We start from the raw sequence: 72,089 nt of genomic DNA on the forward strand, positions 1-72,089 counted from the left end.
CAGTCCAGATAGTGTCAGACTTCTCATTAATTGTCGCTCCTAAAAACCTGTTAGGTTCTTAGTGCGTCCGTGCTTGCCTTTAAAAACCGCACGTGTGTGCCTGTCGGTGGCAGCGTACAGGTGCACTTGTGTGCGTTTTTACCAAACTATTATATGACTCGCCCACCCCAGGGCTGTGGGACACCCGGTGCCGGGCCGGACTAGTCCGGTGGTAGTCAGTGGTGGCTGGGCCCGGCTACGTGGCCCTGGTGGGTGTCAGTTGAATATGTGGCTGATGACTTTAAGTTTGTTAATGGTTGTGTTCGTGACGCCACCTGTGGTATGCGGCTATTAAGCCGCCGCTGCTGTGTGAGGCCTCCGGGATGGTGTTATGGCAGCAAGGGTGGTACTGCTCCCCACAGGTGGAGCAATGCCCGGGGCACAGTTGGTGCTTGTGAGTGTCTATGCAGCAGAAATAACAGAGACCACTTCAAGGGTGCAGTTCAAGCTCTTTACTCACAGTTCTTGTCACAGCTGTAGGGACCCTTGGACTGCTGGGACCACTGTCAGGGACCTCCGCCGTTTCTGGGTGAATCTGAGAGTGAAAGCCGGTGCCCTTCTCTTGGTGTCTCTTTCTTCTGCTGTCTACCTTAGCCTTGCCTTTGTTAGGGTGGACCGGGCTTGGCCTCCACTACAGCCTCCAGGCTGGGGGGTCACCTGTCGGCTGATTACCCCTTTTCTAAAGGTCTGCTATGGGTTCTGGCCCTGGGAGTCTACAACGTTCCCTGGGCCTCGGTTTTTACTGTTTGGAGATTGTCTTTGCACTCCTCCAGTCTCTAGGGACCGTCCCCTGTCGCAGCTTAATCACTCCACCGATGTTAATGTGGAACAGGCCACCGCAGCCTGCAACTACCCATGGCGCCTCTAGGCCCTCTCTTCGGTACCTAACAAGGACTGCTCGTGGTACCTCCAGGACTACCCGTGGCCCTGCGACTCCTTCTGTCTCTGCGTGGTGTCACCTGGACCTCTGGGTCCCAGGTTCTTCACCAGGAAGCGTCTCCTTCTGGTTCTCTGCTCCTGCCTGACTTGGAGCTTTCTTTCCTTCTTTCTTGTCTTTCTTTTCTCCTCCTTGCCTGCCTCCAGCAGGCCTCCTCCTCCCTCCTTGCTCTCGTTCTTCTTCTCCAACTACATGCTCACTCTCTCACTCCCTGAGGTAGACTGAAACTAACTTGACCTTCCTTTCTCTATCTGCTCTCTGGTGGCTCCTCCCACCTCCCCAGTTGCTAAGCTACCACTCTATGGGAGCAGGGATGGGTCTTACAGCCCCTCTCAGCATGCAGCATGGGAGGGTTGCCTGCCACTTTCCCTGGTCCCAGTATGTACCTAACAATGGGTGTAGTGTGGATTTACCAGGGGACCGGAGTTCACTCTCTTCCTCTCCCAGAATGGGGCATCATACCGCTGGATGGGGTGCAATGACCTGTGGCGACGGAAGCCTCAGGGGCGCCACATATATAACGCACAAGTGTAGTGTATAATACACGTCAGTCAGCAGTGGCTGATAGTGTCAGACTTCTCAGTAATTTTTGCTCCTAAAAACCTGTTAGGTTCTTATTGCGTCCGTGCTTGCATTTAAAAACCGCACGTGTGTGCCTGTCGGTGGCAGCGTACAGGTGCACTTGTGTGCGTTTTTACCAAACTATTATATAACGCACAAGTGTAGTGTATAATACACGTCAGTCAGCAGTGGCTGATAGTGTCAGAGTTCTCATTAATTTTTACTCCTAAAACCTGTTAGCTTCTTAGTGCGTCCGTGCTTGCATTTAAAAACCGCACGTGTGTGCCTGTCGGTGGCAGCGTACAGGTGCACGATTTGCACAAACTTGGATATAACGCCCAAGTCTAGTGAATACACGTCAGCACAGCATTGCAAAATGCACAAGGGCGTTGGCAAGGAACAAGGAAGTGGACGTGATGGTGGTGCAGGCAGAGGCTGAGGTCGAGGGCAAGCTCTAATTTCGCCACAACAAAGGGCCACATCTAGTCGCTCGCACGTCCTGTCCCAAATTCTTGGGGACCGCAGCAGTACACCGCTCTTGAACCAAGACCAGTATCAACAGGTTGTTAGTTGGATAGCGGATAATGCTTCCAGTCAGATTGGCACCACCACAAACACTCTGTCTTCCACACGGTCAAGTGTCAGTAGCCGTGATACTGCACCGCACATTTCAGAACCTGATCCTCCTTCCTACCACAAGGCTGAGTACACGTCCTCGGACATTAATGATCCCACACTTGGACACTCGGAAGAGCTGTTCACGTTTCCTTTCGCACATTCTGCCCTCTCGCCAGCTAATGTTGAAGTGGGTCATGAAGAGATCGTATGTACAGATGGCCAAATATTTGAGCAGCCACGTTCTCACGAAGTTGGCAACGTGTCTCAACAAGGGGTGGACGATGATGAGACACAATTGTCAGGAAGTCAGGAGGAGGAGCAGGGTGCGGAAGAGGAAGACGACGTGGTGGATGATCCAGTAACTGACCCAACCTGGCAGGAGGATATGCAGAGCGAGGACAGCAGTGCACAGGGGGAGGGAGGCGTATCATCCCAACAGGCAGTAAGAAGCAGGGTGGTGGCTCCAGGCAGAAGTCAGGCAACCGTTCCCCGGAACAACAACACGACACAAGGTGCCTGTACAAATGTTAGGTTTTCCCGAGTCTGGCAGTTTTTTAAGTTGGCTCCAGATGATTCTAAAAAGGCCATTTGCAACACCTGCCGTGCCAGCATCAGCAGGGGTACCAAAACTAGCAGCCTGACTACCACCAGCATGATCAGGCACATGTCAGCCAAGCATCCGACTTTGTGGGAAGTACAACAGAGTCGAGGAGCAGTGCTTGCTGATGTCACTGCTACGTCTTCGCTGGTTGTGCATGCGAGCCAATCCCCTGTCCATGCTGCCTGCGAACAAGCCTCCTCCGGTCCTGCACCTGCAGTTGCCTACGCAGAAATAACACCATCATCAAGCACGTCCTTGTCCCAGCGCAGCGTTCAGTTATCCATTCAGCAAACCTTTGAACGCAGGCGCAAATACACTGCCAACACCCCACATGCCACAGTTCTAAATGCTAACATTTCGCGACTGCTTGCGCTGGAAATGTTGCCTTTTAGGCTGGTGGAGACAGAAGCATTCCGCGACCTGATGGCGGCAGCTGTCCCACGTTACTCGGTCCCCAGCCGCCTCTATTTCTCCCGGTGTGCCGTCCCTGCGTTGCATAACCACGTGTCACAAAACATCACACGTGCCCTGAACAACGCTGTTTCACCCAAAGTCCACCTAACCACAGACACGTGGACAAGTGCTTGTGGGCAAGGCCGCTACATCTCGTTGACGGCACACTGGGTTAATATTGTGGAAGCTGGGACCCAGTCTGAGCGAGGGATGGAACACGTCCTTCCCACACCAAGGTTTGCAGGCCCTACCTCAGTCAGTGTTTCACCCACACTCTACAGCTCCGGAATGTCATGCTCTTCAGCCTCCTCCTCCTCCTGCGCATCCTCATCCACTCTACCCTCCACACCAGTCCCAAGCTGGAAGCACTGCAGCACTGCCTCGGCGAAGTGGCAACAGGCTGTGCTGAAGCTAATCTGCATAGGTGACAAACCCCACAATGCAGAAGAGGTGTGGACAGCTCTGAAACAGCAGGCAGATCACTGGCTCACACCTCTGAACCTAAAGCCAGGAAAGGTCGTGTGTGACAATGGCCGGAACCTGGTGGCGGCTTTGAGGCGAGGCCAGCTGACACATGTTCCATGCGTGGCCCATGTGCTCAACCTCGTGGTTCAGCGGTTTCTAAAGTCATACCCAGAGCTGTCTGATCTGCTGGTAAAAGTTCGCCGCCTGTCTGCACATTTTCGAAAGTCACCTACTGCTTCAGCCGGCCTTGCCGGCTTTCAGCGCCGTTTGCATCTTCCGGCTCACAGACTGGTGTGTGATGTCCCCATGCGTTGGAATTCAACTCTGCACATGTTGGTCAGGATATGTGAGCAGAAGAGGGCAGTTGTTGAGTACCTGCATCACCTAAGCCGTCGGGAAATGGGTCAAACTCCACACATAACACCTGAGGAGTGGAGATGGATGTCCGACCTATGTACCATCCTCCAAAACTTTGAGGACTCCACCAAGATGGTGAGTGGTGATGACGCCATTATTAGCGTCACCATACCGCTCCTCCTAGGAGGAGGAGGACAGCATGTTCACTCATCGTGTTGGTCAGGCTACTGAAGTCCTGGCTGTTAAGAGTCTGGCGCACATGGCTGACTTTATGGTAAGCTGCCTGTCTCGTGACCCTCGCGTTAAGAACATCTTGGCCGACAATCATTACTGGTTGGTAACACCGTTAGACCCACGCTACAAGGAGAACTTTATGTCTCTTATTCCCGAGGCGGAGAGGTCAACCAAAATGCAGCAGTTCCGGAAGGCCATAGTCACGGAAGTAGGCAAAGCATTCCCCTCACAAAACGCTAGCGGCATAGGTCAGGAATCAGTGGACAACCAAGGCGTACAGCCGAGAGAGGCACAAGTCCAATCCGCCAGAGGTAGGGGAACAGTCTTTAAGATGTGGGACAGTTTTCTCAGCCCCTCACGTACCACAGCCCCTGAGGTGCGGGGTAGTGCCACAAGAAATCCTAAGTTTGCCCAGATGCTCAAGGAGTACCTTGCAGATCGAACAACTGTACTCCGACATTCCTCTGTGCCTTACAATTATTGGGTATCCAAGGTGGACACGTGGCATGAATTGGCTCTCTACGCCTTGGAAGTCCTGGCCTGCCCTGCCGCTAGCGTTTTGTCAGAGCGTGTTTTTAGTGCCGCAGGTGGAATCATTACAGATAAACGCACCCGCCTGTCAACTGAAAATGCTGATAGGCTGACTCTGATCAAGATGAACAAGGGTTGGATTGGGCCAGACTTCACCACACCACCAGCAAATGAGAGCGGAATTTAAAGTTTGTAACGGGAATTTGCCATGTACCTCCAGTCACCCATGGGTACACACTTCTGGACTTTGGATAATCGCTGGACTGCTCCTCCTTCTCCTCATGCGCCACCATGATGACCGTTACAAGAGTTAGGCCTTTGTTTCAGGTATACCCCCAGTGGTAAATTTTTTCGCCCATTCTTTCCAGAATGGACATTACAACGACAGAAGACCCGCTCCTTTGCAATGGGAACAATGTTTTGAGGCCCTCATGCACGTCTCTATCCAGGGACAACGTGGGGCCTCCCAATTTTTGGCTGCCCTGCCAAAGGGCTATACTATAATACACCCACTTCCTGACAATGGACACTTAATGTTTTGAGGCCCTCATGCACGTCTCTATCCAGGAACAACGTGGAGCCTCCCAATTTTTGGCTGCCGTGCCAAAGGGCTATACTATAATACACCCACTTCCTGACAATGTACACTTAATGTTTTGAGGCCCTCATGCACGTCTCTATCCAGGGACAATGTGGAGCCTCCCAATTTTTGTCTGCCCTGCCTAAAGGCTATACTACAATAGACCCACTTCCTTCCAATGGGCACTTCAGGTTTACAGGCCCTCATGCACGTCTCTATCCAGAGACAACGTGGAGCCTCCCAATTTTTGGCTGCCCTGCCTAAGGGCTATACTACAATAGACCCACTTCCTTCCAATGGGCACTTCAGGTTTACAGGCCCTCATGCACGTCTCTATCCAGGGACAATGTGGAGCCTCCCAATTTTTGGCTGCCCTGCCTAAGGGCTATACTACAATAGACCCACTTCCTTCCAATGGGCACTTCAGGTTTACAGGCCCTCATGCACATCTCTATCCAGAGACAACGTGGAGCCTCCCAATTTTTGGCTGCCCTGCCTAAGGACTATACTGCAATAGACCCACTTCCTTCCAATGGGCACTTCAGGTTTACAGGCCCTCATGCACGTCTCTATCCAGGGACAACGTGGAGCCTCCCAATTTTTGGCTGCCCTGCCTAAGGGCTATACTACAATAGACCCACTTCCTTCCAATGGGCACTTCAGGTTTACAGGCCCTCATGCACGTCTCTATCCAGGGACAACGTGGAGCCTCCCAATTTTTGGCTGCCCTGCCTAAGGGCTATACTACAATAGACCCACTTCCTTCCAATGGGCACTTCAGGTTTACAGGCCCTCATGCACGTCTCTATCCAGGGACAACTTGGAGCCTCCCAATTTTTGGCTGCCCTGCCTAAGGACTATACTACAATAGACCCACTTCCTTCCAATGGGCACTTCAGGTTTACAGGCCCTCATGCACGTCTCTATCCAGGGGCAACGTGGAGCCTCCCAATTTTTGGCTGCCCTGCCTAAGGGCTATACTACAATAGATCCACTTCCTTCCAATGGGCACTTCAGGTTTACAGGCCCTCATGCACGTCTCTATCCAGGGACAACGTGGAGCCTCCCAATTTTTGTCTGGCCTGCCTAAGGGCTATACTACAATAGACCCAATTCCTTCCAATGGGCACTTCAGGTTTACAGGCCCTCATGCACGTCTCTATCCAGGGACAACGTGGAGCCTCCCAATTTTTGGCTGCCCTGCCTAAGGGCTATACTACAATAGACCCACTTCCTTCCAATGGGCACTTCAGGTTTACAGGCCCTCATGCACGTCTCTATCCAGGGACAACGTGGAGCCTCCCAATTTTTGGCTGCCCTGCCTAAGGGCTATACTACAATAGACCCACTTCCGTCCAATGGGCACTTCAGGTTTACAGGCCCTCATGCACATCTCTATCCAGGGACAACGTGGAGCCTCCCAATTTTTGGCTGCCCTGCCTAAGGGCTATACTACAATAGACCCACTTCCTTCCAATAGGCATTTCAGGTTTACAGGCCCTCATGCACGTCTGTATGCAGGGTCATTGGTGAACCTCACAATTTTGGACTGCCCTGGCAAAGGAAAATACTACAAAGACTCAGTTCCTCAAAATGGGCACATTAGACTCAGAGGCCTTTATGTACGTCTCTTCTCAGGGACATCGGAGTGCCACACAATGTTTTACGTAAAATTTTTCATGTATTGATCTCAAAAAGTAACATACATTAGCTCTATCTCACTATTGGGTATGTGCCCTTAACATTTCCGCCATGAAAATTCATTTTGGTGTCATTTTGGAAGGTTCTCTGGTGAGTCCGTAAAAATGGCGTAAAACGCGGACAAAATTGTTCACAGCTGTGACTTTTGAGTGATAAATGCTTCAAGGGGTCTTCCCTATGCTGTTGCCATGTCATTTGAGCACTCTTCTGAGACTTTTGTGCCATTTTTAGGGTTTCTACATGCTGCCGGTGGTCATTTCACAAAAATACTCGGGTCTCCCATAGGATAACATTGGGCTCGGTGCTCGGGCCGAGTACACGAGTATCTTGGGATGCTCGGCCCGAGCCTCGAGCACCCGAGCTTTTTAGTACTCGCTCATCACTAATACAGAGCTGTGTGGCTATGAAACTAATAGTAGCCTGAACCGAGTTAGACGCCATTCGGATCTGGAGACTGGGAGCCCTGTTAGCGTCACAGGGTCCACATGCCCACCCAGCCCAGGAACTCCCTGTTAACAACACAGGGGCCATTCAGTACGCTGACCGTGTGCGTAGGGGCCACACCTGTGGACTGCAGCGCATCAGCAGCAGCAGGCCTGTTAATGCCACTGGGCTGCACAAGCAGGACTGGTAGGATAGGAGCTGGTCTTAACCGTTCTGCGTTACCAACTGTGGTGGTGGCCTGCATCGACACCCTATCCCTGCCTACCTCTGGCCTAAAGCCGCAATGGGTTCAACACATGGAGGTGTGCTCTTTCGCAGCATAATAGAAGAATGCGCACCTCCTTGTTGGCTCCAGCCCCTTTTATAACCTGGGTCCGCCCCAAACCAGGGTGAACCACAATGAACCTCCTGGAGACAAAAGTAGAGTGACACGTCATGAGTGGCATAACTAGCGTCCTATTTGGAACCGCAACTTCAATGATGACCTCATGGCTGCCATGACCCAAACACCTCACCAGTCATCGTCTGACCATCAATAATGCGGTGACAAGTCATAGGGGTGGGCCTCTGCAAGCCATTTGGGAGGACACCTGATGCCCTGTGGTCTATATGGGACCCCCACATCAGGGGCAGGGCCAAAGAGTTCATTACCGGACCTAGTCTCTGATGCAGTAAGTGCCTGAGCATGCTCAGTAGCATGAAATACAGTCTCTGAAAAAAGACTATCAGCTTCAGCATGGTGTCTAGGCACAAAACAGGACTTAGACCCGGCACGGAATGCAAGTACCTGTGCAAAGAGGCTTTTCGCACTAAGTGTGGGAGCATGCGCTGTATCCCGAAATGAAGACTTAGCCTCAGCAATGGCACAGTCAGGCTGAGCATACTCACTAGGGGAAACACTGTAGTTAGGCTGCAGCTGGGGTAAATCGGCACACGCATGCGCACTACCTGCCTCTCCACACTTAGACATGGAGGAGAAATTGCTCTTCAGGTGAGAACTTGGAGATGCTGTCTATGAACAGAAGGAAAAGCTAAAGGAAGCCTCACTTTCTATCCCTCCGAATTATCAAATGCAGCAATGAATTCCCTGAGTTTGCTATAACATTAGCTTAGCAAAATGTGCATGAGGGTGTCATGTAAAGGTGCTAGAAATAGCTTGGCACCAGTGGGGCACTAATGGAATACAACAGCCAGTTCTATGATGCCACTAAATGGCAGTATTTTTTGCTATCATTATAGCTTATTAAAAACAGAGCAGGAGGGTGTCATGCACAGGTGCTGCACATAGATTTGCACTAGTGTGACTAGACAAAAGTCCAATAGCCACGTTTAGGATGCCACTAGGTTCACTGACTGTTTGCTAGTATAATGGCTTAGTAACAATGAGTTTGAGTGTGCAATGCAGGCAGAGGTGCTGCAAATATCTTTGCACTAGTGTGACTATACAGAAGTCCAATACTCACGTTTAGGATGCCACTAAGTTCACTCAGTGTTTGCTAGTATAATGGCTTAGTTAAAAAGAGTTGGAGTGTGCAATGCAGGCAGACGTGCTGCAAATATCTTTCCACTAGTGTGACTACACAAAAGTACAATAGCCACGTTTAGGATGCCACTAGGTACACTGACTGTTTGCTAGTATAATGGCTTAGTTAAAAAGAGTTGGAGTGTGCAATGCAGGCAGACGTGCTGCAAATATCTTTCCACTAGTTTGACTACACAAAAGTACAATAGCCACGTTTAGGATGCCACTAGGTACACTGACTGTTTGCTAGTATAATGGCTTAGTTAAAAAGAGTTGGAGTGTGCAATGCAGGCAGACGTGCTGCAAATATCTTTCCACTAGTTTGACTACACAAAAGTACAATAGTCACGTTTAGGATGCCACTAGGTACACTGAGTGTTTGCTAGTATAATGGCTTAGTTATAATGAGTTGGAGTGTGCAATGCAGGCAGACGTGCTGCAAATATCTTTCCACTAGTGTGACTACACAGAAGTACAATAGCCACGTTTAGGATGCCACTAGGTACACTGACTGTTTGCTAGTATAATGGCTTAGTTAAAAAGAGTTGGAGTGTGCAATGCAGGCAGACATGCTGCAAATATCTTTCCACTAGTTTGACTACACAAAAGTACAATAGTCACGTTTAGGATGCCACTAGGTACACAGACTGTTTGCTAGTATAATGGCTTAGTTATAATGAGTTGGAGTGTGCAATGCAGGCAGACGTGCTGCAAATATCTTTCCACTAGTGTGACTACACAAAAGTACAATAGCCGCGTTTAGGATGCCACTAGGTACACTGACTGTTTGCTACTATAATGGCTTAGTTAAAAAGAGTTGGAGTGTGCAATGCAAGCAGACGTGCTGCAAATATCTGTGCACTAGTGTGACTACACAAACGTACAATAGCCACGTTTAGGATGCCACTAGGTACACTGACTGTTTGCTAGTATAATGGCTTACTTAAAAAGAGTTGGAGTGTGCAATGCAGGCAGACGTGCTGCAAATATCTTTCCACTAGTTTGACTACACAAAAGTACAATAGTCACGTTTAGGATGCCACTAGGTACACTGACTGTTTGCTAGTATAATGGCTTAGTTAAAAAGAGTTAGAGTGTGCAATGCAAGCAGACGTGCTGCAAATATCTGTGCACTAGTGTGACTACACAAAAGTACAATAGTCACGTTTAGGATGCCACTAGGTACACTGACTGTTTGCTAGTATAATGGCTTACTTAAAAAGAGTTGGAGTGTGCAATGCAGGCAGACGTGCTGCAAATATCTGTCCACTAGTTTGACTACACAAAAGTACAATAGTCACGTTTAGGATGCCACTAGGTACACTGACTGTTTGCTAGTATAATGGCTTAGTTAAAAAGGGTTTGAGTGTGCAATGCAGGCAAACGTGCTGCAAATATCTTTCCACTAGTGTGACTACACAAAAGTACAATAGTCACGTTTAGGATGCCACTAGGTACACTGACTGTTTGCTAGTATAATGGCTTAGTTAAAAAGAGTTGGAGTGTGCAATGCAGGCAGACATGCTGCAAATATCTTTCCACTAGTGTGACTACACAAAAGTACAATAGCCACGTTTAGGATGCCACTAGGTACACTGACTGTTTGCTAGTATAATGGCTTAGTTAAAAAGAGTTGGAGTGTGCAATGCAGGCAGACGTGCTGTAAATATCTTTCCACTAGTTTGACTACACAAAAGTACAATAGTCACGTTTAGGATGCCACTAGGTACACTGACTGTTTGCTAGTATAATGGCTTAGTTATAATGAGTTGGAGTGTGCAATGCAGGCAGACGTGCTGCAAATATCTTTCCACTAGTGTGACTACACAAAAGTACAATAGCCACGTTTAGGATGCCACTAGGTACACTGACTGTTTGCTAGTATAATGGCTTAGTTAAAAAGAGTTGGAGTGTGCAATGCAAGCAGACGTGCTGCAAATATCTGTGCACTAGTGTGACTAGACAAAAGTACAATAGCCACGTTTAGGATGCCACTAGGTACACTGAGTGTTTGCTAGTATAATGGCTTAGTTATAATGAGTTGGAGTGTGCAATGCAGGCAGACGTGCTGCAAATATCTTTCCACTAGTTTGACTACACAAAAGTACAATAGTCACGTTTAGGATGCCACTAGGTACACTGACTGTTTGCTAGTATAATGGCTTAGTTAAAAAGAGTTTGAGTGTGCAATGAAGGCAGACGTGCTGCAAATATCTTTCCACTAGTGTGACTACACAAAAGTACAATAGCCACGTTTAGGATGTCACTAGGTACACTGACTGTTTGCTATTATAATGGCTTAGTTAAAAAGGGTTTGAGTGTGCAATGCAGGCAGACGTGCTGCAAATATCTTTCCACTAGTGTGACTACACAAAAGTACAATAGCCACGTTTAGGATGCCACTAGGTACACTGACTGTTTGCTAGTATAATGGCTTAGTTAAAAAGAGTTGGAGTGTGCAATGCAGGCAGACATGCTGCAAATATCTTTCCACTAGTTTGACTACACAAAAGTAAATAGCCACGTTTAGGATGCCACTAGGTACACTGACTGTTTGCTAGTATAATGGCTTAGTTAAAAAGAGTTGGAGTGTGCAATGCAGGCAGACGTGCTGCAAATATCTTTCCACTAGTGTGACTACACAAAAGTACAATAGCCACGTTTAGGATGCCACTAGGTACACTGACTGTTTGCTAGTATAATGGCTTAGTTAAAAAGAGTTGGAGTGTGCAATGCAGGCAGACGTGCTGCAAATATCTTTCCACTAGTTTGACTACACAAAAGTACAATAGTCACGTTTAGGATGCCACTAGGTACACTGACTGTTTGCTAGTATAATGGCTTAGTTAAAAAGAGTTTGAGTGTGCAATGCAGGCAGACGTGCTGCAAATATCTTTCCACTAGTGTGACTACACAAAAGTACAATAGCCACGTTTAGGATGCCACTAGGTACACTGACTGTTTGCTAGTATAATGGCTTAGTTAAAAAGAGTTGGAGTGTGCAATGCAGGCAGACGTGCTGCAAATATCTTTCTACTAGTTTGACTACACAAAAGTACAATAGTCACGTTTAGGATGCCACTAGGTACACTGACTATTTGCTAGTATAATGGCTTAGTTAAAAAGAGTTTGAGTGTGCAATGCAGGCAGACGTGCTGCAAATATCTTTCCACTAGTGTGACTACACAAAAGTACAATAGCCACGTTTAGGATGCCACTAGGTACACTGACTGTTTGCTAGTATAATGGCTTAGTTAAAAAGAGTTGGAGTGTGCAATGCAGGCAGACGTGCTGCAAATATCTTTCCACTAGTGTGACTACACAAAAGTACAATAGCCACGTTTAGGATGCCACTAGGTACACTGACTGTTTGCTAGTATAATGGCTTAGTTAAAAAGAGTTGGAGTGTGCAATGCAGGCAGACGTGCTGCAAATATCTTTCCACTAGTGTGACTACACAAAAGTACAATAGCCACGTTTAGGATGCCACTAGGTACACTGACTGTTTGCTAGTATAATGGCTTAGTTAAAAAGAGTTTGAGTGTGCAATGCAGGCAGACGTGCTACAAATATCTTTCCACTAGTGTGACTACACAAAAGTACAATAGCCACGTTTAGGATGCCACTAGGTACACTGACTGTTTGCTAGTATAATGGCTTAGTTAAAAAGAGTTGGAGTGTGCAATGCAGGCAGACATGCTGCAAATATCTTTCCACTAGTTTGACTACACAAAAGTACAATAGCCACGTTTAGGATGCCACTAGGTACACTGACTGTTTGCTAGTATAATGGCTTAGTTAAAAAGAGTTTGAGTGTGCAATGCAGGCAGACGTGCTGCAAATATCTGTGCACTAGTGTGACTAGACAAAAGTACAATAGCCACGTTTAGGATGCCACTAGGTACACTGAGTGTTTGCTAGTATAATTGCTTAGTTATAATGAGTTGGAGTGTGCAATGCAGGCAGACGTGCTGCAAATATCTTTACAATAGTGTGAATAGACAAAAGTACAATAGCCACGTTTAGGATGCCACTAGGTACACTGACTGTTTGCTAGTATAATGGCTTAGTTAAAAAGAGTTTGAGTGTGCAATGCAGGCAGACGTGCTGCAAATATCTTTCCACTAGTGTGACTACAGAAAAGTACAATAGCCACGTTTAGGATGCCACTAGGTACACTGACTGTTTGCTAGTATAATGGCTTAGTTAAAAAGAGTTTGAGTGTGCAATGAAGGCAGACGTGCTGCAAATATCTTTCCACTAGTGTGACTACACAAAAGTACAATAGCCACGTTTAGGATGCCACTATGTACACTGACTGTTTGCTAGTAAAATTGGTTAGTTAAAAAGAGTTGGAGTGTGCAATGCAGGCAGACGTGCTGCAAATATCTTTCCACTAGTTTGACTACACAAAAGTACAATAGTCACGTTTAGGATGCCACTAGGTACACTGACTGTTTGCTAGTATAATGGCTTAGTTATAATGAGTTGGAGTGTGCAATGCAGGCAGACGTGCTGCAAATATCTTTCCACTAGTGTGACTACACAAAAGTACAATAGCCACGTTTAGGATGCCACTAGGTACACTGACTGTTTGCTAGTATAATGGCTTAGTTAAAAAGAGTTGGAGTGTGCAATGCAAGCAGACGTGCTGCAAATATCTGTGCACTAGTGTGACTAGACAAAAGTACAATAGCCACATTTAAGATGCCACTAGGTACACTGAGTGTTTGCTAGTATAATGGCTTAGTTATAATGAGTTGGAGTGTGCAATGCAGGCAGACGTGCTGCAAATATCTTTCCACTAGTGTGACTACACAAAAGTACAATAGCCACGTTTAGGATGCCACTAGGTACACTGACTGTTTGCTAGTATAATGGCTTAGTTAAAAAGAGTTGGAGTGTGCAATGCAGGCAGACGTGCTGCAAATATCTTTCTACTAGTTTGACTACACAAAAGTACAATAGTCACGTTTAGGATGCCACTAGGTACACTGACTGTTTGCTAGTATAATGGCTTAGTTATAATGAGTTGGAGTGTGCAATGCAGGCAGACGTGCTGCAAATATCTTTCCACTAGTGTGACTACACAAAAGTACAATAGCCGCGTTTAGGATGCCACTAGGTACACTGACTGTTTGCTAGTATAATGGCTTAGTTAAAAAGAGTTGGAGTGTGCAATGCAAGCAGACGTGCTGCAAATATCTGTGCACTAGTGTGACTAGACAAAAGTAAAATAGCCACAATTAGGATGCCACTAGGTACACTAAGTGTTTGCTAGTATAATGGCTTAGTTATAATGAGTTGGAGTGTGCAATGCAGGCAGACGTGCTGCAAATATCTTTCCACTAGTGTGACTACACAAACGTACAATAGCCACGTTTAGGATGCCACTAGGTACACTGACTGTTTGCTAGTATAATGGCTTACTTAAAAAGAGTTGGAGTGTGCAATGCAGGCAGACGTGCTGCAAATATCTTTCCACTAGTTTGACTACACAAAAGTACAATAGCCACGTTTAGGATGCCACTAGGTACACTGACTGTTTGCTAGTATAATGGCTTAGTTAAAAAGAGTTTGAGTGTGCAATGAAGGCAGACGTGCTGCAAATATCTTTCCACTAGTGTGACTACACAAAAGTACAATAGCCACGTTTAGGATGCCACTATGTACACTGACTGTTTGCTAGTAAAATTGGTTAGTTAAAAAGAGTTGGAGTGTGCAATGCAGGCAGACGTGCTGCAAATATCTTTCCACTAGTTTGACTACACAAAAGTACAATAGTCACGTTTAGGATGCCACTAGGTACACTGACTGTTTGCTAGTATAATGGCTTAGTTATAATGAGTTGGAGTGTGCAATGCAGGCAGACGTGCTGCAAATATCTTTCCACTAGTGTGACTACACAAAAGTACAATAGCCACGTTTAGGATGCCACTAGGTACACTGACTGTTTGCTAGTATAATGGCTTAGTTAAAAAGAGTTGGAGTGTGCAATGCAAGCAGACGTGCTGCAAATATCTGTGCACTAGTGTGACTAGACAAAAGTACAATAGCCACATTTAGGATGCCACTAGGTACACTGAGTGTTTGCTAGTATAATGGCTTAGTTATAATGAGTTGGAGTGTGCAATGCAGGCAGACGTGCTGCAAATATCTTTCCACTAGTGTGACTACACAAAAGTACAATAGCCACGTTTAGGATGCCACTAGGTACACTGACTGTTTGCTAGTATAATGGCTTAGTTAAAAAGAGTTGGAGTGTGCAATGCAGGCAGACGTGCTGCAAATATCTTTCTACTAGTTTGACTACACAAAAGTACAATAGTCACGTTTAGGATGCCACTAGGTACACTGACTGTTTGCTAGTATAATGGCTTAGTTATAATGAGTTGGAGTGTGCAATGCAGGCAGACGTGCTGCAAATATCTTTCCACTAGTGTGACTACACAAAAGTACAATAGCCGCGTTTAGGATGCCACTAGGTACACTGACTGTTTGCTAGTATAATGGCTTAGTTAAAAAGAGTTGGAGTGTGCAATGCAAGCAGACGTGCTGCAAATATCTGTGCACTAGTGTGACTAGACAAAAGTAAAATAGCCACAATTAGGATGCCACTAGGTACACTAAGTGTTTGCTAGTATAATGGCTTAGTTATAATGAGTTGGAGTGTGCAATGCAGGCAGACGTGCTGCAAATATCTTTCCACTAGTGTGACTACACAAACGTACAATAGCCACGTTTAGGATGCCACTAGGTACACTGACTGTTTGCTAGTATAATGGCTTACTTAAAAAGAGTTGGAGTGTGCAATGCAGGCAGACGTGCTGCAAATATCTTTCCACTAGTGGGACTATACAAACGTACAATAGCCACGTTTAGGATGCCACTAGGTACACTGACTGTTTGCTAGTATAATGGCTTACTTAAAAAGAGTTGGAGTGTGCAATGCAGGCAGACGTGCTGCAAATATCTTTCCACTAGTTTGACTACACAAAAGTACAATAGTCACGTTTAGGATGCCACTAGGTACACTGACTGTTTGCTAGTATAATGGCTTAGTTAAAAAGGGTTTGAGTGTGTAATGCAGGCAGACGTGCTGCAAATATCTTTCCACTAGTTTGACTACACAAAAGTACAATAGTCACGTTTAGGATGCCACTAGGTACACTGACTGTTTGCTAGTATAATGGCTTAGTTAAAAAGAGTTGGAGTGTGCAATGCAAGCAGACGTGCTGCAAATATCTGTGCACTAATGTGACTAGACAAAAGTACAATAGTCACGTTTAGGATGCCACTAGGTACACTGAGTGTTTGCTAGTATAATGGCTTAGTTATAATGAGTTGGAGTGTGCAATGCAGGCAGACGTGCTGCAAATATCTTTCCACTAGTTTGACTACACAAAAGTACAATAGCCACGTTTAGGATGCCACTAGGTACACTGACTGTTTGCTAGTATAATGGCTTAGTTAAAAAGAGTTGGAGTGTGCAATGCAAGCAGACGTGCTGCAAATATCTGTGCACTAATGTGACTAGACAAAAGTACAATAGCCACGTTTAGGATGCCACTAGGTACACTGTGTGTCTGCTAGTATAATGGCTTAGTTATAATGAGTTGGAGTGTGCAAAGCAGGCAGAGGTGCTGCAAATATCTTTCCACTAGTTTGACTACACAAAAGTACAATAGCCACGTTTAGGATGCCACTAGTTACACTGACTGTTTGCTAGTATAATGGCTTAGTTAAAAAGAGTTTGAGTGTGCAATGCAGGCAGACATGCTGCAAATATCTTTCCACTAGTGTGACTACACAAAAGTACAATAGCCACGTTTAGGATGCCACTAGGTACACTGACTGTTTGCTAGTGTAATGGCTTACTTAAAAAGAGTTGGAGTGTGCAATGCAGGCAGACGTGCTGCAAATATCTTTCCACTAGTTTGACTACACAAAAGTACAATAGTCACGTTTAGGATGCCACTAGGTACACTGACTGTTTGCTAGTATAATCGCTTAGTTATAATGAGTTTGAGTGTGCAATGCAGGCAGACGTGCTGCAAATATCTTTCCACTAGTGTGACTACACAAAAGTACAATAGCCACGTTTAGGATGCCACTAGGTACACTGACTGTTTGCTAGTATAATGGCTTAGTTAAAAAGAGTTGGAGTGTGCAATGCAGGCAGACATGCTGCAAATATCTTTCCACTAGTTTGACTACACAAAAGTACAATAGCCACGTTTAGGATGCCACTAGGTACACTGACTGTTTGCTAGTATAATGGTTTAGTTAAAAAGAGTTTGAGTGTGCAATGCAGGCAGACGTGCTGCAAATATCTTTGCACTACTGGGACTACACAAAAGTCCAATAGCCACGTTTAGGATGCCACTAGGTACACTGACTGTTTTCTAGTATAATGGCTTAGTTAAGAAGAGTTGGAGTGTGCAGAGGACAGGAGGGTACAGTGCCAGGATTGTGGGGCTCTGGGTAGAGGAATGGAAGCCTGCCTTTCTATTCCCTCCTAATGGGGAAATGCAGCGAGGAAATCCCTGACCTTGGCTACACAGACGCTGTCTCTGTTTTCAGGACCTGTCACCTATGGCTCTGACCCTGCCGGTATGAGCCCTTAAAAGGACTGATAGAAAGTGCTCTCCCTAAGCTGTCCAGCGCTGTGGATGGAGCGCATACAGCTGTATCGGCGATAGGATTTAGGACGGAGCTGCGCCAGTGATGTCTGACACCAAGATAATGGCGTGCTGGAGGAAAATGTCCGGTTTTAGAATGCAGGGACATGTGACATGGACATCCTATCACACATGCCGTTGCTTCTCTGGCTAAAAGTCCACTTAGCTGTGTGTGTGTCTGGGATTGGCTGACATGCTGGCCCGCCCCACAAGACGCGCGCGCACTTAGGGAAGGAAGACAAGGAAAAAAAAAAAAATGGCGATCGCCATTATACAAACAGCAGTGATCTGAAGGCGCTGTTCACGCACACTATACACTGAAATGTCATAATAGTGTGAGTCACAGAGTGACTTACACTATTACAGCGGAAAGCCAGCTAGGAATTAGCTGTTTTTTTGCTGCTAGAACCGTTCTCGAACGTTTCTAGAACTATCGAGCTTTTGCAAAAAGCTCGAGTTCTAGTTCGATCTAGAACAGGCCCCAAAATCACTCGAGCCTAGAACTGGAGAACCTCGAACCGCGAACCGCGATCAACTCTAGTTGTTACTCAGCGTGGGGGCATGTATTACTGCAACCAATCACAGATGCCGATGGGCAGGGAAAGCAGTGCATATGCAATTAAGGTAAATTATCGGCCCCGGAATTGAATGCACCACCACGGGAACAGTGTACAGCGAACCCCGGGCCTCAGTAAGTACAGCGTGGTTGCTCCCATCCCTCTATCCCTTATACCAACATTTTTAATTGCTTGATTCTGGTCCCCATAGACTTATATGGGAACCGGAATCCGTCCTGGAACTGGATTTTTTAAAACCAGATAACACGGACCCACCGGTCCCGGATATCTGCGAGTCCGCTCAACAGTAATTGCAATACATTACACCTGGCAGTGTGACACTGACACATTGCCTTTATGATCATGCTCTTGGTTCTGGTTAAGACCTGCACTCCACATATTGAGAGTGTGGATTAGTAGCTATGTTGTGCCACTGTCCTGAAGTGTGCACTACCCATGCTACAATGACAATGAAGCCATAATGCCATAATAACTGTTACTTTTGGAGAAAAAGGGAGAAGCTTTGAAGCCTAAGAACAGCATCCCACTGTAAAACACGGGGGTGGAAGCATCATGGTGTGGGGTTGTTTTGCTGCAGGAGGGAGCGGTGAACTCCACAAAATAGATGGCATCATGAGGAAAGAAGAATATGTGGCAATACTGAAGCAACATGCCAAGACATCAGCCAGGAACTTAAAGCTTGGGCGGAATTGGATCTTCCAAATAGATATTGACACGAAGCATACTGCCAATCTGGTTACAAAGTGGTTTAAGAAGAACAAAGTCAATGTTTTGGAGTGGCCATCACAAAGCTCTGATCTCAATCCTATTGAAAATTTATCAGCAAAGCTGAAATCACAAGTGTGAGCTTTCCTGTCAACGGTGGATACCGCTAAAATTTCTTCACATCACCAATCTACGCAGTGTCAGATGCAGCAGCACGTTGAACTGACGAAGGTCTGAATTAAGACCGAAATGTTTTCAACCACAACTGGATTCACCGCATTGTTTAATGAAAAGCAAATATTTTCACACTTTGAGAGAGCTCGTATTACTTTATCTCTATATTACGAGAACCTACCAAAGCACCCTTATCTACACCAGAAGTGCCATGTTACATCTTATCAGGTGTGAGCAAGGTGACCTACAAACATGGCTCGTTATTCCAGTTCTATCAGGAGAAATGGGTCCAAATTTCTACCAACTATTGTGAGAAGCTTCTGGAAGGGTATCCAAAACATTTGACCCAAGTCATACAGTTTAAAGGCAATGGTGCCAAATACTAGTGAAATGTTTAGGTCGCTTTACACGCTGCGACATCGCTCAAGCGATCTCGTTGGGGTCACAGAATTTGTGACGTGCATCCGGTCGCTTTAGCAATGCCATTGCGTGTGACACCTATGAGCGATTTTGCATTGTCGCAAAAACGTGCAAAATCGGTCATCGGTGACATGGCGGTTAATTCTCGAATATCGTTGCTGCTGCAGTAACGATGTAGTTCGTCGTTCCTGCGGCAGCACACATCGCTCCGTGTGACACCGCAGGAACGAGGAACCTCTCCTTACTTGCCTCCCGCCCGCAATGCGGAAGGAAGTAGGTGGGCGGGATGTTCATCCCACTCATCTCCGCCCCTCCGCTTCAATTGGGCGGCAGTTCAGTGACGCTGCTGTGACGTCGCTGTGACACGATATCACAGCGTGTAAAGTGGCCTTATGTAAACTTTTCACTTTGCACAAAGTAATAAAAATGTCTTAAAACATACTCTCTCTCTCAGTAGTCTGGCTTTGGCAAATATAAATAATTATGATTCCTAATTACCTGAAACGGGAAAGGCTTATTCTCATATCATGTTAGATAGTGAGAAAAACATGCATGTGTGTCTTTTTATATAATGTACAGTATGTAAACTTATGGTTTCAGCTGTTTATACATTGACTCACACAGGGCCGGCGTCAGCCTTTGGCATACCCAGGCAAATGCTGGGGCCCTGGAGCGCTGGAGGGGGCCCACTCGGCCTCGTCACTTCAGCTGCCCCTGGGCCCTGCTCACTCTCCTTCAGTAATGCTGCCCCCGGGCCGAGTTCCGGGGACCGCAGTCCTTGGCAGGAAACTGTGGCTGCCGTCCCTTAGCTAGTTTCACACTTGCGTTGCAAAAAGTGTGATAATAAAAGCCACGTTGCGTTGTTTTCTTTAGCCGAGAGAGAGAGCACTCATCATTACCGCACGCATCCCGACATCACCGCACACAACCCGACATTACCACACACATCCCGACATCACCGCACACATCGCGACATTACCGCACAAATCCCGACATTACCACACACATCCCGACATTACCACACACATCCCGACATCACCGCACACATCCCGACATTACCGCACACATCCTGACATCACCGCACACATCCCGACATTACCGCACACATCCCGACATCACTGCACACATCCCGACATTACCGCACACATCCTGACATCACCACACACATCCCGACATCACCGCACACATCCCGACATCACCGCACACATCCTGACATTACCGCACACATCCTGACTAGTGATGAGCGAGTATGCTTGTTACTACTCGGTACTCGCACGAGTATCACTGTACTCGGGCTACTCGGCGGGTACCGAGTAATTTTGCAATACTCGTGCTTTACTCGTGGTCTTCATCCCTGCATGTTGGCGCTCTTTTGAGAGCCAGCCCTCATGCAGGGATTGGCTGGCAGACCACTGCAATGCCACAGCCCTGTTAGTTGTGGAATTGCAGTGATTGGCCGGCCTGCACAGCGTGACCGAGCCTTTATACCGGCCGGCGCGCTGTGCTCTGTACACAGCCATCTCATATTCCCTGCTTTCCACGCCCACAGGCGCCTATGATTGGTTGCAGTGAGACACGCCCCCACGCTGAGTGACAGGTGTCACACTGCACCCAATCACAGCAGCCGGTGGGCGGGTCTATACTGTGCAGTAAAATAAATAAATAAATAATTAAAAAAAACGGCGTGCGGTCCCCCCAATTTTAATACCAGCCAGATAAAGCCATACAGCTGAAGGCTGGTATTCTCAGGATGGGGAGCTCCACGTTATGGGGAGCCCCCCACCCTAACAATATCAGTCAGCAGCTGCCCAGAATTGCCGCATACATTATATGCGACAGTTCTGGGGCTGTACCCGGCTCTTCCCGATTTACCCTAGTGCGTTGGCAAATCGGGGTAATAAGGAGTTAATGGCAGCCCATAGCTGCCACTAAATCCTAGATTAATCATGTCAGGCGTCTCCCCGAGATTCCTTCCATGATTAATCTGTAAATTACAGTTAAAAAACACACACACCCGAAAAATCCTTTATTAGAAATAAAAAACACTAACAAAGTCCCTCATTACCAATTTATTAACCCCGACAAACCCTCCATGTCCGGCGTACTCCACGGACTCCGGCGTCGCGTCCAGCTCTGCTGCATGGAAGTGACAGGAGCTGCAGAAGACACCGCCGCTCCGGTCACCTCCACGCAGCTAATGAAGACAGCCGTGCGATCAGCTAAGCTGTCACTGAGGTTACCCGCTGTCACTGGATCCAGTGACGGCGGGTAACCTCAGTGACAGCTCAGCTGATCGCGCTACTCACCTCATTTGCTGCGTGGAAGTGACCGGAGCGGCGGTGTCTTCTGCAGCTCCTGTCACCTCCATGCAGCAGCGCTGGATGCGACGCTGGAGCATCCTGGATTCCGGCGGACATGGAGGGCTTTTTGGGGCTGATTAAAGTGGTGAACCAGGGTATATGTGTGTGTTTTTTATTTCTAATAAAGGATTTTTCGGGTGTGTGTGTTTATTTACTGTAATTTACAGTTTAATCATGGAGGGTGTCTCATAGACGCCTGACATGATTAATCTAGGACTTATTGGCAGCTATGGGCTGCCATTAACTCCTTATTACCCCGATTTGCCAAAGCACCAAGGCAAATCGGGAAGAGCCGGGTACAGCCCCAGAACTGTCGCATATAATGTATGCGGCAATTCTGGGCGGCTGCTGACTGATATTGTTAGGCTGGGGGGCTCCCCATAACGTGGAGCTCCCCATCCTGAGAATACCAGCCTTCAGCCGTATGGCTTTATCTGGCTGGCATTAAAATGGGGGGGGACCGCACGCCGTTTTTTTTAAATTATTTATTAATTTATTTTACTGCACAGTATAGACACGCCCACCGGCTGCTGTGATTGGGTGCAGTGTGACACCTGTCACTCAGCGTGGGGGCGTGTCTCACTGCAACCAATCATAGGCACCGGTGGGCGGGGAAAGCAGGGAATAGGAGATTGTTTAATGAGCGGCCGGCTTTTTCAAAATAGTAAAAGCCGCCGGTCACCTCCACGCAGCTAATGAAGGGAATAGCGCGATCAGCTGCTGTCAGTCAGGTAACTCCCGGCCACCGCTGGATCCAGCGGTGGCCGCGATTAACCTCAGTGACAGCAGCTGATCGCTATACTCACCTCAGTTGGTGCATGGAGCTGACTGGAGCAGCGGTGAGTAGCGCGATCAGCTGAGCTGTCACTGAGGTTACCCGCGGCCACCGCTGCATCCACCGCTGGATCCAGGTAACCTCAGTGACAGCTCAGCTGATCGCTATACTCATCTCATTAGCTGCGTGGAGGTGACCGGAGCGGCGGTGTATTCTGCAGCTCCTGTCACTTCCATGCAGCAGAGCTGGACGCGACGCTGGAGGACTGTGGAGTACGCCGGACATGGAGGGTTTGTCGGGGTTAATAAATTGGTAATGAGGGACTTTGTTAGTGTTTTTTATTTCTAATAAAGGATTTTTCGGGTGTGTGTGTTTTTTAACTGTAATTTACAGATTAATCATGGAAGGAATCTCGGGGAGACACCTGACATGATTAATCTAGGATTTAGTGGCAGCTATGGGCTGCCATTAACTCCTTATTACCCCGATTTGCCAACGCACCAGGGTAAATCGGGAAGAGCCGGGTACAGCCCCAGAACTGTCGCATCTAATGTATGCGGCAATTCTGGGCGGCTGCTGACTGATATTGTTAGGGTGGGGGGCTCCCCATAACGTGGAGCTCCCCATCCTGAGAATACCAGCCTTCAGCCGTATGGCTTTATCTGGCTGGTATTAAAATTGGGGGGACCGCACGCCGTTTTTTTTAATTATTTAATTATTTATTTCACTGCACAGTATACACACACCGGCTGCTGTGATTGGGTGCAGTGAGACAGCTGTCACTCAGCGTGGGAGCGTGTCTCACTGCAACCAATCATAGGCGCCGAAAAGCAGGAAAGCAGGGAATAGGAGATTGTTTAATGAGCGGCCGGCTTTTTCAAAAGAGGAAAAGCCACCGGAGTTTGAACAGCTGTGCAGCGCCGCGGCAATGATCGGGGAACGGTAAGTAAGAGAAAGGGGGGGGGAACTGACCGACAGACTGTGAGAGGGGGACAGACAAGACAGAGAGAGACAGACCGACGGACTGAGGGAGATAGAATAAAAAAAAAAAATGACCGACATCGCTAGTAAAAAGCACAAAACGTGCGTTTTGGACATCGGAGTGCCACACAAGGTTTTCATGTAAAATCTTTCATGTATTAATCTCAAAAAGTAACATACACCAGCTCTATCTCACTATTGGGTATGTGCCCTTAACATTTCCGCCATGAAAATTCATTTTGGTGTCATTTTGGAAGGTTTTCTGGTGAGTCCGTAAAAATGGCGTAAAACTCGGACAAAATTGTTCACATCTGTGACTTTTGAGTGATAAATGCTTCAAGGGGTCTTCCCCATGCTGTTGCCATGTCATTTGAGCACTCTTCTGAGACTTTTGTGACATTTTTAGGGTTTCTACATGCTGCCGGGGGGTCATTTCACAAAAATACTCGGGTCTCCCATAGGATAACATTGGGCTCGTTGCTCGGGCCGAGTACACGAGTATCTTGGGAGGCTCGGCCCGAGCTTCGAGCACCCGAGCTTTTTAGTACTCGCTCATCACTAATCCTGACATCACCGCACACATCACGACATCACCGCACACATCCCGACATCACCGCACACATCTCGACATCACCGCACACATCCTGACATTACCGCCCACATCTTCACCGCACACATCCAGACATTACCGCACACAACTTCACCGCACACACCCCGACATCATCGCACACATCCCGACACTACAGCCTTCATCATCACCGCACACACACCGGCACTACCACACCCATCATCACCGCACACACGCAGGCATTACCTCAGTGACATCCCCGCTGACAGCGCGAATCACTTCAGTTGCTGCGTGGAGCTCACCGGAGCGGCGGTGTTCTACTGCAGCTCCTGTCAGCTTCAGGTAGCAGAACAGGATGCGGGACCTCGTGTAGATTACGTCGGACCTGGAGGGGGATTGGGGATTTTAATAAAGTGGTGAAAGAGGGTGGGTTTTTTTGTCTTTTATTCCAAATAAAAGATTTTTTCGGGTGTATGTGTTTATTTACTTTTACTTACATGTTAATCATGGAAGGTATCTCGGGGAGACGCCTGCCATGATTAACCTAGGACTTAGTGGCAGCTATGGGCAGCTGCCATTAACTCCTTATTACCTGGATTGCCACCGCACCAGGGCAATTCGGGATGAGCTTGGTTGAGTCCCGGGACTGTCGCATCTAATGGATGCGGCAATTATGGCGGCTGCTGGCTGATATTGTTAGGCTGGGGGGCTCCCTATAATGTGGGGATCCCCATCCTGAGAATACCAGCCTTCAGCCGTGTGGCTTTACCTTGGCTGGTATCAAAATTGGGGGGACCACACGCCGTTTTCTTTTAATTATTTATTTATTTATTGTACTGCACGATAAAGACCCGCCCACCGGCGGCTGTGATTGGTTGCAGTGAGACAGCTGTGACTCAGCGTGGGGATGGGTCTGACTTCAACCAATCATAGGCACCGGTGGGCGGAGGAAGCAGTGAATACGAGATTGAATAATCGGCAGCCGACTTTTTCAAAAGAGGAAAAGCCGCCGGAGCAGTGTGAGTGTGTCTGTATGTATGCAGCAGAGCAGTATGTGTCTGTATGTATGCAGCAGAGCTGTGTGTGTGTGCCTATGTATGCAGCAGAGCTGTGTCTGTATGTATGAATGCAGCAGAGCAGTATGTGTGTGTTTGTATGTACGTATGCAGCAGCAGTGTGTGTGTGTGTCTGTCCATATGTATGCAGCAGAGCTGTGTGTGTCTGTCTGTAGGCATGTATGATGTGTATCTATGTATGTCAGTGTATATGATTGCATAGATTTGTCTTTTTATATGTGTTTTGTGAGTTTTTCTTTAAATATGTATATGTACGTATCTGTGTATGTGTGTGTGTCTGCGTGTTTATGGGGCCCACTGGGACTCTTCCACCCGGGGCCCACAAAAAACTGGAGCCGGCCCTGGACTCACAGATGAAATCCTTAAGGTTGTTAATTTTTTCTTCTTTTCCAAATGATAATATGGCTCACATTGTCATCACTTTTTCCAGTCTTGACTCATCAATTTAGAACAAAAACACATTTTATTTCTCACATTTTCAGAACACCTAATCTATTTTGCATCTACACAGGTTCCCATCCACCTGTTACCTCAGTGTTAATCCCTTTGCGGCCATATTGGCTTTTATTACAGCACCTGCTGGATGGAACTGTAATAAAGCTCCTCTTTGGGCCCAAAATAGTACCAATACCTACCGATGTTCCCATTACATAGGTACAATGCCACCCCTCTGCCCTTTAGAAGGTCAAATTGCCCCCTTGAAAACATGAATCCCCTCTTTTAATGCCTTAGGACATAATAGTACCCTTATTTTGCTCCCTAGAAAGAAATAATGTCCTTTGTGCATCCTCTTTGAAGGTTATAATATCATGACTGTCCCTATAAAGTAATATTAACTATTGAGTGCCCACTGAACAAATTGTTCCCAAATGCCCCAACAGTAGTAATATTACCCAAGTTCCCTCACATAACATAATAATGCCCTTGAGTTCTACCTCGTATAATAATAATTTCCTATGAATCCTCTACATACAGTAATAATGCTCCCGAGACCCCCACATATTCAATAGTAATAGATTCTTCAAAGAAGAGAATAAGTGATTAAGCATTTAGTGTGCTTTTCTCTTTGGGCTCTTTATAGTGGCATCATATAAAGAGGGGTTTTTTTTTGCCACAGATAGAGTTGCTAACCTATGCCATCACTTTCAAATTGTTTAGGGTCCATTATACTATGAATGAATTAAAAAAAAAGAAAGAAATCGCAGCACTTTCTTTTATTCACTCATGTTCAGAGACATTTTAATTGCTGTTATTCTGGTATTTTCAAACATTTAAGCAATAAGTGTACAAACTGTGATTACTTTCCACAATAAAATGGAATTACAGGGTCTTTCTCAATTTGGCTCTTGAGCAGCACAAAGCTTTACAGTCTCTTTCATATCCTGGTTTCTGGTAGGACAGGCTCTCTTCCTTGAGTGACAGTTCTGGTGAGAAGCAGAGCTGTACAATTAGTAGAACTATAAAGCTCAGGACAATATCTGCTATAACACATTTAACTATCAGTGATTTATTCTGAGTCTACACTGCTATCATTACATTTTCACATAAATAATAGAAGCGGCACTCCAGGATTATTGCACAAAATTTGGAGTTTATTTAGCCCAGTGGCAATGTTTCGGTTCTTCAAATCTTTCTGAAAAACTGAAATGCTGCCACTGAGCTAAATAAATGTCATGTTTTTTGCAACTATTCTGGAGTGATGCCTCTATTTTAGTTTTTTTGTCTATTGTTATAATTAGATAGTTGCCTGAGGGGCCTGGCATCCATCTTAAGCAATTATGTTGATGTTCTACTATTTTTTCTATGTACACTTACACATAGAAATAACAAGGCATGTGAAGAAGCAAATAGCTTAGAAAGTAAGGGGCACTTTGCACACTACGACATCGCAGGTGCGATGTCGGTGGGGTCAAATTGAAAGTGACGCATATCCGGCGTCGCTCTCGATATCGTAGTGTGTAAATCCTTTTTGATACGATTAACGAGTGCAAAAGCGTCGAAATCGTATCATCTGTGTAGCGTCGGTCTTTTCCATAATTTCGGAAGGACCTATGTTACGATGTTGTTCTTCGTTCCTGCGGCAGCACACATCGCTGTGTGTGAAGCCGCAGGAGCGAGGAACATCTCCTACCTGCGTCCTGCGGCTCACGGCGGCTATGCGGAAGGACAGAGGTGGGCGGGATGTTTACGTCCCGCTCATCTCCGCCCCTCCGCTTCTATTGGCTGCCTGCCGTGTGACGTCGCTGTGACGCCGCACGACCCGCCCCCTTAATAAGGAGGCGGGTCGCCGGCCAGAGCGACGTCGCAGAGCAGGTGAGTGCATGTGAAGCTGCCGTAGCGATAATGTTTGCTACGGCAGCTATCACAAGATATCGCAGCTGCGACGGGGGCGGGGACTATCGTGCTCGGTATCGCAAGCATCGGCTTGCAATGTCGTAGTGTGCAAAGTATCCCTTAGAGTCGTGATTATGAGAATTGCTCTGAAAGAAACCTGTGCTGGAGGCTGTTGATTTTTGCTAGATTTCTAACATCATCTTTTCTAGAGCTGAGACAATGGGGGAGGAAAATAAGCAATAACGTCTGTATAGAAATCAATAGGGTGGAAGAGAGAGGATATACTTTCAGTTAACCTCTCTCCTGGAAAAATTCAAAAATGTAAAATGCTAAGAATATACAGTGCATTATGCTATTAAAGCCACTCATCAATTGCATAATGCATCCAGCAATATCAGACATATAGTTTATGAAAACACATTATCATGTCCTGACATCCTTTATAACCAACCATCAAGCCAAATGTATCATCAGTGTATAATCATTTTGTGATAGGATGCCACGTAAACTGCAACTGGACCCAGGCATGTTATGAAATATAAAATGCTATGAAATATAGTTTTGCTTCATATATATATTCAGTGTTGTGAATTAGTGTATGCATCTTCCTTATTTCTTATTCTTTTGCATGATTGTCACACTTAAATGTTTCAAATCACCAAACATTTAAATATTAGACAAAAATAACTCAAGTAAACACAAAATGAAGTTTATAGATGAAGATCTCTATTAATATGGGAAAAATACATCCAAACCTACAGGGCCCTGTGTGAAAAAGTGATTGACTAATGTACTGGTTGGGCTACTCTTACCAGCATCAAACAACTGCAATCAAGCATTTGCGATAAATGGCAATGTGTTTTTTGCAACACTCTTGATGCATTTTGGCCCACTCATCATTGCTGAATTGTTGAAATTCAGCCACATTGGAGGGTTTGTAAGCATGAATCATTAGGACTAGCCCACAGTGGGAGATGCTAGAGTATAGGGAAAGAGCCTGATTTCCTGCTATTATTAAGTAGTTGTTGGTGAGCAAGGAATCAGTAAGGACACCCTCAGATGAAGGACAACAACTTTTTGTGTGTGTGTGTGACAAGGGTAAGGGAGCAAGCATCAGCAAGGAACCTACAGTGGTGGCAGTTCTCTGAAGCAGGCAAGTAGGGGCACTTTAGTACTGGACCATCTGTAATGCAGCATTACTGTACTGTGTTCTGGAGGACAGCTTAGAATAAAAGGTGGATTCAGTCAGACTGGTGGTATGTCTAGTAAGGTAGTAGCTAACAAGATCGCCTTTATGTTTGTTTCTAGAGTATGGAGTCACCTCTGTTACTTTGCTGTTCATTTGAAATGTACACAAGTATTGTCCTATCATCCAGAACCACTATGAATGTGTCCCTGTATTGTGTTGAAGAAAACTACAAGTGTATATATGTATATTCTTCAGTTAAAAGGACTCTGATTTCACAAAAGTGTCAGGCTTCCTTAACTTTAGGATAAAGGGGTCTGACACTACTCAGAGCATCACAGGGCTGAACCTGAAGGTGGCCACAGCAGCAACTATACCACAATACAAACACATCCTGGACTCTTATCTTTCTGTAGCATGTTGGGGCAGGGAAAATTAGTTACTCGCCCATGGCTGCCGGTAGTTATCAAAGTAGTTCCAGGTCTCAACATCTAAACTCTACATTTGAGCTTAACACAGGAAAGAGTACTGTATCTAAAGCATTCTTCTGTACCAGTGCATATGACTCGCCTACCCCAGAGCTATGGGACACCCGGTGCTGGGCCGGATTAGTCCGGGGGTCGTCAGTGGTGGCGGGGCCCGACTCCGTGGCCCTGGTGGGTGTCAATTAAATAGGGCTGGGGTCTTGGGTTGAATAAAGTTTGTGTTCGTGACGCCACCTGTGGTATGCGGCTATTAAGCCGCCGCTGCTGTATGAGGCCTCCGGGGTGATGGAATGGCAGCAATGGTGGTACTGCTCCCCACAGGTGGAGCGGTGCCCCGGGGACACTGTTGGTGCTCGTGAGAGTCTATGGTGTGGTGGAAGTCTATGCAGGCGACAATAACTGAGACAACACCAGAGGGTGCAATTCCAAGATCTTTACTCACACTTCCTGGGCTTAAGCACACTGGTGCCTCCGGACTGCTGAGACTCACTGTCAGGGACCTCCGCCGATCCTGGGTAATTTCTGGAAGGAAAGCCGGTACCCTTCTCTCTAAAGTGTCTCTGTCTTCAGCTGTCTCCTTAAGCCTAGCTCTTTTAGGATGAACCTGCTCGGCCTCCACTACAGCCTCCAGGCTGGGAGCTCGCCTGTCTGTTGATTGCCCCCTTTCTAGAGGTTCTGCTGTGGGCTGTGGCCCGGGGAATTTGCAACTTTCCCTGGGCCTCGGTTTTTACTGTTAGAGATGATTTTTCACTCCTTCTGTTTCTAGGGACCGTCCCCTGTTGCAGCTTGATCCCTCCACCGATATTCTTGTGGAACAGGCCACCACAGCTCAAAAGCTATCCGTGGCCCTGGAATCCCTTCGTTCCCTGCTTGGTGTCACCTGGACCCTCTGAGTCCCAGGGTCTTCACCAGGAAGCGTCACTTTCTTCTCTTAGCTCCTGTCTGACTAGAGCTTTCTTTCTGCTTCTCCTTCTCGTCTGCCTCCCGCAGACCTCCTCCTCCTTCTCCCCTCTCTCTCCAACTTCAACTTCAACTCTTCCCACACTCACTAAACTTGACCTTCCTTTCCCTGTCTGCTCTCTGGTGGCTCCTCCCACCTCCCCAGTTGCTATGATCTACCCTATAGGAGCAGGGATGGGTCTTACGGCCCCTCCCAGCATGCAGCATGGGGGGGTTGCTGCCACTGTCCCTGGTCCCAGTGTGTACCTAACAATGGGTGTAGTGTAGATTTGCCTGGGGACCGGCGTTCACTCCTTCCCTTACCCAGAATGGTACATCACACCGCTGGATGAGGTGCAATGTTCCTGTTAGCGACGGAAGCCTCAGGGGCGCCACACTCCCCCACAGTGAATCCCAGCACGTCCTCGGGCTGAAAAACAACAGAAAAATGTGGAAGGAATTGCAAAATTTTTGTTATGCATAACTTAAAACAATAAAACTTTTCTTCCCTTTATCGGAGCCACAAATACTTTTAACGTTTCAAACTTTCTTATAAAGAAACTCTACATGTGCACTTCCAGTCCATTGCACGGTTTGGCAATTCCACCATAATTCTGGTAGGGGGCACAAAGGGTGCAACTATTTACATAGGGATCTTCTGACCACACAGTCCAGTGGCCCAAAACGTCTTTTTCAACATTCTTAATTTAAGGGGGGTTGCAAAGAAAACAAACCAGCCACTAAGTCCAGTGGCCTGGTATCACAGGACACATATACATTCACATTCACATTCACCGGGGACCACATTCCAGTCCAGTGGCCCGGTAACATATAAACAAAGGGGGTGACATCTTCAAAAAGTACACGGGGCAGTAATGCAGGGAAGGGTGTCGTCTTCAAAAAGAACATGAGGGCAACACAAAAGGGACGTCTTCACAAAGGGGTGAGGGGCTGACAGGGGCTATATACAGTTCAGCATCTTCTTTCTCTTCTTTTCACTCTTCAGTGCTGGGGTCCTTGGGGTCCCGCTTTGGCAGGGCCCTAGGCAGCATGTAGGCCATGGAGATCCTGGTCTGCGTCTCCTGAGTAGCTGTAGCAGGCCTGCTGCAAAGTTCTGCTGCCTGGGCCTGCTCTGAGGTAGTGCTGCTGGCGGGGGCGGTACTGCACGCTGGCATAGTGCGGCGCCACTCCGGTTCTTCTGGGGCTGCCTCCTCCCGCAAGATGTGGACACTCAGGGCGTACCAGCCACGGCTCCCCATCAGCCTGGTGTATTCCACCATGTCGCCAGGCATAGCATCGCGCCCTGGGTGGCCTCTGGACAGATGCTCCTCAATGTCATGGCGGGCAACAAACACATCTTTGCCTAGTCCGGGCTCTCGGATAAAGGCCCAGCCGCCTTCCTGCCTGAAGTCAATCACTTGGCCCCTTCTCACTGGGCCCTGAGATCCTTTTCGGGCCTTCCGGTTCTGTGCTTTGGAGGCTAGGTTGGACGCCTCCACGGCCCTCCGCTTCTCCTCCCGGAGCTCCTGCTCTTGCTGGAACAGCTCTACTTGGCAGGCGCAGGCTATCCCTTTTGCCAGCGGGGTTTCAGCAGGGCGCAGGGGCCGGGCCAGTCCCAGGTCACGGACCGGAGTGGCATCCCAATTCACCCCGGGTGAGCACGCATCCATCAGGGCAGTAGGAGGGCTCGGCAAGGGACCCACCAACTCATCGGGGCCCGTTGGGGCCTGGGAGCCTTCAGCGCTGCTGGGGGCTGCTGGGCGTGCTGTGGCCGGGGTGCGGGCGGCGGACGCCTCCTGCAAGCCTGCAGGAGGGCTGGGCAGGGACACTTCGCCGTACCAGGGGCTCGGGCAGGCAGGGGCAACATGCAGCTTACCCAGGTCCAGTACCGCGGCCTGTTCTCGGTGGCCCACGACTTCTGCTGCCGCCTGGTTCTGCTCGGCACTCGCTCTCTGCTCTGCGCTCTCCACCCGCCGTCCCACTTCACCCTGCAGGGCACTCAGCCTCCGGGTGAGGAGCTCGACTTCCTCTCTCAGGAACTCCAATCCAGGCTCCAGCCTCTGGGTCGCCGGGGCATCTGGCTGCAGCTTCTCTGCCATGCTGCTTGCCTGGTGACCGTCTCCTACCACTCTGCTCGGGTGCTCGACCACGCCACTCGGCTGCACCCTTTCCCTTCTTGGAGGCGGGGGCGGAGGCTGCACCAGCATCTGGCGCCAGACTGGCGCCCAGCCCATCACGGCCAGCACCGCTCCGCTTGCGATCAGGTACATTTTCTTTATCTGCTGGTCTGGCATTTAGACTCGTTCTGCCAGCCAGCCAGCTTTTCTAGGCGCCATATCTTCTTCCTGCGCTCTCCATAGCGGGCACTGCTTTGCGCTCTTTTCTTAGACAAAGGGGCGGGGCTTCTCTTCGCACCCTCTCCTCAGGCATGCCCCCCTTCTTCCCGCTCTTTGCAAGCTGTAATGGCGGCGGTTCTCACAGTAAAACAGTCTTTCAACACAGTTTTGTCACACGGTTCTTCAGGCGCACAGTACCCGTTGGGTCCGGGCATGAAATCCTGTTTGTGACGCCAAAGTTGACTCGCCCACCCCAGGGCTATGGGACACCCGGTGCCAGGACGGACTAGTCCGGGGGTCGTCAGTGGTGGCGGGGTCCGACTCCGTGGCCCTGGTGGGTGTCAATTAAATAGGGCTGGGGTCTTGGGGTGAATAAAGTTTGTGTTCGTGACACCACCTGTGGTATGCGGCTATTAGGCCGCCGCTGCTGTATGAGGCCTCCGGGGTGATGGAATGGCAGCAATGGTGGTACTGCTCCCCACAGGTGGAGCGGTGCCCTGGGGACACTGTTGGTGCTCGTGAGAGTCTATGGTGTGGTGGAAGTCTATGCAGGCGACAATAACTGAGACAACACCAGAGGGTGCAATTCCAAGATCTTTACTCACACTTCCTGGGCTTAAGCACACTGGTGCCTCCGGACTGCTGAGACTCACTGTCAGGGACCTCCGCCGATCCTGGGTAATTTCTGGAAGGAAAGCCGGTACCCTTCTCTCTAAAATGTCTCTGTCTTCAGCTGTCTCCTTAAGCCTAGCTCTTTTAGGATGAACCTGCTCGGCCTCCACTACAGCCTCCAGGCTGGGAGCTTGCCTGTCTGTTGATTGCCCCCTTTCTAGAGGTTCTGCTGTGGGCTGTGGCCCGGGGAATTTGCAACTTTCCCTGGGCCTCGGTTTTTACTGTTAGAGATAATTTTTCACTCCTTCTGTTTCTAGGGACCGTCCCCTGTTGCAGCTTGATCCCTCCACCGATGTTCTTGTGGAACAGGCCACCACAGCTCAAAAGCTATTCATGGCCCTGGAATCCCTTCGTTCCCTGCTTGGTGTCACCTGGACCCTCTGAGTCCCAGGGTCTTCACCAGGAAGCGTCACTTTCTTCTCTTAGCTCCTGTCTGACTAGAGCTTTCTTTCTGCTTCTCCTTCTCGTCTGCCTCCCGCAGACCTCCTCCTCCTTCTCCCCTCTCTCTCCAACTTCAACTTCAACTCTCCCCACACTCACTAAACTTGACCTTCCTTTCCCTGTCTGCTCTCTGGTGGCTCCTCCCACCTCCCCAGTTGCTATGATCTACCCTATAGGAGCAGGGATGGGTCTTACGGCCCCTCCCAGCATGCAGCATGGGCGGGTTGCTGCCACTGTCCCTGGTCCCAGTGTGTACCTAACAATGGGTGTAGTGTAGATTTGCCTTGGGACAGGCGTTCACTCCTTCCCTTACCCTGAATGGTACATCACACCGCTGGATGGGGTGCAATGTTCCTGTGACGACGGAAGCCTCAGGGGCGCCACACATATACAGGCAAGGCTATATTCGCATGTGTAACGCCCCTGTAAACGGGTTGTTACAGGGTATTAAATGTTACCCCATTTTTCCCGGGCAGAAGGAAGAAGAGTCCCCACAACACACACTCACATCACACTGGCAGGAAGGAGTTAATAGCTTTTGCAGCATGAAGTTTTGAGTCCATGACTCATCTTGTCTCGTTAATGAGCAGGTGGCTGGACTTAGGCAGGTCCCCATGACAACCAAGGGGAGGGGGGCCTGAATAGGAGTGAGTTTAGTGCAGAACACACAGAAAGTTTGTCAGAACGTCAGAGGCTGCAGGGGAGTGCAGACTTACACAGGACAGCTCCTGCTGAGGAGATGCCACGAGACCAGGGCTGATAACACCTAGAAGAAGGGAATGGAGCTGAGGACTGGGGATCCCTGGAGAAAGTTGTACCCGGTGGCGGTTGGTGTGTGTCCGCTACTGGAAGAGAGACAGACAGAATGGCGGCGGGTCCCAAAGATGCTCCATGCCACGGGGATAGCATTATCGCACTGAAAGAGAGAGCGACTCCCAGATCACTCCACCGGCCCCTTTCTCCTACCTGCCCGGGACCGACCAAAGGCTATAGGCGGCTAGGACCAGCACCCGGGTGTGATGTGGAATAGACTTTAAATAAAGAACAACTGTAACCACACTCCGTGACTGCTGTGAGTAATGCCGCTGCCCTGTGCCCCCGGAGTCCCTGAGGACTGTTGCCCTGGGTCTCATAAACCTCCCGGGGCCACCCCGCTCCACCCGTGGGGAGCGATTCCATCCGGCTGCCTGTAACACTTGCCCCGGAGAGAGACTGCACAGCAGCGGCTGAACACCTGGCCACAAACCACGGGTGGCGCTGCAAGCATCCCCTGTCCCCGTCCCGTACCGTTTCCTGGGGGGAGAGTGATGGCAAGCTCTCCAGGAACCCCGTTACCCTCCTTCCATCCCCCTTGTAACACCGGACTGGCGGTCGGACTTTCCTTTTATTGAAACCCGCCGGGGGTCACGGATGCTGGGTCGGGCCAGTCACAGCCTGACCCCGAACACCACCGGCCCGGTGACCGTGCGAGCCCTGCAAGCCCCGGTGCGGGCATTTCACATGCTGCAGTTTTTTCTGCACACAAACTGCAACCAAAACTGCAACGAACACTGAGTGACAGAAGTGACCTGCGCGATCAGCGGTGCCATCACTCAGGTGATTTTAGTTCACAGCTGTAGTCCTCCACCTGTGACTGCAAATCAGGCAGTGACTGAAGTAAGCCACAGGTGGAGAACTCACCTGACGGACGTCACCGCTGATCTCTTGGCTCACTTCAGTAGCGGCCTGAACCTCACAGCGGTGAACGCATGAGGTGACTGCCACGACACATGCCGTACTGCGGAGCCCACAGCTGTGATGTCAGGGGTTCACCATTCTGATGGCGCAGCTCTGTCTATACTCACAGCTGGCAGTCATGTCCTATGACCCTAGCTGTGATAGGACAGGGATGTAGCAGTGTTGGAAGTGTCGTGGAACCTCATGTGGATTACGTGGAACCCAGAGGCATGTTTGGGGTGTTAATATAGTGGGGAAAGAGGGTTGCTTTTTTGTCTTTTATTTCAAATAAAGGGTTTTTTGGGTGTTTGTGTTTATTTACTTTCACTTTTTCACTTACAGATTTGTAATAAGGGTGTCTCATAGATGCCTGCCATGACTAATCTAGGACTTATTGGCAGCTATGGGCTGCCATTAACTCCTTATTACCCCGATTACCACTGCACCAGGGTAATCGGGATGAGTCGGGTAAAGTCCCGGGATTGTCGCATGTAATGGATGCGGCAGATCCGGAAGGCTGCTGGCTGATATTTTTAGATGGGGGCTCCCCATAATATGGGTCTCCCTAGCCTGAGAATACCAGCCCTCAGCTGTGAAGCTTTATCTTGGAGCATGGAGGCGCTTCTGACTGCAACCAATCCCAGACAGGGGATGCAGTGAATATGCATGAGCCTAATGAGCAGTTGCAGTAAATATGTAATAAAGCTAATAAGCGGGTCAGGAAGAAGAATGAGAGGCCGCAGAAGAAGTGTAACAGTTTCATAGCGCCATGATCGGTGAGTATAAAGTGCTTGGAGAGAGAGACACCAACACCCCAAAATCACTCCAGCATTGATTTTGTCATTCTGCAACTAAGTTCCTAAGCGGTGTTTTTGTTGACAAAACCGCGGGTAAAATGTATGGAAAGCGCAAACAATTTGTAACCATATGTTTTTCATCCCCTCATTGATTTCAATGGGTGACAAATGTTGACAAAAATGAAAGAAGAACATGCTGCTTTTTTTTTTGTCACAAAATTTTGTAAAAAAAAAACGCTGACAAACTGCAACGTGCGCACAGCAAATCTGAATTCTCATAGACTTTGCTGGGAAGTCAAAAGTGAGAAAGTTCTGACAAAACTGCACCAAAAACGAGATAAAAAAAACGCAGTGAGCGCATGTAGCCTAAAGGGTGCTTTGCACGCTGCGACATCGCTAGCGATTGCTAGCAATATCGTGTGCGACAGTACCCACCACCCGTCGCTGTTTAAACATGGGAGTGATCGCTGCCATAGTGAACAATATCGCTACGGCAGCATTACATGCACATACCTGCTTAGTAGAGTTGAGCGATGTTTGAGTCGAACGGTTCGCCAATTTCATATTCGAGTGATTTTGCGGGGGTGTTCGAGTCGTTCAATGAACTCAAACGATTTGCTTAAAGTTCGGCAGTTCGAGTTACGTTCGAGAATGGTTCGATCACCAAAAGCGTGGCTTTTTGACAGTAAGTATGTGCGCACGTTGCATATCTGCATGTGTCCTGCGTCCCCAGCACAATCCCTCTCTCTTTCCTACTCACCGATCACGGGCGCCTCGCTGCACAGCGTCACAAATCTCCGACGGCTTTTCCTCTTTTGATAATGGCTACCGCTTCATTATTCAATCAGGTATTCCGTGGCTTCCCCGCCCACCGGCGCCCATGATTGGTTGCAGTAAGACACACCCCCAAGATGAGTGACAACTGCCTCATTGCAACCAATCACAGCCACCGGCGGGTGGGTCTATATCGTGCAGTAAAATAAATAAATAAATAATTAAAAAAATAAAAAAATGCGGTCCCCCCAATTTTGATACCAGCCAGGATAAAGCCACACGGCTGGAGGTTAGTATTGTCAGGGTCGGGAACGCCACGTTATGGGGAGCCCACCACCCTAACAATATCAGCCAGCAGCCACCCGGAATTGCCGCATTCATTAGATGCGGCAGTCCCGGGACTCTACCCAGCTCATCCCGAATTGCCCTGGGGCGGTGGCAATCGGGGTAATAACGGGGTTAATCATGGCAGGCGTCTCCCTGAGACACCTTCCATGATTAACTTGTAAGTGAAAGTAAAGAATAACAGAGAAAAATCCTTTATTTGGAATAAAAGACAAAAAAAACCCCTCTTTCACCATTTTATTAAAATCCTCAAATACCCCTCCAGGTCCTACGTAATCCACAGAGGGGTCCCGCGACGCATCATGCTCTGCTACATGAAGCTAACAGGGAGCTCCGTAGAACAGTAGCGCTCTGTGTTATATCCACGGAGCAATGAAGTGAGCCGCGCTGTCAGCGGAGACTTCACCCAGCTAGTGCCTGCATGTGCAGTGATGATGGGGGTTGCAGTGCCTGCGTGTGCAGTGATGATCGGGGTTGTAGTGCCTGCGTGTGCAGTGATGATGGGGCTTGTAGTGCCTGCGTGTGCAGTGATGATGGGGGTTGTAGTGCCTGCGTGTGCAGTGATGATGGGGGTTGTAGTGCCTGCGTGTGCAGTGATGATGGGGGTTGTAGTGGCCGCGTGTGCAGTGATGATTGGGGTTGTAATGCCTGCATGTGCGGTGATAATGGGGGTTGTAGTGCCTGCGTGTGCGGTGATGATGGGGGTTGTAGTGCCTGCGTGTGCGGTGATGAGTGCATCCATCCATCCTTGCAGCTGAGCAATCTGCTTCTAGATTCTCTACTGCAGTATAGAGGTCAAAATTATCAATCTTCCTGTGCTTTTCATGAGAGGCAGTGGCTCAATGGATAGAGCTCCCGCCTAAGGAGAGTTAGTTCACGAGTTCGAGACCCGGCCGTCCCGATAAAGAATTTTATTTATTTTTAATTATAATTATTATTTATTTATAATTATAATTTAATTTAATTATGCACTGAGGGGAGGAGCCGAACATCAGCTGTGAGTCGCGGGACACACCTCTAAAATTAGAGCAGTTCACGGAATGAGGCTGCAATGCTCTCTCCTCTCTCTTTTCTCTCTCTCCTCTCTCTCTTTTCTCTCTCTCCCTCTCTCTCTTTCTCTCTTTCATTCTCTCTCTCTTTCGCTATTTCTCTCTTTCTCTCTCTCTCTCTTTTTCTCTCTTTTTCTCTCTCTCTCTTTCTCTCTCTCTCTCTCTCCCCTCTCTCTCTCCTCTCTCTGTCTCCTCTCTCTCTCTCTCTCCTCTCTCTCTTTCTCTCTCCTTCTTCTCTCCACTTCTCTCCTCTTCTCTTTCCTCTTCTCTTTCCTTTTCTCTTTGCTCTTCTCTTTTCTCTTCTTTTTCCTCTTCTCTTTTCTTTTCTTTTCTCTTTCCTCTTCTCTTTTCTCTTTTCTCTTCTTTTTTCTCTCTCTCTTTTCTCTCTCTCAGACCTGGCGATGATCAGCTGATGCAATCACCTTACGGAATCAGCTGACATTATAAGTCAAGCGCTGAGGCCGGCTTTTTACCGCCCGGCCGGCTAAACTATCAGCTGATGCTGTAGGACAGGAGTCTGCACAGAAGTCTGTAGTTTTTTTTTTTATTTTTGCACTGATGCATCAACTGATTGAAAAAAAAAGCCATTTATACAATCAGTTGCTGTGTCATGTGATTCAGGCCCTTGAACCTGACACATCATCTGATCGCTTTACCTTCCAGCAAACCGATCAGATGATATTGGATCCGGATTGGACGGTGAAGGACCCTTGACCCAGGATTACTGCGGAGGGGGGTTCTTTATTTCAATAAAGATGGAGTCACTAATTGTGTTGTGTTTTATTTCTAATAAAAATATTTTTCTGTGTAGTGTTTTTTTTTATCTGTACTAGAAATTCATGGTGGCCATGTCTAATATTGGCGTGACACCATGAATTTCGGGCTTAGGGCCAGTTGATAATATACAGCTAGCCCTAACCCCATTACTACCCAGCGAGCCACCCGTCACCAGGGCAGCTGGAAGAGTTGGATACAGCGCCAGAAAATGGCACTTCTATGAAAGCTCCATTTTCTGGGACGGCTACGGACTGTAATTCGCAGCATCCAGCCAGGTACAACTAGGCAGCTGGGGATTGGAATCCGCAGCACAGGTTGGCCCAAGCTTTCTGGGCCCCTCTGCTGCGAATTGCAGTCCGCAGCCGCCCCAGAAAATGGCGCTTTTATAGAAGCGCCATCATCTGGCGCTGTATCCAACTCTTCCAGCAGCCCTGAAGCCGCGTAGATTGCTGGGTAATAATGAGTTAATACTAGATTTGTTTTACTAACTAGTATTAAGCCAGCGATTCTTAATGTCAGGCAAGTTTGACCCGGCCATTAAGAATCTCCAATAAAGGGTTAAAAAAAGACACCACATACACAGGCACACTTAGAGACTCCATGTTTATTACTCCCTCTTATCCCTCCACGATCCTGGTCTTCTGTCTTCTTTCTCCTTCAACTTATGCAGCTCTGCTACATCAGACAGCACTGCATGGGAGGAAGACGCTGCTGCTCCCCGTGCAGTCTAATCACTCAGAGTGAGCAGAGGCTGCGGGCTTAAAGGAGAGATTGTTCGGTGTCTCCAGCGACGTCGCTAAGCTGTAGAGATGAGCCACCCCCCTAGTGTTCGAGTTTGGTTCAGTTTGTCGAACGGAGGACAAGTTCGACGAATGTGCGACGAACCAATTCGAACCCCATTGAAAACAATAGCAGGCAAACACATAAAAACACATTATACATGTACACATACAGTTAATAAACATTGCCATAACACTTATAGGTCCGCGCGACGCGTACTGCACTCTGTCTCCCACCGTTTTTCTTTCCGATAACCGCTGCGTCCTCCCGGTAACCAGCACTGATGATAGGACCTTCCGTGACGTCAAAATAGCATGTTACCAGTCACGTGTGTATTATCTCATTGGCTACAGACTGGTCACATGGCTAGACATCATGCTAGGTCCTGTCAGTGCATCTCTCCGGTACGCGTTGCTCATTTGTGCATCTCTGTGTACCAGCGAGATGCTCTGGCACATGGTCGGCTTCCCTGTTCCTGCATGTGGGCACTCTTTACAGAGTCAGTCCACATGCAAGGACTGGCTGCCACAGCTGGTGAATTGCGGCACCGGGAATCCCGTGATCGGAGCACCGTTGCTATAGTAACCGCCTTTCAGATTACTTTAGCAATGGTGGCAGCGGTGACGTCACCGCTTACAGCCCGCAGCCTCTGCTCATTCTCACTGAGTGATTAGACTGCATGGGGAGCAGCAGCAGAGAAGAGTGAGAGGAGAGAGAGAGAAGAGAGAGAGGAGAGAGAGAAAAGAGAGAGAAGAGAGAGAGAGAAGAGAGAACAGAGAGAGGAGAGAGAGAGAGAGAGAAGATAGAGAGATGAGAGAGGAGAGAGAGAGAAAAAAAGAGAAAAAGAGAGACTGAGAAAAAGAGAGAAAAAGAGGGATAGTGAGAAAAAGAGAGAGAGAAAAAGAGAGAGAGTGAAAAAGAGATAGAGAAAGAGAGAGAGAAAAAGAGAGAGAGGGAGAGAGAAGAGAGAGAGGAGAGAGAGAAGAGAGAGAGGAGAAAGCAATGCAGCCTCATTCCGTGAACTGCTCCGATTTTAGAGGTGTCCCGCGGCTCACAGCTGATGTCCGGCTCCTCCCCTCAGTGCATAATTAAATTATAATTATAAATAAATAATAATTATAATTAAAAATAAATTAAATTCTTTATCGGGATGGCCAGGACTTGAAATCATGAGGTAACTATCCTTAGGCGGGAGCTCTATCTATTGAGCCACTGCCTCTCATGAAAAGCACAGGAAGATTTGGCAATTTTGACCTCTATACTGCAGTAGAGAATCCAGAAGCAGATTGCTCAGCTGCAAGGATGGATGGATGGATGGGCGGATGGATGGGTGGATGGATGGATGCGCGGGCAAACACCGGCAGTACCGCACTCATCACCGCACACGCAGGCACTGCAACCTCCATCATCACCGCATACGCAGGCACTACAATCCCCATCATCACTGCACATGCAGGCACTACAACCCCAATCATCACTGCACACGCAGGCACTACAACCCCCATCATCACTGCCCATGCAAGCACTACAACCCCCATCATCACTGCACACGCAGGCACTACAACCGCCATCATCACTGCACACGCAGGCACTACAACCCCCATCATCACTACACACGCAGGCACTACAACCCCCATCATCACTGCACATGCAGGCACTACAACCACCATTGTCACTGCACACGCAGGCACTACAACCCCCATCATCACTGCACACGCAGGCACTAGCTGGGTGAAGTCTCCGCTGACAGCGCGGCTCACTTCATTGCTCCGTGGATATGACACAGAGCGCTCCTGTTCTAAGGAGCTCCCTGTTCGTTTCATGTAGCAGAGCATGATGCGTCGCAGGACCTCTGAGGATTACGTGAGACCTGGAGGGGTATTTGGAGTTTTTAATAAAATGGTGAAAGAGGGGTTTTTTTGTCTTTTATTCCAAATAAAGAATTTTTCTCTGTGTTATTCTTTACTTTCACTTACAGGTTAATCATGGAAGGTGTCTCGAGAAGATGCCTGCCATGATTAATTATGTTATTACCCCGATTGCCACCACACCAGGGCAATTCGGGATGAGCTGGGTAGAGTCCCGGGACTGCCGCATCTAATGGATGCGGCAATTCCGGGCGACTGCTGGCTGATATCGTTAGGGTGGTGGGCTCCCCATAACGTGGCGCTCCCCATCCTGACAATACTAGCCTCCAGCCGTGTGGCTTTATCCTGGCTGATATCAAAAATGGGGGGACCGCATTTTTTTTTTTTTTAATTATTTATTTATTTATTTTACTGCACGATATAGACCCACCCGCCGGCGGCTGTGATTGGTTGCAGTGAGACAGCTGTCACTCATCGTGGGAGCGTGTCTGACTGCAACCAATCATGGGTGCCGGTGGGCGGGGAAGGCACGGAATACCTGACTGAATAATGAAGCGCCAGCCATTTTTAAAAGAGGAAAAGCCGTTGGAGATTTGTGACAGCCATTCAGCGAGGCGCCCGTGATCGGTGAGTAGGAAAGAGAGAGGGATTGTCCTCAGTATGCATGCAGATACGTAACGTGCGCACATACTTACTGTGAAAAGCCACACTTTTGGTGATCGAACCGTTCTCGAACGTAACTCGAACTGCCGAACTTTAAGCAAATCGTTCGAGTTCGTCAAATGACTTGAACACCCCCCAAAATCACTCGAACATGAAATTGGCAAACCGTTCGACTCGAACATCGCTCATCTCTAGTAAGGAGATGTTCACCATTCCTGCGGTGTCACACATAGCGATTTGTGATGCCGCAGGAACGACGAACAACCAGCGGCATGCACCACCAGTGATATTATGAGAAGGAGCGATGTGTCAACAATCAACAATTTTTGACGTTTTTGCAATCGTTGATCGTTGCTCCTTAGTGTCACATGCTGCGATGTCTCTAACGACGCCGGATGTGCGTCACTAACGATGTGACCCAGGCGATATATCGTTAGCGATGTTGCAGTATGTAAAGCACCCTTAAAGGCCGCTTTACACACTGCGATATTGTGACCGATATTGCTTACGTGCGTACCCGCCCCTATCGGTTGTGCGTTATGGGAAAATCGCTGCCCGTGGCGCACAACATCGCGCGGACCCGTCACACTACTTACCTGCCTAGCGACGTCGCTGTGACCGGCGAATTACCTCCTTTCTAAGGGGGCGGTTCTTTCAGCGTCTCAGCGACGTCACAGCTGCGTCACTGAACCACCGCCCAATGGAAGCGGAGGGGCGGAGATAAGCGGGACGAACATCCTGCCCACCTCCTTCCTTCTGCATTGCGGCCGGGAGGCAGGTAATGAGAGGTTCCTCATTCCTGCGGCGTCACACGTACCGATGTGTGCTGCCGCAGGAAAGAGGAACAACTTCGTTACTGCTGCAGCAACGATATTTGAGAATGGACCCCCATGTCACCGATGAGCGATTTTGCATGTTTTTGCACCGATGCAAAATCGCTCATAGGTGTCACACACAACGAGATCTCTACAGCAACCGGATGTGCGTCACAAAATCTGTGACCCCAACGAGATCACTGTAGCGATCTCGTAGCGTGTAAAGCCCGCTTTAGAGTTATCGCATTACCATTGAAATGAGCCAGTTAATTAGCTTCCTTCCCACACAGCTGATGACTAGGGATGAGCGAATATATTCGCCACTATTCGATATCCGACGGCTAATATGGTATTCGCTCCGATACTTTCATTATCGTATCTGGACTTTCTGGCTCTTTTTTCCAGCCAATGAACACATCTGACGTTGCTTGCCCTCACAGTAATGCCGCAGCCATCTTTGTTGTGGTGTTACTGTGATTAGCTTGGCCGCACAGCGTCAAAGGGGCTATATAAGGCAGCGCCATTTTGTGTGCACGCATTCATTCCTGAGCTGCCGGTGTAGCGGTACAGCATTTTACCATCCAACTAATACTAGCCCTACTAAGGGCTGAAGCTATTTAGCATTACCTGTTAGCGACTGTGTAAATCATAGAAACAGGTATAGGGACAGTGCAGTTTGTTCTATGAAATAGTGTTCCTGCTGCAGAATCCAAAATAGTCTTTTTAAGGGCTGAAGACAGTGTCCACTGTGCTACCAGCTGTGTAAATCATATAACTGCGGCAAAAAATCCTCTTATTAGTGCTGCATACAGTCTGTTACTGCAGTGTGTGATATAGGGACAGCTAGGGACAGCTTACTCACAGGCAGGGAGAGATTTAAAGCTGTCCTGAAATCTGCAACTAATAATCAACAATCTCAGCACTGCTACAACCCTTGTGTCTGTTATACTAGCAATAGGTATTAAAACTTGCAAAAAAAAGGTCCCAAAATTGTAAAAACAATGGGTTCAAATGTAGTGTAGTGCCTGTCAGCCACCATCTCAATTCACAGTCTCAGTGTTACCAAATTTTTATTAATACTAGGTGTCAGTGGCACAGCTTCTGCCTCAAGGCTAGTACCTTCCCACAAGCAACCTTGCATACTTTTGGGGGACTTCAAATCTTACAGAACCAACCTAGTGGATTGCTGCAACTAACACATAGTCTCAGTGTTACAACATTTTTATTAATATTTGTTGTTAGGGTCAAAACTTCTGCTTCAAGGCCAGAATCTTCCTAGCAACAAGCTAGCATATTTTGGGGCACTTCCTATCTTACAGAACCTACCTAGTGGCTTCCTGCAACTAACACACAGTCTCAGTGTTACCCAATTTTTATTAATACTTGTTGTCAGGAGCACTACTTGTGCCTCAAGGCCAGTACCTTCCTATCAGCTACCTTGTGTAATTTTGGGGGTTTCATATTTTATAGAACCTACCTAGTGGCTTGTTCTTACTAAAACACAGTCTGAGAGCCAAAAACCAATACTAAAGTAAAAGTGTTATCAAACCCTGTTTTCTTTTGGGGCTGAAAGATACTCACAAAATCTTTGTCGACTCCTGCAAGTGGTAGTTTGTCCAATAAGGTACCTTTTGATTTTTAGACTTACAGAAACAGCTATCGTGAGAAACTATTAACACAAGTTTAACAACCTGGCATAAGTGTTGTTCCACTACCTGTAGAAAAGGTCATCTCAGAGTCCAAGGGTCCGTGCACCACCTGTGCCTTCTCAGAGTCCAAGGGTCCGTGCACCACCTCAGCCATCTCAAAGTCCAAGGGTCTATGGTGCGATTGTGTGGGAGTTTTTTTCAAAGAGTCCTTCAGACCAAACAGTTGCCATTTGCCATTTGTCAAATCTGTCAGACCAAGCTTAAAAGAAGCAAAAATACTTCCAGCTTTGGCACCTCCAGCATGAGAAACCATATGTTAGCCAAGCACACCACTAGGTGGTTGACAGCTCTAGGTGAAAAACACGATTTCCAGACTCAAAACTCTGCCACTTCCCCTGGGCTGCCTGCTTCCCAAAGTGGTGTGCAAAAAGGTGGCACTGATACCTCCTTCTCCAAACCTGATGTTGGCCAAAATCAATCATCAACGACATCAGCTTCGGTCTCCCAGCGTTCCATTCAGTTGTCCATACCACAGACCTTTGAAAAGAAGCAGCAAAAATACCCCATTACGCACCCAAGGGCAGAAACCATAACTGCACACATTGCACGATTGATAGCCCTTGAGAGGTTGCCGTATCGGCTTGTGGAAACAGGCAATGTTAGAACATCGGTACTCTGTGCCTAGCCGCCACTATGTTTCTCATTGTGCCGTCCCCGCGCTCCACAATCACGTGTCTGTAAACATGAAACTTGCTCTCAGCAATGCCATAACAGGGAAGGTCCACTTAATCACAGACACGTGGACAAGCGGAAGTGGACAGGAACGCTACATCTCACTGACGGCACACTGGGTGAACCTTGAGGCAGCTGGTACAAAGTCTGAGCCGGCAAAATCCCATATAATTCTTACACCCAGAATAGCAGGGCCCACTTCAATCACAGTTTCAGTAGCCTCCTACATAGCAACAACTCCCTCCTCCTCCTACTCTTCATCTGGCTCCTGTGCATGCTCCTCAACATCCGCCGGTGTCCATCATTAACCAGATGGGATCTCTGCAGCACTGCCTCAGCAAAGCGGCAACACGCTCTGCTAAAGCTCATCTGTATCAGTGACAAATCCCACACAGCACCTGAGCTTTTGAAAGCAATAACTGAGCAGACAGATGAATGGCTTGAGTCTTTGGACCTCCGTCCATGGATGGAAGTGTGCGATAATGGTCATAATCTGGTGGCGGCTTTGAAGCTTGGAAAGCTTGTACATGTTCCATGTATGGCCCACGTTGTAAATTTAGTAGTTCAGCACTTTCTGAAGAAATACCCTGGGATACCAGACCTACTTACCAAGGTATGACGTATTAGCGCACTTTTCCGCAAGTCACCTCCTTCTTTTGCTGGCCTGGCAGTGCTGCAGAAGCTCTTACACTTGCCTTGTCACAGACTAATATGTGACCTCCCTACGAGATGGAATTCAACCTATCATATGTTGGCCAGGATTAATGAGCAGCAAAGGGCAGTATCCCAATTCCAGCTGTAACATGCCCACCAGACGCAGCTGCCAAACATAAGTACTGCCGAGTGGGTTTTGGATTGCAGACATTTGTCAGGTTTTGGAGAATTTTGATTACTATACCAACATTGTGAGCAGTGAGGATGCTTTTATCAGCATTACCATTCCACTGATTTGTTTATTGAAATGCTCTCAGGATGGTCTAGATGACTGACCAAAGTGTTAATGCACCTGAGTTGTCTGTGGATCCAGACTTCACAACGGTTGCTAGAAATCTGCACAACCTCGGCCAATAAGCTCAGGCCACCTTTGCTCAGCATCATGAGGATGAGAAGGATGATGAAGAACAGGAATGCTTTGAAGTTGGTAACCAAGAGATTGACAACCCAAGCTTCAGGGCTGCTGTCCAGCATGGATGGCCTGAGGAGGAGCAGGAGCAGAAAAGAAAGACTGAGGAGGAGAGGAGGTATAGGGAGACAGAATGTATTCTTAGCAGTGACACACAAAGGTTTCCAGTTCGGAGTCTGGGACACATGGCACAGTTCATGTCACACTGCCTTTCTCATGACTGTTGGCTAGTCCACATTTTGGCAGACAACAAATACTGGTTATGAACCTTCCTTGACCCACGCTACAAAGACAAATTTGCATTGCTATTTGTGGTGGCAAATAATGATTGTACTACGGAAATATTCAAGAGGGCTGTAGTAGAGCAGTTGATGAAACGATTATCCTCAGATCATGTTGGCGTCATTTGTAGTGTGTCATCTCACGCAACAGGATTACAAGAGAGGGCTACGCATAGTAGGAGCAACACAGGCTGGGGACTAATGTGCCAAAACTGGTCCATTTTCCACAAACTGTCAACTGCTAATCAGATACCGGTTGGGGGAACGATGACAAGGAGGGAACAGTTAAGTAAAATGGTGAGGGACTATGTAGGTGACCATATCAGCGTGCTTTCCGAGTCTACTGTTCCCTTTAGCAATTGGGTTTCCAAGCTCAACACTTGGCCAGACCTTGCGTTATACGCTTTGGAAGTGCTAGCTTGCCCTGCTGCGAGTGTGTTGTCTGAGCGTGTTTTCAGTTCAGCGGTGTCGACAATAACAGATAGTCACACACGATTATCCATGGAAAGTGCAGACAGTTTGACGATGATCAAAATGAACCATAGATGGATTGCCCAGGAGTATCTTAAGCGGGTTTTACACGAGATGATAGATTGTGCGATGTGTCGTTGGGGTCACGGTTTTCGTGACGCACATCCGGCATTCCGCACGACATCGTCTCGTGTGTCACCTCCTAGCGACGCAGTATCGCTCACAAATCGTGAGTCGTGTACTCGTCGCTAGGTTTCATAAAATTGTTTAATTAAAATGGCGGTGGTTCTTCATCGTTTCCGTGGGATCACACGTTGCTCCGTGTGACACCCCGGGAAAGATGAACAGCAGCTTTACCTGCGTCCCGCGGCACCCGACGGCTTAATGGAAGGAAAGAGGTGGGCAGGATGTTTACATCCCGCTCATCTCCGCCCCTCCGCTTCTATTGGCCGGCTGCCGTGTGATGTCGCTGTGACGCCGAACGTCCCTCCCACTCCAAGAAGTGGACGTTCGTCGCCCACAGCGAGGTCGTCCGGAAGGTAAGTACGTGTGACGGGGGTTAAATGAGTTTGTGCACCACGGGCAACTAATTGCCCGTGACGCAAAAGCGACGGGGGCGGGTACGATCGATTGTGCTATCGCACAATCTATCGTCTCGTGTAAAGCAGGCTTTAGGCCAACTGTTAACAAGACCCAATAATAAGTGTAGCCATAAAATTTGGATTTCTTAAGTTCAAATAAGTTCCATTGTTTCTCATTTAAGACTATTTTGTCTTCTATCATCTAATGACACCGTTTGACTAATGTAACTTGTTATGCTGCTGCCATGTAATTGTTTGGCCCAATCACCCAGGGCAATATTTGTCAAGCCTTTGTACACTATGCACTGGCACAAGAACTGTCGAGGCTACAATGTCTAGAACAATTGGTCAGGCAGTCTCTATTTGTGTTTTTTATTGATGCTGTGCTCCATGGTGTGTTACACATGGCCCTCTGCCAAATCAGAATTCTTTTTAGCTCCTTAGCATGTTATGCCCTGCTGCTTATGCTACCAATTTTTTTTTATAAAAAGCTGTTGGGAGTACCTACTTATGCAGTGCTCCATAGTGTCTGAACCATTATCCCCTGGGGAAACTGAATGTATTAAACTTCTTGGCATGTTATGCCCTGTTGCTTATCCTACCAATTTTTTTAAAATAAGCTGTTGGGAGCTCTTGGGAGTACCTTGTGATGAGCTTCATGAGGTCTGAACCTTTACACCCTAGGGGAACTGAATGTATTAAACTCCTTGGCATGTTATTCCCTGTTTCTTATGTTACCAATTTTTTAATAAAAATCTGTTGGGAGTACCTACTGATGCAGTGCTCCATAGTGTCTGAACCATTATCCCCTGGGGAAATTGATTTTTTAAAATCCTTGGTGTTAGCTAGTGGAATAAAGCCTGAGTTCCAGACTCAAAACTCTGCCACTTCTCTTGGGCTGCCTGCTTCCCAAACTGTTGTGCAAGAAGGTGGCGCTGATGCCTCCTTCTCCCAACCTGATGTTGGCAAAACTCAAACATCAATGACCACATCTGCTTCGGTGTCACAGCGTTCCGTTCAGTTGTCCATACCACACACCTTCAAAAAGAAGTGAAAATACCCCGTTACGCACCCAATGGCAGAAACTATAACTGCACACATTGCATGATTGATAGCCCTTTAGATTTTGCCATATCGGCTTGTGGGAACAGAGGCTTTCTGCGACCCTTTGGTGGTGTGAGAAAATGAATGTATTAAACTCATTGACATGTTATGCTCTGTTGCTTATCCTACCATTTTTTAAAAAAAATCTGTTGGGAGTACCTGCTGATGCAGTGCTCCATAGTGTCTGAACCACTACACCCTAGGGGAACTGAATGTATTAAACTCCTAGGCATGTTATGTTCTGTTGCTTATGCTACCATTTTTTAAAAAAGAGCTGTTGGGAGTACCTACTGATGCAGTGCTCCATATTGTCTGAACCACTACACCCTAGGGGAACTGAATTTATTAAACTCCTTGGCATGTTATGCCCTGTTGCTTATGCTACCAATTTTTTAATAAAAAGCTGTTGGGAGTACATATTGGTGCAGTGCTCCATAGTGTCTGAACCATTATCCCCTGGGGAAACTGATTTTTTTAAATCCTCGGTGTTAGCTAGTGGAATAGAGCCTGAGTTCCAGACTCAAAACTCTGCCACTTCCCCTGGGCTGCCTGCTTCCCAAACTGGTGTTCAAGAAGGTAGCGCTGATACTTCCTTCTCCCAACCTGATGTTGGCCAAACTCAATCATCAACGACCACATCCGCTTCGGTGTCCCAGCGTTCCGTTCAGTTGTCCATACCACAGACCTTCAAAAATAAGCGAAAATACCCTGTTACGCACCCAAGGGCAGAAACTATAACTGCACACATTGCATGATTGATAGCCCTTTAGATTTTGCCGTATCGGCTTGTGGGAAGAGAGGCTTTCTGCGACCCTTTGGTGGTGTGAGAAAATGAATGTATTTAACTCCTTGACATGTTATGCTCTGCTGCTTATGCTACCATTTTTTTTTTAAAAAAGCTGTTGGGAGTACCTACTGATGCAGTGCTCCATAGTGTCTGAACCAATACACACTAGGGAAACTGAATGTATTAAACTCCTTGGCATGTTATGTTCTGTTGCTTATGCCACCACTTTTTAAAAAAGAGCTGTTGGGAGTACCTACTGATGCAGTGATCCATAGTGTCTGAACTACTACACCCTAGGGGAATTAGAACCAAGAAATCCATCAGTCTAATAATTTTAAATCAAGGGATAAACCCATGTACTATGCACATGTCCACCATAGCAATTAGAATAATAAACAAGGAGGAGAAGGGTGGACTTGGAAAAATAAAAGTAGATTTTATTGATAACAAGCTTAAAAAGTTGACATAAATATATCACAATAAAAATAGCATAGAAAATGTGGACATGCTATGCAGACATACAAAACAAACATAGAAAATCAGAGTATTAGCAGCGTTCTATAGATTGGATAATTTATTGAATGTTCTCAGTGAGAGGAACAAAATTATAATCGTGTTATACCTTTTAATGGCTAACTAAAATAAAATAAAGTGATGTTATAAAGCAAGCTTTCGAGACATCTCATGTCCCTTCATCAGGCATGGTATGACAAAATATCTGCACAAACAAATATATGCACAAACAGAGCAAAGGGATGGCATAATAAAAGACATTTAAATAAACAAACACTGAGCTTAGAAAGTGAATCCTTAATTAGCTTTGATTAGTGGATTCACTTTCTAAGCTCAGTGTTTGTTTATTTAAATGTCTTTTATTATGCCATCCCTATGCTCTGTTTGTGCATATATTTGTGTTTCTTCAGATATTTTGTCATACCATGCCTGATGAAGGGACCTGAGATGTCTCGAAAGCTTGCTTTGTAACATCACTTTATTTTAGTTAGCCATTAAAAGGTATCACAAGATTATAATTTTGTTCCTCTCACTGAGAACATTCAATAATTTTTCAACTGGCTAATACGGTACCAAAACCTTTTCACTTGTAACCATAGATTGGATATACACACTAAGGCGGGCTTTGCACACTACGATATCGCAGGTGCGATGTCGGTGGGGTCAAATCGGAAGTGACGCACATCCGGCGTCGCAGTCGATATCGTAGTGTGTAAATCCTTTATGATACAATTAACGAGCGCAAAAGCGTTGTAATCGTATCAACGGTGTAGGGTCCGACATTTCTATAATGCCGCTGCGCAGCGACGGTACGATGTTGTTCCTCACTCCTACGGCAGCACACATTGCTGTGTGAGAAGCTGCAGGAGCGAGGAATATCTCCTACCTGCGTCACCGAGGCTCATGCCGGCTTTGCGGAAGGACGGAGGTGGGCGGGATGTTTATGTCACGCTCATCGCTGCCCCTCCGCTTCTATTGGCCACCTGCCATGTGACGTCGCTGTGACGCCGCACGACCCGCCCAATTAGGAAGGAGGCGGGTCGCCGGCCAGAGCAATTTCTCAGGACAGGTGAGTGCATGTGAAGCTGCCGTAGCGATAATGTTCACTACGGCAGCGATCACAAGATATTGCTGCTGCGACGGGGCGGGGACTATTGCGCTCGGCATTGCAAGCCGATGTCGCATCGGCTTGCGATGTCGCAGCGTGCAAAGTACCCCTTAGGCTGAAATGCCTGTATAGATTGTTAGCTTAAGCGTATGTGCGCACTAGGCGTTTTTTTTCACGCTGCGTTTTTATGTGCGCTTTTGTCTCAAAAAACGCACCGACAGCTAAAAAAGCGGCAAAACGCATGCGTTTTTACCGCATTTTGGTGCGTTTTTTGCTGCGTTTTTGCTCACTGCGTTTTTAATCAGTGAACAATGCCATTAAAGATTGTTGATGAAAAAAAAAAAAAAAAAGGTCTGATGTCATTTCCTTCTTCAATATGTTCTTCATTGTATGCAGGAGAGCAGACAGCTGCAGAACTAGTGTATGCAGGAAAGCAGACAGCAGCTGCAGAACTACAAGGCTCAGCATCCTCCATCCAGGACTGTATGCAGGAGTTTTTTGCCCCAAAAAAAAAAAAAAAATGACATGGGCTTCGCTATAGTTTTTGTATGCTAGCTAGGTACAGCAGGCAGTTATGAGCTGCCCCCAACCCCCAGCTGCCTATTTGTACCCATCTGGCAATCAAAAATATAGGGAAGCCCCCTTTTTTTTTTTTTAATTTCATAAATTTCAAGAAATAATTAAAAAACAAATGACATAGGCTTCGCCCAATTTTTGAGTCCAGCCAGGTACAACTAGGCAGCTGGGGATTGGAATCCGCAGTGCAGAGTGCCCAAGCTTTTCTGGGCACCCCCACTGTGAATTGCAGTCCGCAGTCACCCCAGAAAATGGCGCTTTCATAGAAGCGCCATCTTCTGGCTCTGTATCTAACTCTTCCAGCTGCCCTGGTGACGAGTGGCTTGCTGGGTAATAATGGGGTTAGGGCTAGCTGTATATTGTCAGCTGGCCCTAAGCCCGAAATTCATGGTGTCACGTCAATATTAGACATGGCCACCATGAATTTCCAGTAAAGATAAAAAAAAAAACACAACACAGAAAAAATATTTTTATTATAAATAAAACACAAACACAATTAGTGACTCCATCTTTATTGAAATAAAGAACCCCCCTCCGCAGTAATCCTGGGTCAAAGGTCCAATCCGGATCCAATATCATCTGATCGGTTTGCTGGAAGGCAAAGTGATCAGATGATGTCAGGTTCCAGAATGTGAATCACATCACACATCAGCTGATTGCAGAAAAGACGTTTATACAATCAGCTGATGCATCAGTAGAAAAAAAAAATACTGAGTCACGTCCGTGCTGATTACCGGCAGCTCCTGGAGCGATCTGATGAGAGTCTGATCCTGTCCCATCGCTGCAGGAGCTGCTGAAAATCAGCTGATGAAGTCTCCTGACGGCAGGATCAGCTGATAAGTTAAGCCGGCCGGGCGCTAAAAAGCCGGCGACACCGCGAGAATTACGATCAGCTGATGCGTCAGGTGACCGCATCAGGTGATCAGCGCCAGGTCCTGCATCCATCGGACGTGCCCGGGGAGACTGCACACAGCCGGAGTGGCGGTACCGGGAGAGGAGCTGGGAGCGGACATGGCACCGGGACCCTGCAGACAGGTGAGTATAACATTTAATCTACTGTTCACTTTTGTTTTCGCCGCTGCCTCCACATCCCGCCCAGACATGACGCCGCACGGGAGCTGACATGGCACCGGGTGGGTTGTGGAAGCAGCGGTGGCGGTATCGGGAGGATTCACGCTTCTGTGTTTACCAACAGAAGGAATCCTCTTCCTGTACACGTCACTTTAGTACCCACCCCTTGTGTTTATAGCTGTGTTTTTAGTCATTGAAACGCAGCTATATTCGTTTTTCATTGCGTTTTTGAACACCTCACTGAACTCAATGGGTGAAAAATGCAGTGAAAAACGCAGAAATAATTGACATGCTGCGTTTTTGTGGTCACCACAAAAACGCAGCAACAAAAAAATGCTTTGTGCGGACAGCAAAAATGAAAACTCATAGACATTGCTGGGGAAGCAATGTCACGGCGTTTTCTGCGCAAAAACGCCGCTAAAAACACAGCAAAAACGTCTAGTGCACAAAGGGCCAAAGTCATAGAAAAAAGAGAACAGTCGGCCCCCTGCAGGGCAAAGTGCATAAGTAAACTGAGCTGATGAGTCAATTGTATCAAAATAGTGAAATACAATAGAAGTTCAGTCAATCAATTAAGAAATTAGAAGTTATACAAACCAGCTCAAAGAAGTAAACCTGCAGGGGGGGGGCTGTCAGAACCACCCAAAGCGAGTGTCTTAAGGGCATGTCACACTAACCAACATCGCTAGCAACATCGCTGCTGAGGCATGACTTGCTAGCGATGTTGCTGTGTGTGACATCCAGCAACAACCTGGCCCCTGCTGTGAGGTCGTTGGTTGTTGCTGAATGTCCTGGACCATTTTTTAGTTGTTGCTGTCCCACTGTGAAGCACACATCACTGTGTGTGACAGCGAAAGAGCAACAACTGAATGTGCAGTGAGCAGGGAGCCGGCTTCTGCGGACGCTGGTAACCAATGTAAATAACGGGTAACCAAGAAGCCCTTTCCTTGGTTACCGAATATTTACCTTCGGTACCAGCGTCCGCCGCTCTCACGCGGCAAGTGCCGGCTCCCTGCTCCCTGCACACATAGCCAGACTACATATCGGGTAATTAACCCGATGTGTACTCTGGCTAGGAGTACAGGGAGCCAGCGCTAAGCGGTGTGTGCTGGTAACCAAGGTAAATATCAGGTTGGTTACCTGATATTTACCTTAGTTACCAAGCGCAGCATCGCTTCCATGCGTCGCTGGGGGCTGGTCTCTGGTTGCTGGTGAGATCTGCCTGTGTGACAGCTCACCAGCAACCCGTGTAGTGACGCTCCAGCGATCCCTGTCAGGTCAGGTTGCTGGTGGGATCACTGGAACGTCGCTTAGTGTGACGGTACCTTTAGTGCTCGCTTTATCAAGGCCCTTCCAACCTTCACACTAATGATATAGGGGACGCAGAAAACTACAAATGACTGCCATCCCTCCCCAATGTGTGTTACAGGGCCCACCTGAGAGCCTTAAGAAGTCTGATATTTGAGGACAGCCAGTGGCCCTTCCTACAGTTAGGTCCAGAAATATTTGGACAGTGACACAATTTTCGAGAGTTGGGCTCTGCATGCCACCACATTGGATTTTAAATGAAACCTCTACAACAGAATTCAAGTGCAGAATGTAACGTTTAATTTGAAGGTTTGAACAAAAATATCTGATAGAAATTGTAGGAATTGTACACATTTCTTTACAACAACTCCACATTTTAGGAGGTCAAAAGTAATTGGACAAATAAACCAAACCCAAACAAAATATTTTTATTTTCAATATTTTGTTGCGAATCCTTTGGAGGCAATCACTGCCTTAAGTCTGGAACCCATGGACATCACCAAACGCTGGGTTTCCTCCTTCTTAATGCTTTGCCAGGCCTTTACAGCCGCAGCCTTCAGGTCTTGCTTGTTTGTGGGTCTTTCTGTCTTAAGTCTGGATTTGAGCAAGTGAAATGCATGCTCAATTGGGTTAAGATCTGGTGATTGACTTGGCCATTGCAGAATGTTCCACTTTTTTGCACTCATGAACTCCTGGGTAGCTTTGGCTGTATGCTTGGGGTCATTGTCCATCTGTACTATGAAGCGCCGTCCGATCAACTTTGCGGCATTTGGCTGAATCTGGGCTGAAAGTATATCCCGGTACACTTCAGAATTCATCCGGCTACTCTTGTCTGCTGTTATGTCATCAATAAACACAAGTGACCCAGTGCCATTGAAAGCCATGCATGCCCATGCCATCACGTTGCCTCCACCATGTTTTACAGAGGATGTGGTGTGCCTTGGATCATGTGCCGTTCCCTTTCTTCTCCAAACTTTTTTCTTCCCATCATTCTGGTACAGGTTGATCTTGGTCTCATCTGACCATAGAATACTTTTCCAGAACTGAGCTGGCTTCATGAGGTGTTTTTCAGCAAATGTAACTCTGGCCTGTCTATTTTTGGAATTGATGAATGGTTTGCATCTAGATGTGAACCCTTTGTATTTACTTTCATGGAGTCTTCTATTTACTGTTGACTTAGAAACAGATACACCTACTTCACTGAGAGTGTTCTGGACTTCAGTTGATGTTGTGAACGGGTTCTTCTTCACCAAAGAAAGAATGCGGCGATCATCCACCACTGTTGTCATCCGTGGACGCCCAGGCCTTTTTGAGTTCCCAAGCTCACCAGTCAATTCCTTTTTTCTCAGAATGTACCCGACTGTTGATTTTGCTACTCCAAGCATGTCTGCTATCTCTCTGATGGATTTTTTCTTTTTTTTCAGCCTCAGGATGTTCTGCTTCACCTCAATTGAGAGTTCCTTAGACCGCATGTTGTCTGGTCACAGCAACAGCTTCCAAATGCAAAACCACACACCTGTAATCAACCCCAGACCTTTTAACTACTTCATTGATTACAGGTTAACGAGGGAGACGCCTTCAGAGTTAATTGCAGCCCTTAGAGTCCCTTGTCCAATTACTTTTGGTCCCTTGAAAAAGAGGAGGCTATGCATTACAGAGCTATGATTCCTAAACCCTTTCTCCGATTTGGATGTGAAAACTCTCATATTGCAGCTGGGAGTGTGCACTTTCAGCCCATATTATATATAGAATTGTATTTCTGAACATGTTTTTGTAAACAGCTAAAATAACAAAACTTGTGTCACTGTCCAAATATTTCTGGCCCTGACTGTACATTTGAATAGAGCGCCACTGGAGCCGGTGGTGCTGGTGGAGGAGTAGGAGGAGGGCAAGGTCAACATCCCAATGGGCACATTGTAGCTGACCTTTTAAAGTGCTATCAAATTTGTCCCAAAAAAGGAGGTGTGAGACAGACACCAATATAATGTATGTTACAGCCCTTTCTAAACGAAAAAGAAGGAAAAATGTAAAAAACGAAACGTGTGAACATATGCTAAAGTGTTTTTTTGGGAGGTTGGGGCTTGATTTGATGTTTTGTTACAGTTATTAGGCACTAGAAACTGTTTCTTAGTAATTTTCCCTCTTTTACTTTGGTTTGAGAGCTGTTCTGGCGACTACGTAAACGCCGCATGCTGCTCTGACCACGTTATTCAAATACACCAGAAATGCAGTCAGGCCCCTTCTACAGGCTGTGCCCACACTGTTTCAGCCTTTTCCCATCCATTTCACCGACAGGTCCGACCTAAAATTATTCTGGTTTCCCATAGATTTACATTGGGGATCGAATATTCGTGAATACTCGAATAGCGGCGAGGTATTCGCCGGATATCCATCGAAGCGAATAATAGGGTATTCGATCATTCCTAATGATGACGAGTTACTGGCACCTGAAATCACAGTGATGACTAAAAATAATGGAAATAAAAGCACATAAATAAGTTATTTATATTAAAAAATACATTTAGAAATGATTTTTTTAGTGGACAACCCCTTTAATACAGTTTTGATAGCTTTCAATTAATATGGTCTTTGCATATGTGTTTTTATCTTGTTTCTTTTTCTGCACAGTTATATCACAAAACCTGAAGGATTTTCTAATCCTAGCAAAGTGAATGAGAATCCTGAAGTCTCATGCCCACCTTGCTTATTTTGTACTTGCAAATTTTCATCAGATTTAAATCTGCAACATGTCAATTATTTCAGTTTTTTTTCTGCAATTTTAACCCATTCTAATGAGTGGGGAATAATCAGCAGCAAAATCGCAATTAAAACCAGAGAAAAAACATGCATATTTAACTCCATTTTTTTCTTGTCATGAAATGTGGAAATACATAAAGGGGTTATCCGGCTTATTTTGCTTTTTTTTTTTTGTCATTTCACTATTGGGCTACATTGGTGCAGGTAAGTAGATAGCAACAACCTACCTGCGCTGCTGTCAGCCCCTCTCCCCCGGCTCAGAGCAGTCATGTGACTGCTCCTGCCGTGATTTTGTGGCTTCCTGTGATGTCACGTCAACAGGGGCAGGACCTTGTTGACGGGCAACAGAGCAGACTTCATGTTGCCACGCTGCTGGGTGGGTACAGTGTGGAGTTCCTGCCCCCCTTCCCCGCACCGTACCACATATCCCGTAGTGCAGCTGCGGTCTCAAAGACGCTGCCCATAGGCTGTATGCGGCCCCTGAAGCTGCTTGCAGCGCACAGGCCCGCAGACCTCTTACTGTTCACTTCCTGTGCTGGAGCCGTGCAGTAGCACTTTATATCAGAGGACAGATGCAAGCTCTGTATACAGTTACTACAATGATCAGCCACTAGCCAATCAGAGGCCAGCAGCTGATCACTAAAGAAGTTGTACAGAGAGTTCGTCCCTGCGCAGCGCCTGGGAATCTGTCCTCTGATATAAAGCGCTGTCAGCGGCAGCCCCTGCACCAGCAGCATTCAAGAAGCAGGAAACAGGACACTGAGGTGAGAAGAATTTTTCTTTGTATTTTTTGCATGTGTGAAGAATGGCACAATATGGGACACTACTACAAGAAGAGTACCAGGAAAGGGGACATTACTGTGACGACATGGACTCTCATGGGTTTTAAGTTTCTTAAAATTCAGCCAGACAGGATGGTAGATTGTTTATAGACGGGGATAAGTCCCTCATTGTTTTTACAAGACTCTTGTTGACTCATGTAATTGTGTTGGCCACTGAAAGCCACACGTATTGTTTTTCCAGACTCTTCCAGTAATCATTGTAATGTAGTTGTGTATTGCTAATGTAATTACCTTAGTAGTCATTGTCTAGTCTGTGCATTCCAGACTACATGTATACCCTCAGTCTTTCTGTAGACATCATTTAGATGAACATTGTCCATGCAGCTTGATATTCATCCAATGGGAGAGGCAATCTTGTCCAACCAATCGATGAGGACGCAGTGTGCCCAGAGGGAGGGCTGTGGCTATAAGAGAGGACTTCTTTAAGCCACCAGGTTGTTGATGGATGCTGATGGACCTAGTCTAAGCTCTTAGGAGCTGACTAGGGGATCATAACCAAGATATCTTGTGGCTTCAATCTAGGGACACCGGTTCCGATTGGAGACCATATACACAGTCTAGGGATTTCGACTCCGGCTGCCAGGATTATATCATCATACCAGAGACTACTTAAGGAAGAAACCCAGGTTGGGACAATTTGGTCACCTGGCTACAGACTTTGCAGACCTCAGACAGCTTCCTAAATCTGGCATTATTCCTTTCTCGGTGGGTGCCCGCCAAAAGCGGGGTGCTGCTGGATTGGAGTAAATAGCCCTGGGATCTCTGAGGCATGGACATTCTAAATCCCTGGTGAGCCAGCGGAAGGGTGAGACTCTGTTGCCTGTTACATTTGTGTTTTGCTGGTTATGTGTTATGTGCCGTTAATTGTTTGGGGATCCAATAAAGTCTAATTATTGTGATTCCCTCACCCTGTGTTGTCTGAATAGTGTTACGCCCACGGTTAAGGAGGCCGGCGTTCAGTTGGGATGAGCCCTGAGCCACGCTGTATTTCTAAAGGCGGCGGGTTTTAGCGGACGAGAGCACCCACTGAGCTTCGTGTCTCCACAATTACTATAAGAAGAAGGTCCACGAAAGGGGACATTACTATAAGAAGAAGGACCAGGAAAGGGGACTTTACTATAAGAAGAAGGACCGGTAAAGGGGATATCACTATAAGAAAAAGGACCAGGAAAGGGGACATTACTATAAGAAGAAGGACCAGGAAAGGGGATTTTACTATAAGAAGAAGGACCAGGAAAGGGGACATTACTATAAGAAGAAGGACAAGGAAAGTGGATATTACTATAAGAAGAGGACCAGGAAAGCGGACATTACTATAAGAAGAAGTACCAGGAAAGGGGACATTACTATAAGAAAAAGGACCAGGAAAGGGAACATTGCTATAAGAAGAGGACCAGGAAAGGTGACATTGCGATAAAAAGAAGGACCAGGAAAGGGGATATTACTATAAGAAGAGGACCAGGAAAGGGGACATTACTATAAGAAGAGGACCAGGAAAGGGGACATTACTATAAAAAGAGGACAGGAAAGCGGACATTACTATAGGATGAACATGATGGGCACAAGGTTGGGGAACATTACTATATTATGAAGACAAGGATGGGCAAATTACTATATTATATGTGTGATGGGTATGATATGAGGTGATTGTGCTGTCACAGATGAGAGGTAGTATCACTCCTCTGTATTTCCAATGCTGGAGCCATCAGTGCTGAGCAGAATACTGACAGCCAATGAGTTCGTAGAGGGCGGGGCTGGACACTGAGGCCGGGCGGTGCCAGCTCTGACTCTGAAGTCTGGCAACCAAGGAAAGGAAAAAGTCAAGTTTGCTTGAGCTGCTGGTAAATAAAGTGTCTGCAGAGAATAAAGGGATAATTCAAGAGGAACAAAAGTTAGAAAATAAAAAAAAATAATGTTTTATATTACAATACAGCACAGATTAGAGTAAAAAATGGTGGAGTTTATGTCGGACAACTCCTTGAACAAGTGCACAAACTCGTAATGAAGAATTTCTAGTAAACATTAATCTTTGTAATCATTCAGGTTTCATCACAATCCTTATCCTATAAAGGTTACATAAAACTTGCAATTTATGAAGCCAGACTTATTGATGTTTAATGGACTATAAGCAGGTTGGTAAAAAAAATTCTGTTGCTGTATTATTGCCACATTTCAGTTCTATTTTTCATTCTATTTATTTTTCATATACAGTAGTTCTTTAATCTCTGATGAATAGAAATGATACTTCTTATCAAAAACATTAAATGCTAAATCTTTGAAAAGAAAAATTCAATCATGCAATGAAAAAGTATTGAAGAAAGGTAGGGATAATGAAATCTGCCAGTATGATGACAACATGTCTTACTAAAATGTGCACCGTATTGTTATTCTTTATGTTTGTGGAAAATTGCACAGATTTTCTACCTTTTATATCATTTACTGAGGTTATGAACACAATTACTACTTGTAATTACATTCTAAGTGTTATTGAAAAATAAAGGAATGATAAAATAGAAAAATATAGAAAAAAAATATGATTGGCCTGCACTTGTAGCATACAGTTCTCAGTAGAGCGGGTGGTGCATGGTCCCTCTAATATCACTAAAGAGAATCAATGTGCAGGTCAGCACATAGATATGCCAATATTACATAAATATTGTACATACACTGGAAATCAAAATTAGAGAACAATGTATGATCACTTGCTTTTTCTCAGATATAATGTAATCTACAGAACAAGGTTTTACAAAATATCCAAAGTTTATCAACATAAAACCTTTATTTTTTGCCCAAAACGTGATAAACATAATTGGAGAACAACAATGACTGTAGCACAGAGAACGATTATAAGTACATTTTCTGAATGGTCCACTCTTCTTCCAGTCTCTTTAACAGTTCATAGTATCATAGTATCATAGTTTTTAAGGTTGAAGGGAGACTCTAAGGGGCACTTTGCACACTGCGACATCGCAGGCCGATGCTGCGATGCCGAGTGCGATAGTCCCCGCCCCGTCGCAGCAGCGAAAATTATCGCTACGCCAGCTTCACACACACACTCACCTGCCGTGCGACGTCCCTGTGGCCGGCGACCCGCCTCCTTGTTAAGGAGGCGGGTCGTGTGGCGTCACTGTGACGTCACACGGCAGGCGGCCAATCGGAGCGGAGGGGCGGATGTGTGCTGCCGCAGGAGCGAGGAACAACATCGGACTGTCGCATCAGCGTAATTATGAATTACGCCGACGCTGCACCGATGATACGATTACGACGCTTTTGCGCTCGTTAATCGTATCATCGAGACTTTACACACTGCGATGTCGCATGCGATGCCGGAAGTGCGTCATTTTCAATTTGACCCCCCCGACATCGCACCTGCGATGTCGCAGTGTGCAAAGCCCGCCTTAGTCCATCTAGTTCAACCCATAGCCTAACATGTTGATCCAAAGGAAGGCAAAATAACCCCAATGTGGCAAACAAGTTCCAATGGGGAAAAAATTTCCTTCCTGACTCCACATCCGGCAATCAGACTAGTTCCCTGGATCAATACCCTGTCATAAAATCTAATATACATAACTGGTATATAGAGTTGAGCGCGGTTCGCGGTTCGAGGTTCTCCAGTTCTAGGCTCGAGTGGTTTTGGGGCCTGTTCTAGATCGAACTAGAACTCGAGCTTTTTGCAAAAGCTCGATAGTTCTAGAAACGTTCGAGAACGGTTCTAGCAGCAAAAAAACAGCTAATTCCTAGCTGGCTTTCCGCTGTAATAGTGTAAGTCACTCTGTGACTCACACTATTATGACATTTCAGTGTATAGTGTGCGTGAACAGCGCCTTCAGATCACTGCTGTTTGTATAATGGCGATCGCCATTTTTTTTTTTCTTTCCTTGTCTTCCTTCCCTAAGCGCGCGCGTCTTGTGGGGCGGGCCAGCATGTCAGCCAATCCCAGACACACACACAGCTAAGTGGACTTTTAGCCAGAGAAGCAACGGCATGTGTGATACGATGTCCATGTCACATGTCCCTGCATTATAAAAACGAGTATCTGGCCGGCCGGACGCCATTATCTCTTCTGCGTCCTTGGTGTCAGACATCACTAGCGCAGCTCCGTCCTTTGCCCTATCGCCGATACTGCTGTATGCGCTCCATACACAGCGCTGGACAGCATAGGGATAGCACTTTCCATCAGTCCTTTAAAGGGCTCGTACGGGCAGGGTCAGAGTTAAGGTGACAGGTCCTGAAAACAGCGACAGCGTCTGTGTAGCAAAGGTCAGGGATTTCGTCGCTGTATTTCCCCATTAGGAGGGAATAGAAAGGCAGGCTTCCTTTCCTCTACCCAGAGCCCCACAATCCTGGCACTGTACCCTCCTGTCCTCTGCACACTCCAACTCATTATAACTAAGCCATTATACTAGCAAACACTCAGTGTACCTAGTGGCATCCTAAACGTGGCTATTGGACTTTGCTATAGTCCCACTAGTGCAAAGACATTTGCAGCACCTCTGCCTGCATTGCACACTCCAACTCATTATAACTAAGCCATTATACTAGCAAACACTCAGTGTACCTAGTGGCATCCTAAACGTGGCTATTGGACTGTTGTCTAGTCACACTAGTGCAAAGACATTTGCAGCACCTCTACCTGCATTGCACACTCCAACTCATTATAACTAAGCCATTATACTAGCAAACACTCAGTGTACCTAGTGGCATCCTAAACGTGGCTATTGGACTTTGCTATAGTCCCACTAGTGCAAAGACATTTGCAGCACCTCTACCTGCATTGCACACTCCAACTCATTATAACTAAGCCATTATACTAGCAAACACTCAGTGTACCTAGTGGCATCCTAAACATGGCTATTGGACTGTTGTCTAGTCACACTAGTGCAAAGACATTTGCAGCACCTCTACCTGCATTGCACACTCCAACTCATTATAACTAAGCTAATATACTAGCAAACACTCAGTGTACCTAGTGGCATCCTAAACGTGGCTATTGGACTTTGCTATAGTCCCACTAGTGCAAAGACATTTGCAGCACCTCTGTCTGCATTGCACACTCCAACTCATTATAACTAAGCCATTATACTAGCAAACACTCAGTGTACCTAGTGGCATCCCAAACGTGGCTATTGGACTTTGCTATAGTCCCACTAGTGCAAAGACATTTGCAGCACCTCTACCTGCATTGCACACTCCAACTCATTATAACTAAGCCATTATACTAGCAAACACTCAGTGTACCTAGTGGCATCCTAAACGTGGCTATTGGACTTTGCTATAGTCCCACTAGTGCAAAGACATTTGCAGCACCTCTACCTGCATTGCACACTCCAACTCATTATAACTAAGCCATTATACTAGCAAACACTCAGTGTACCTAGTGGCATCCTAAACGTGGCTATTGGACTGTTGTCTAGTCACACTAGTGCAAAGACATTTGCAGCACCTCTACCTGCATTGCACACTCCAACTCATTATAACTAAGCCATTATACTAGCAAACACTCAGTGTACCTAGTGGCATCCTAAACGTGGCTATTGGACTTTGCTATAGTCCCACTAGTGCAAAGACATTTGCAGCACCTCTACCTGCATTGCACACTCCAACTCATTATAACTAAGCCATTATACTAGCAAACACTCAGTGTACCTAGTGGCATCCTAAACGTGGCTATTGGACTGTTGTCTAGTCACACTAGTGCAAAGACATTTGCAGCACCTCTACCTGCATTGCACACTCCAACTCATTATAACTAAGCCATTATACTAGCAAACACTCAGTGTACCTAGTGGCATCCTAAACGTGGCTATTGGACTTTGCTATAGTCCCACTAGTGCAAAGACATTTGCAGCACCTCTACCTGCATTGCACACTCCAACTCATTATAACTAAGCCATTATACTAGCAAACACTCAGTGTACCTAGTGGCATCCTAAACGTGGCTATTGGACTTTTGTCTAGTCACACTAGTGCAAAGACATTTGCAGCACCTCTACCTGCATTGCACACTCCAACTCATTATAACTAAGCCATTATACTAGCAAACACTCAGTGTACCTAGTGGCATCCTAAACGTGGCTATTGGACTTTGCTATAGTCCCACTAGTGCAAAGACATTTGCAGCACCTCTGCCTGCATTGCACATTCCAACTCATTATAACTAAGCCATTATACTAGCAAACACTCAGTGTACCTAGTGGCATCCTAAACGTGGCTATTGGACTTTGCTATAGTCCCTCTAGTGCAAAGACATTTGCAGCACCTCTACCTGCATTGCACACTCCAACTCATTATAACTAAGCTATTATACTAGCAAACACTCAGTGTACCTAGTGGCATCCTAAACGTGGCTATTGGACTGTTGTCTAGTCACACTAGTGCAAAGACATTTGCAGCACCTCTACCTGCATTGCACACTCCAACTCATTATAACTAAGCCATTATACTAGCAAACACTCAGTGTACCTAGTGGCATCCTAATCGTGGCTATTGGACTTTGCTATAGTCCCACTAGTGCAAAGACATTTGCAGCACCTCTACCTGCATTGCACACTCCAACTCATTATAACTAAGCCATTATACTAGCAAACATTCAGTGTACCTAGTGGCATCCTAAACGTGGCTATTGGACTTTGCTATAGTCCCAGTAGTACAAAGACATTTGCAGCACCTCTACCTGCATTGCACACTCCAACTCATTATAACTAAGCCATTATACTAGCAAACACTCAGTGTACCTAGTGGCATCCTAAACGTGGCTATTGGACTGTTGTCTAGTCACACTAGTGCAAAGACATTTGCAGCACCTCTACCTGCATTGCACACTCCAACTCATTATAACTAAGCCATTATACTAGCAAACACTCAGTGTACCTAGTGGCATCCTAAACGTGGCTATTGGACTGTTGTCTAGTCACACTAGTGCAAAGACATTTGCAGCACCTCTGCCTGCATTGCACACTCCAACTCATTATAACTAAGCCATTATACTAGCAAACACTCAGTGTACCTAGTGGCATCCTAAACGTGGCTATTGGACTGTTGTCTAGTCACACTAGTGCAAAGACATTTGCAGCACCTCTGCCTGCATTGCACATTCCAACTCATTATAACTAAGCCATTATACTAGCAAACACTCAGTGTACCTAGTGGCATCCTAAATGTGGCTATTGGACTTTGCTATAGTCACACTAGTGCAAAGACATTTGCAGCACCTCTGCCTGCATTGCACACTCCAACTCATTATAACTAAGCCATTATACTAGCAAACACTCAGTGTACCTAGTGGCATCCTAAACGTGGCTATTGGACTTTGCTATAGTCCCACTAGTGCAAAGACATTTGCAGCACCTCTACCTGCATTGCACACTCCAACTCATTATAACTAAGCCATTATACTAGCAAACACTCAGTGTACCTAGTGGCATCCTAAACGTGGCTATTGGACTGTTGTCTAGTCACACTAGTGCAAAGACATTTGCAGCACCTCTGCCTGCATTGCACACTCCAACTCATTATAACTAAGCCATTATACTAGCAAACACTCAGTGTACCTAGTGGCATCCTAAACGTGGCTATTGGACTTTGCTATAGTCACACTAGTGCAAAGACATTTGCAGCACCTCTACCTGCATTGCACACTCCAACTCATTATAACTAAGCCATTATACTAGCAAACACTCAGTGTACCTAGTGGCATCCTAAACGTGGCTATTGGACTGTTGTCTAGTCACACTAGTGCAAAGACATTTGCAGCACCTCTGCCTGCATTGCACACTCCAACTAATTATAACTAAGCCATTATACTAGCAAACACTCAGTGTACCTAGTGGCATCCTAAACGTGGCTATTGGACTTTTGTCTAGTCACACTAGTGCAAAGACATTTGCAGCACGTCTGCCTGCATTGCACACTCCAACTCAATATAACTAAGCCTCTATACTAGCAATTGATGCTGCCAGTTTAAGGGCCGTAGTTGCATTGTCAGGGATATTTATTCTTTATTATTCTGCTGTTAATAAAGCTAGACCACCGCTGCAATCTACACCACCTCTCAATTTTTACTACCACATTTTAAGTGCACAATTTTGTCGCAATCAACATGAGTGGCAAAATGACAGATGCTGGTGGAAAGGGGAAGAGGCGTGGTGGAAAAGGAAAAAAAGGTTTTGTCCGTGGGGAAGGTGGCAAAGTTCCATTATCATCTGCTGAAGATAGACCATCTACCAGCAAAAGTAAGATGTCTACTACTTACCGTGGACAATCCGATGTGCTCCCTTTTTTTCGGACACGAACAACAGGAACAAAGGTAGATGATGGCCAAAAAAGGAAAATGCTTGAATGGATCTCAAGTGGTCCAACAAGTGCCCTCTCAGCCACTTCAAGTACCGCATCCAAAAAACACCAGTCCTCTGAGTTGTCATCCCAATCAAACTTGCTTTCTCCCAGCTCTGAAGTCTCCATCAGCCCTGCACAGTATGGTGGAACTGAGATGGCTGAGTCTGCAGAGCTGTTCAGTCACACTATAGCCTGGGAATCAGAGGTCTGCTCCCAAGCTACAGTGAGTACAGAACAGGAAATGGTCTGCAATGATGCCCAGAACCTTTGTGACTCTGATTCAGGCCGTGAGGACCAAGTTTCTGAGCATAATGTTGACCCTTTGTCACAAACTGTAACACCTGTGGTTATAGACAATGAGGAACATACTGATGAAGATGAGACGCAGATACCCGATTGGGATGACAACTTAAATATTCGGTCAGGGCAAGAAGAGGCTCGGTCTGAGGGGGAGGGGAGTGCAAACACAACAATTGATGATGAAGTTCTAGATCCCACCTTCTGTCAACCCCCAGTCAGGCACTCGAGGAGGCCAACAGAGGCGGTGGAGGAGGATGCAACCGACGACGAAGTTACCTTGCGCCTTCCTGGACAGAGTCGGAGCACTGGTAGCACGTCTACAACTGCATCCTCAGCCACCACTCTGCCTCTGAGCATTATTCGGGGTGGATCAACAGGTCGCATGGCCTCTAAGCCTTGCCTAGCCTTGTGATCTGTAAAATTTGTCATGGTTCTCTTAGTAGAGGTCAAAACCTCAGCAGTTTGACAACTTCTTCCATGAATCGTCACATGAATAAATATCATAGGTCCCGGTGGGAAGCTCACTGTGCTGCAATGCGGCCTAGCGGAGCGAACCATCCACGGCCTGCCCCTTCCAGTGCATCCGCGCGCTCTTCATCTTCTAGGACTGTGGGGACAGCTGTCACACCTGTTTTTCCACGCACAACTTCCACCACTGTAACCGCAACAGGCAGTTTGCTTGGTAGGTTGTCAGTTGGTTTGGAAGGGGAAACAAGTGAGTGTGTACAGCTCTCTCAGACATCGATAGCACCATCGTTGGATGAAGGCAACATCATGTCTCCGCCTGCACTTTCCTCACAAACCTGCATTTTTCCAGGGACACCCTATTCAACACCGTCTACACACAGCAGCCAGATCTCTGTCCCTCAGATGTGGTCAAATAAAAGGCCACTTCCTGCGACCCATGACAAAGCTAAGAGGTTGACTCTATCCCTCTGTAAGCTGTTGGCTACCGAAATGCTGCCTTTCCGCCTAGTGGACACACAGGATTTTAGAGACCTTATGTCTGTCGCTGTGCCCCAGTACCAGATGCCTAGTCGCCACTACTTCTCTAAGAAAGGTGTGCCCGCGCTACACCAGCATGTCGCACACAACATCACCGCTTCATTGAGAAACTCTGTGTGTGAACGGGTGCATTTCACCACCGATACTTGGACCAGTAAGCATGGACAGGGACGTTACATGTCGCTGACTGGGCACTGGGTAACTATGGTGATAGATGGTGAAGGGTCTGCTGCACAAGTCTTGCCGTCCCCACGACTTGTGTGTCAATCCTCTGTCTGTCCAAGTTCCGCCACTGCTTCTGCATCCTCCACCTCATCTGGGTCCTCCACGTCCGCCCCAAGCCTGCCTGGTCAGGCCACCAGCGTTCTCACTGCGCAGAAGGAATCACGCACCCCTCATTACTATGCTGGCAGCAGAGCGCAACGGCATCAGGCGGTCTTTAGCTTGACATGTCTTGGGAATAAGAGTCACACAGCTGAGGAGTTGTGGTCAGCTCTGCGGTCCGAGTTTAATAAATGGTTGTCTCCACTCAACCTGCAGCCTGGTAAGGCCGTGTGCGACAATGCTGCAAACCTGGGTGCGGCCCTTCGCCTGGGCAAGGTGACACACGTACCTTGTATGGCTCACGTGTTGAACCTTGTCGTCCAGCAATTTTTAACACACTATCCCGGCCTAGATGGCCTTCTGAACAGGGCACGAAAACTGTCTGCTCACTTCCGCCGTTCAAGCGCCGCAGCTGAGTGACTTGCATCGCTCCAGAAGTCTTTCGGCCTGCCGGTTCATCGCCTGAAATGCGATGTGGCGACACGCTGGAATTCAACTCTCCACATGTTACAGTGACTGTGGCAGCACCGCCGAGCCCTGGTGCAATACGTCATGACGTATAGCCTGGGCCAACGAGATGCAGAGGTGGGTCAGATCACCCTGATGGAGTGGTCTCAGATCAAGGACCTATGCACCCTTCTGCAGAGTTTCGACATGGCAACGAATATGTTTAGCGCTGACAATGCCATTATCAGCATGACGATTCCAGTCATTTACATGCTGGAGCACACGCTAAACACTATTCGGAGTCAGGGGGTGGGACAACAGGAAGGGGAGGAACTACAGGAGGATTCATATGCGCAAGGGACAACAACATCACCAAGGTCCAGACGTTCATCATCACCAACGCAGCTGGCATGGGACCATGGGGGACAGGGATCAATAAGGGCGCATAGTAGCAGGCGAAATGTTGAGGAAGGTGCAGGAGAACATGAAGAAATGGAGGACGAACTGTCCATGGACATGGAAGACTCAGCGGATGAGGGAGACCTTGGTCAAATTTCAGTTGAAAGAGGTTGGGGGGAGATGTCAGAGGAAGAAAGAATGGGTAGCACCTCTATGCCACAAACACAGCGTGGACTTGGTCCGCATGGCTGCGCAAGACACATGAGTGCCTTCTTGTTGCACTACCTCCAACATGACACTCGTATTGTCAAAATTAGAAGTGATGATGACTACTGGATTGCCACACTATTAGATCCCCGGTACAAGTCCAAATTTTGTGACATAATTCCAGCCATAGAAAGGGACGCACGTATGCAGGAGTATCAGCAGAAGCTGTTACTCGATCTTAGCTCGGCTTTTCCACCAAACAACCGTGCAGGTGCAGGGAGTGAATCTCCCAGTTGTAACTTGACAAACATGGGACGGTCTCGTCATCTTCAACAGTCTCCCCGTACCAGTAAGACCGTATCTGGTGCTGGTAACAGCAATTTTATGGAATCTTTTCATAATTTTTTTAGACACTCTTTTGCAAGGCCACCAGAGACAACAAGTCTGACACATAGTCAACGGCTGGAGAGGATGATACAGGAGTATCTCCAAATGAACATCGATGCCATGACTTTGCAAATGGAGCCTTGCTCCTTTTGGGCTTCAAATCTAGAAAAATGGCTAGAGCTCTCCAGTTACGCCTTGGAGATTTTGTCGTGTCCAGCCGCCAGCGTTGTCTGTGAAGGTGTCTTCAGTGCTGCTGGGTGTGTGCTGACAGATAAGCGTCTGTCCAGTGACAATGTGGACAGACTGACGTTCATCAAAATGAACAAGTCATGGATCCAGAAGGAATTTACTACCCCTGTGTCATCCTGGGGAGAGTAAATGATTGTGGATTTGGAATTTGCTTGATGCAAATCAAAACATCCTGTTTGCAACTAGGGCACAAGTGCTGACACTGATGGGGTGTCTGTGTGGCCAAATTTTTGGAAAAAAGGGAGACTCCGCTTGGAGTAACCCTTGCTTGCTGTGTTTTTTAAAAATGATCCAAGATGAACAGAGCTGGGGTCAGGAAAGACTTTGCTACCTACCCCGGTGTCATCCTGGGGACGGATAAGAATGGCGTATTTTTGAATGTGCTTGATGCAAATCTAGCTGTGAAGTGTACAACTAGGGCACAAGTGCTGCCACTGAATGGGTGGGTGTGTGTGGGGCACAATTTTTGGAAAAAAAGGGAGACTCCGCTTGGAGTAACCCTTGCTTGCTGTGTTTTTAAAAGAAGCCAAGATGAACAGAGCTGGGATCAGGAAAGACTTTACTACCTACCCTGGTGTCATCCAGGGGACGGTTAATTAGGCCGTATTTTTGAATGTGCTTGATGCAAATCAAAACATCCTGTTTGCAACTAGGGCACAAGTGCTGCCACTGATGGGGTGTCTGTGTGGCCCAATTTTTGGAAAAAAGGGAGACTCCGCTTGGAGTAACCCTTGCTTACATTGTTTTTAAAAGAAGCCAAGATGAACAGAGCTGGGGATCAGGAAAGACTTTGCTACCTACCCCGGTGTCATCCTGGGGACGGTTAATTAGGCCGTATTTTTTAATGTGCTTGATGCAAATCAAAACATCCTGTTTGCAACTAGGGCACAAGTGCTGCCACTGATGGGGTGTCTGTGTGGACTAATTTTTGGAAAAAAGGGAGACTCCGCTTGGAGTAACCCTTGCTTACATTGTTTTTAAAAGAAGCCAAGATGAACAGAGCTGGGGATCAGGAAAGACTTTGCTACCTACCCCGGTGTCATCCTGGGGACGGTTAATTAGGCCGTATTTTTGAATGTGCTTGATGCAAATCAAAACATCCTGTTTGCAACTAGGGCACAAGTGCTGCCACTGATGGGGTGTCTGTGTGGCCCAATTTTTGGAAAAAAGGGAGACTCCGCTTGGAGTAACCCTTGCTTGCTGTGTTTTTTAAAAATGATCCAAGATGAACAGAGCTGGGGTCAGGAAAGACTTTGCTACCTACCCCGGTGTCATCCTGGGGACGGATAAGAATGGCGTATTTTTGAATGTGCTTGATGCAAATCTAGCTGTGAAGTGTACAACTAGGGCACAAGTGCTGCCACTGAATGGGTGGGTGTGTGTGGGGCACAATTTTTGGAAAAAAAGGGAGACTCCGCTTGGAGTAACCCTTGCTTGCTGTGTTTTTAAAAGAAGCCAAGATGAACAGAGCTGGGATCAGGAAAGACTTTGCTACCTACCCTGGTATCATCCTGGGGACGGATAATTAGGCCGTATTTTTGAATGTGCTTGATGCAAATCAAAACATCCTGTTTGCAACTAGGGCACAAGTGCTGCCACTGATGGGGTGTCTGTGTGGCCCAATTTTTGGCAAAAAGGGAGAGTCCGCTTGGAGTAACCCTTGCTTGCTGTGTTTTTTAAAAATGATCCAAGATGAACAGAGCTGGGGTCAGGAAAGACTTTGCTACCTACCCCGGTGTCATCCTGGGGACGGATAAGAATGGCGTATTTTTGAATGTGCTTGATGCAAATCTAGCTGTGAAGTGTACAACTAGGGCACAAGTGCTGCCACTGAATGGGTGGGTGTGTGTGGGGCACAATTTTTGGAAAAAAAGGGAGACTCCGCTTGGAGTAACCCTTGCTTGCTGTGTTTTTAAAAGAAGCCAAGATGAACAGAGCTGGGATCAGGAAAGACTTTGCTACCTACCCTGGTGTCATCCTGGGGACGGTTAATTAGGCTGTATTTTTGAATGTGCTTGATGCAAATCTAGCTGTGAAGTGCACAACTAGGGCACAAGTGCTGCCACTGAATGGGTGGGTGTGTGTGGGGCCCAATTTTTGGAAAAAAGGGAGACTCCGCTTGGAGTAACCCTTGCTTGCTGTGTTTTTAAAAGAAGCCAAGATGAACAGAGCTGGGATCAGGAAAGACTTTGCTAC

This window comes from Anomaloglossus baeobatrachus, chromosome 4 (genome assembly GCF_048569485.1).
Source record: "Anomaloglossus baeobatrachus isolate aAnoBae1 chromosome 4, aAnoBae1.hap1, whole genome shotgun sequence".
NCBI lineage: Eukaryota > Metazoa > Chordata > Amphibia > Anura > Aromobatidae > Anomaloglossus > Anomaloglossus baeobatrachus.